Source organism: Apodemus sylvaticus, chromosome 3, assembly GCF_947179515.1.
Source record: "Apodemus sylvaticus chromosome 3, mApoSyl1.1, whole genome shotgun sequence".
In the NCBI taxonomy this organism is placed as follows: domain Eukaryota; kingdom Metazoa; phylum Chordata; class Mammalia; order Rodentia; family Muridae; genus Apodemus; species Apodemus sylvaticus.
In genome coordinates this window covers 54002229-54074317 of record NC_067474.1, presented here as the reverse complement: position 1 = coordinate 54074317, position 72089 = coordinate 54002229, and positions in this window count along the sequence as shown.

Below are 72089 nucleotides of genomic sequence, written 5' to 3'. Positions count from 1 at the left end.
AATGGAGTTCATAGCTGGAATAAAGACATGAAATTATTAGAAGCATGGCCTCCAAAACTAGGGGACAAGGCAAGAAAGAGGAATAGGCGTGACTTACAGAACTGCATTTAACACACAAGCAAGAAGCCAGAGGCGCTCTAGCATTTTCATGAAGCGATGGTAGCATGCCAGCCTTGTATGAGGAACAGAAGGGAACCAATTCATGTGATAAGGCTCTAGCAAAGCTGCAATAAGGCCAGGTTAAGAAAACTAATAGGTTGAGGCTGAGCATTTTATAAAGTAAAAGGGATTATTGAGTCTGTAATTCTAGAGGCTGGGGAACATGGTCCTGTTTACTACTAAGATATGCTAAAGGCTTCAGGCATCACAATAGTGTGAGCCGTGGGTGGAGTGGTCCTATGGTAGGGAGACAGTAGCAGGAGGCAGGGAAATGCAGGCTTGGTCTTTTTTATGACAGTTTGCTCTTGTGGGGAGGAATCTACTCCTTGCTCTAACTCACTCTGCAAGTCTAGCATTTGTTCTTTGATAGGTTCCATCTCTTAAAATTCTACTGCTTGAATTCCACACTCTGGGGTCTAACCTTCCAGCACACGATCTTTTGATAGACAAATCACAGCAAGTTCTCAATGTATGTCAGTCTCCTGATACTAAAAGGGGGCAAAACACCTCACCCACCAAAGAAGCTTTCATCTTAGGAGTTGACACAGCAGTGATTAACTGTCCCACAAGAAGAGGTAGCCACAATTTACTGCAGAGCATTTAGAAATTGTGAGCTGAATAGAAGCATAGAAAAATCTTTATGACGAAACTGTGACTATTTGGGATGCTGAGAAGGAATAGAGTGATAGTTTTCTGGTACAATGTGACAAAGTACCACAAATGCAGTGACATCTAATACCATCCATTTATCATCTGTAGTGATATGTATGGTAAAACCTTTGTGTCTGGCTTTGAGTAAAATGTTTCAGCAAAGTCTTTGCTATGTTTGGGTCAATCAATATAGATTGAGAAATGGTTATGATCCTGTTTGAATTGTGAAGAAATGTTGTCTCTCTAGAATCTGTACATGGTGCTATGTGAGTGCTTTCAGCTCAACCTACTTTGGCCCAAAGACACTGCTGGCAAATCTGGAGTTCGTACTTTTGATTTTGGCTAGCCATGGTGAAATGAGACTGAGATTTGTCTGGGTTTCTTTTCTCGCAGGTAGCAAGGGCAACATAACTTTGGTAGTTGGAACCTTTCCCAGCTCAAATTAACCTTGTATGATGTTTGAATAACGTAGCTGGAGTGAGCTGTCTGGGTGTCAGTCTTTGCCGAGAAGGCTGAACCCCTCTGCTCCTTTGGAAAATGAAGCCTTAACATCTTGGTGCAGACATTATCCCCTGCTTCATGTCCTTGGTATTTCCTCCCTTCTCCTCTCCCACATCCTGCCTACTGCAGCAGTACCAACTCAGACATGTTGGCTGAAGATTTCTGATGAGCCAGTTAGCAGTCTTTCCAAACAGTGAGTTCCTAGAGTAAGATATCATGATGTTCATATAGAGCTGTCGCAGCAATTAATGTGGTCACTGCCGTGGGCACGCTGCTCGCCTTGAATTTTCCGTGGTTCATCTTAGTCTGTGGCCTCGTTTTCATGATTGCATGGAAATATGGGTTTCCCTGGAGAAATTTCTGTCTTTTCCAGGGCATTTCCACTTTTAACTTTTTTCAGGTTTTGCTCTTTACCATAACACATTAGTAAGTCCTGCTTTTCCTGTGGAAATGGTACTGCAGAGCTGGGTTTTTTTTTTTTCTTTTGGACTTAAAGAAAAAGCTATAGCGATGGTGTAAAGACTCCGAAATTTATTTTTAATGAATTTAAGTCTCCTTAAAATCATTTCTGTTTTGTTTGTTGAGTTACTACACTTCAGATTGCCTTTCCATGCTAGCCTTTATTTCAGTGTTTTTCTGTGAGGTCTGTGCATATACTTAACATGTTTAAAACCCAGCAGGTTTCATAGCTTTTACAGTCAAATTGATGTAGCTTTTGACATCAATTTGATGTCAAAAATTTTGGATACTTTAAACACACACATATGCACACACATACACACACACATACAGTATATATGTGTGTGTGTGTATGTGTGTGTTTACCTTTCCTGTTTTTTATCTTAATATATAATACCTATATGTCTATTAATTAATAAGAATGCTGAAAACTAACTATTGCAATTAATTTTTGTGAAGCTAGGAGCAATCACTGGAGGTTACACACATGTGAGGTGGTTTCAGCAGGGAAAGAAATGTGACAGTATGGCAAGGGTGGATTGTTTATACATGGGGCAGTCTTACAGCACTCCAGATGTGGAAATGCCTGAAGCAACGTGAAATGGATACATTTGGGCAGCATTAGGAACATCCACATGGGCCATCATACCCTGCCCTCCAAACTCTCCTTTTGGGTAAAGTTCTAATAAAAAATGTCCACTAGTAGGCGTAAATACCAAGTGTGGGGCTTGGGAAACAGGTTAAGTAGATGCAGTGTCAGAACTATCCAAGAGAAGGCAAACAGAAAGGCAAGGTGTCTGAGCTCCTAGCTAAGAACAAAACCATAAGAAACCATGAAAGCAGAGGCCACTATGACTTGACCAGACTCCACATGTATTTAGTGCTTAATGCTGTCTTTGCTACAAAAGCAGGAAAGAAAGTTCCTAGAAGCTGAAACTGATAGCTCGAGGTTCTCCCCAGAGACCCATGCTATTTATCTTATGTCCACATCACTACATCCTCAGTGAAGACAGACGATGCATGAGGTTCACTTCTAATAACTCGAGTCGGATGAACACCAGGCATCCCATGTCTGAACTGACACCAGACAACAGCAGCCATCCATCAGATGAGGAAACAGGTGCAAAGGCTTTCAAAGGTAGAACTGAGATCTAAGATTGTCACCCTGCCCAAAGCTCTCAGAAGCAACACAAACAGCAGCCCAGGGTAAGGATGCCGGGTGGATTTTGGAATTGTATGCATTGTCCTCTGCTGAGAATGAGGTGATGTGAGAACAATATTTGACCAGAGGTTTAACTACTGAACTGTTACCCTGGGAAACGAGGAAGATAGTAAAGGAATTGATAATACAGATCAGGTACTAACACATGTTTATGCACTCAGTATAAGTTAACTATTTGGTTTTAGTGTTTTGAGAAGATTTAATTTGTTTTGAATTCATTTCAGCTAAGAAAACCTTGACGTTCTGATGACCAAAACGAATGTTTTTATGAATATATTTCACAGTAACTTTGTGACTTGGCCCTTATTAGTATCCCAGGTTTTAAATTGTCTCTCTGTGTGTCTCTTCCTCCCTGTTCATGTATCTGTATATGGATATTCACATATTTGTCTATGTATGCATGTATGTATGTATGCATGCATGCATGTATGTATGTATGTATGTTTGTATTTCTCTGTGTCCATGTGAGGTTGTATTTGTGTATGAGAGAAAGAACATCTCTGTCTGTCTGTCTGTCTGTCTGTCTGTCTGTCTGTCTGCCTGCCTGCCTGTCTGTGAACCTGAAGTGGCTGACAAGTTTTCTAACTTCAGCATCTCTCAGTCACTTGACCTATATATTCAAATAAGTAGTGTGACCTTATGTAGCACTGGGATTTTTATTTTTATCACATTCTGGATTCATTTTTGTGCCTTGAATTTGGAACTCTTTCTTTAGATGATTCAGAAACATACTGAGGATTATTGTGTCCCTATTTTTAGAGTTTAAGGATCTCTATTTACAAACCAAAAGTGGATTTTACTGATAATTAGAAGATATTTAATCAATTATTGGTATGGGTTAGTCAGAAATAAAAATACATATAAACCTTTCCATTTTTAAAATAATTTATATTTGAATATTTGATAAAGGGACACAAAGTCAATTTCCTTTTGTTCTGTGAAAGTTGGAAGTTGTACAATTTTACTTTTGTAGTAACTGGCAAATGTATGTAAAGCTTGAATTTATTTTTGACATCTAATTTAAGCATGTCTTATTTTTGTAATTACATTTCTTAATTGAAATATATTTTCAAAATCGGACATTATATCTGAAAACATTTTCCTTTTCTATTCTGAAATTGAGGACACCTAATCTAGTCTTTCTTCACATTATTTTCCTTTTAGTATGCTGCACATGGGGGAGGCAAAGCACAAGGTTTCACTTCAGCCTCTGTGCTCTGTGTAGTTGATCATAGCCCTTATTTGTATGTCTAAATTGAAATCTCTCGAGTTTATTTCAGTGGTATTTATAATACAGCATCTTTAGATAAACAAATGTCACAATCATCTTCTCAAAGAGGAGGCAAATTAGTTTGCTAAATGGAGACAAACCAGTGTGCCAGGGACTGTAACTTAGTTTTTTGACTCTGCTGCTGAGGCTCTGTATGTCCCCAGAGCATATGATCATATTCGAAGTGATGGAACACATTTTCCCCATTAATTCTCCTTTATGTCACTACCCACATCAGATGTACTCCCTGCTAGTTTGCTGTGAGCTGTATGTGCTGAATTTAAATAGCTAAGGGCCCCTTCTTCTTCCAGAAGACATTAAGAATCTCACTGCTGGTAATTGAAATTGCACAGTGAAGGTCAACTTTTCTTCTCCTTACTCTTTTGTGTTTAAATATCTGGTTATTATTAATTTTGAAGTTTTATTATCTTTAGTGTGTGTGTGTGTGTGTGTGTGTGTGTGTGTATGTGTGTATACATGTGTATTCACATGCTCAGGTATCATACTGAGCAGAGGGATGTTGGAAGGAAACTTGTGGGGGTTGACTCTCTTCGAATATATGAGTCCAAGAGTCTGGACTTGTAAACAAACATCTGTGCCCACTGAGCCATCTTGTCAGGCCTAATATTTTCTAATCATTGATGAACAGGCTGAAGTATTGCATATGCTTCCATACCCTGAGATCACAGAAATCAAGACAAGAGGCAGAATCAGGGGTTCAGTGTTGAGTTGCAAGTGCAGCATCTCCAGGATTTCAACTTTTTAAGCAAAGGAGATGCTTAGGGGAAGCAATGGTTACACTTAAATTTTAATCATTTATTAAACAGATACTTATTGAGCATCTACCTTGAACTAGGCCCTGGAGTGTAGCAATGAAGCAAAGAGAAAGACAATCTTCATCTTCAAGGAGTTAGCAATAAATTAAACATCACATGAAATAGATATTTAGGTGGTTTAAGGGGCAATACAAACATAATAGCAGGCAGAGACAGAATAGGGTCTGAAAGCAGGATGTGATGTAAATGAGGACTGGCAAAGACTAGGCAGATGCTTAACAAATGCCCATTTGAGAGGACGGTTCATGAGTGAAACCTGAAGCATGACATAGACATTCATGGGAGATAAGTACTCAGGGAAGAACAAAAAATTATGGAGATCTTATAGCAATGTTGTGTCTTTAAGAACTTTACAAACAGTGCACCAGAAATTAGAATAATAGGAGACAAAGGCAGCAGAGTAGAGGATGTTGATTCAGGTCTAATGGTGTCTTTTAATGACATTTACAGTGATAGAGATAAAAATCATTGGGAGCTTATGAGAAGAATAGGGTTGGTCATGTGGCATCCCTCTCTCTGCTCTGTGCTTGGGAGGATGAGCTGTATGAATGTGCAAATGACTGACTTAATAATAGATTGGCTTGAAGTTCTTGTTGAGGAAGATGGGAGGTGACTGTAACTTAAATCTTCCTGTCTTTTTCTATTGCTCTTTCAGGTCTCCACCAGAAGCCACCAACTGCCAAAAGCTCCTTTGCTATTGGATGGGGCCTCATTAGCTTCTTACCTTCTTCACTGGGATTTTGAACTTGCTTGATCTTGTGGATCTCTTGTGAGATATTGACTGCGCATTCGTGATGCAATGGCTGTTGTATGTTTCAAAAGACATCATTTCACACACTCCTCCCCATCTAACTCTAACAGTCTTTATATCTCTATTCTATGATGTTTCTGAAGCCTTGGTTGAGGATCTCTCTAAAGGGATGAGCATCAAAGTGACTTATTCTCAGCATTATGGCCAGTTAGGAGACTCTACATTAACTACTGCCTACTCTAAGATAAAGTTTTTCTGACCAAGGTTGAAGGCAGCACAGATATACTGGTATAAACATGAATATTTAGAAGGCAGTTTGACAACATGACCATTTCTCAAAACAACAATAGTGTGTTCCTACCTAGGACCTCAACCTTCCCAAACATGGACTTTTTGACCAGGATTATAGTACCAGACATGGTTTTGTAATCTGATGGAGGTCCTATGGAGCCAGATTCAAATCCAATGAGAAATGTCATCTGAGACACTGCATTAGGCAATCCCAATAGAAAACAAAAGATAGTTAAAAACAATTAAGAAAGACTTAATTAAAAGGCATTCCAGGGTGGTGGTCATCATGATTTTAGGAGGGATAGTAACAGTTGATAAAAATGTATAGATGAGAATATGTCTAGATATTTTTTTTCTGAGAATAAAAGAGTTGCCTTTGCAGTCTTTAAGTTTAGAAACACTAATCTAGACATAAAAAAAATTGGACCTCTTCTGTGTTCAAATGGTACATAAGCTTCTACAGGAGTGCAATCATTAAGTGACTATAGACAGAAAAGACAGTAGATTCAAAGGTTCAGCCTGGGTATACTTGAATATTTAGAGTTAATGAAGGAAAGATTGCTTGCAAAGGAGAGTGGGATGAAATTATCTAGGAGGTGAAAGACCCACAGAAGATTAGAACAGTCTTGAAAATGATTGGAAAAAATTACAGTCTAAATACAGATAGATGACTTGGAAAGATTCTGAGGAGCAGATGCTGACTTTCAGTATAAAGTACTGTGATATATATATATATATATATATATATATATATATATATATATTCAAAAGTATATAAATCTACCATTTTCAAGTAATAATACCATTTTGATTATCTCCACAGCACTAGTCTTCAGTTACTTGAACTCCTGTGGCTTTCTCACAGGAGAGCTATGTTAAGAACCTGGCATCCCTGAGTCTTCAGAGAATCAAATTCCATGTTGTATCAAAATCACTGAATAAAGAATTCAAATGTCAAGGAGGAAGGTTACAATTAGTTGACCTCCAGAAGAATAATTTTTGCACCCGGAACTAATAGAGATGATTGCCTTACTCAGGGATTCTTAAGAAAAATCATATCATGAGTCTAATGACTTAAGGTGAAGGACTTTTATCTAGCCTGTTTCCAATAGCTAAAAAAGTTAGAAGAGAGAGTTGCAGTTTTTGCATCATTAGAAAATACTTACAGGTAAAGAGAGCTACCTGACATTATTTTTGTTGGCCTTAAAACTCTTAACATTCCATTTTGTTAAGGAGTTCTTTCCAGTTTTAATTGACGTATGTCTCACAGCCTCTTGGAAAGCTCACTTTTGTGAAGACATTATTCACCATTCTGTACTGCTAGCTCATGTACTACACTTCTGTACTGAAATTATTTTGCAAATGAGCTATTGCTGCATGAGAGATTGGTTTTAAAATCTAATTCTATGCTATATTAGTGAAGTCCCTTCCTAAGGGACGTGAGTTAAAAAACAAACAGGAATTCAATAATATATGACAGGAAAGTGATATTTCTATATGAGTGAGTTTTAATAAGGCTAAATTGACTAATCAAAAACTAAAGATTCATAGTGATGGGGTGTTTTGATTTTGTTAATATCAACTATTAAGGATAGGGTTTTCTAGAGTAAATATCTGACTCACTCTTCTTTTCTTCTGATAAAAATGTGTATCTCCTTGGTCAGAGTTGATGAGGAGACTTTCACCTATAGGAAGATAAATTAAGCTAGATGATGCTGTCTGATGATTATATATATTCTAGGTATTAGGGAATACCTAGTTATCATGTAGATTTTAATCTAGCAGATAGGCAAAAAGTTCCTAACAATTGGGAAAAAAACCCCTGAAGTTAAGATACCAACTAGTTTGATGTAAAATCTGGAAAATTGACTGTAATACCTTTTATTAAATTGATAATAAATTCCTCATATCTGAAATGTGCTCTACATGATTTTGCTATTTTATTACTCTGCTGGTTAGTTCTTCTGTCAGTGTGACAAAAGACAGCTGTGTCAACTGAGAACCTTAATTGAGAGTGTGTCCCCATCAGAGTGGCCTGGAGGCAAGCCTCTGAAACATTTTCTTGACTGATGATTGATGTGGAAGGGCCCCAGTGTGGGAAGAGAAATCCCTGGGCAGGTGGTCCTGGGGTGTATAAGGAAGTTCTCTGAGAAAGCCAGGAGGAGCAAGCCAGAAGGCAGCTTTCCTTTATGGTTTTTGCTCTAGTTCTTCCCTTGAATTTGCTATGGCTTACCGCAATGGGCTGTGACATAGGAAATGTAAGTTCAATATATCCTTTTTTATCCCAAGATGATTTTGGTCATGGTCTTTATTACAACAACAGAAACCAAAGTAGAGTGCCACTTTTCTCATTCATTAATGAGAAAATTCTATATGTGTACATATTACATTTGTGAGAGAGTCGTGATTTTACACTTCTGAATGTGTTAACTGATCAGCAATAACAAAACCAGTAAATTGAAAAATGGTGAAATTGAAATGTCATGCTATTGTGGACCTCCTAAATGAATTAGTGGGTATTGGTTATCAGCATTGGTGATCAAGTGCTGATAACATTGCACTCAAAAGAGATTATAAGGCAATAGAACACCAAGATGGTGATGGAAGACACTGCATGTGAAGCAGCCTAGCCAAAAATATTCAATCTGCATCTGAAGATTTAGGTGACTGAGTATATCAGGATTTGGAGTGATTTGTAATACTAAAATTAAAATAATAAATCTCTTTCCTTTTTGCCCCTTTCTGTCAATGCTATTAATGTATGTCTGATTTTTTTTCCTTAAATGTCTTATTGGTAAGTCACTGGTGACATTTTGTGCATGTCATACATTGACATCAATATGAAAAGAGTTCCTTTGCTCCGATAGTTGCTAGAAAATTATATCTTTATTACTGATCGATACCGCTACAGATATGTGTATCTATGACATGTTCTCAGTCTCTTCAAACTTCAGTGTGACTGAAGGCTCCGATTTAGTTTTCTCTTAAGAATTAATAGAAGAATTTTAACCACATGATAGCATTACCTGTAAAGCACCTTTTTTTTTTCCTGTTTTTCAGGGGAGTGGGCAGGGCATGGAGCTCTTAACTTTAGCATCTTTTATAATCTGGGTGGATAGAGTCAGAGAATTTCCCAGTGTTAAATTCTAGTTGTTGGTTTTAGCAGTCTTTCTTCCGTTTGTCTCTTTCCTCTCACACTTTCAATGATCAGCAAGAAGAAACCTATTCCCATCTTTAAGAAGGCACTTAGAAATCTCAACTGAATATCCAACTTTATTACTAACAAGTTCAGCTTTTCTCATGTCTGTAGAACACAAACCTACATAGCAGCCTGCAGGCAGCCTCTCTACACCTAGATATTTGAAGAAAGTTGACAAAATATTGAACAAAGAAGATAAATGAACACAGGAGAAAACAGCATGTAAAAGCACAGCTTCCTCTTTCCCCCAACTCCTTCAATTAATGGTCTGAGAAAGTCTAGGGATACATTATTCATAATAGCATATAAAGGAATGCAATGGAAAAGAGTAATAGAAAGGTTGAGAGTGTTCAGAAGTTCTGGCTCCTTTCCGGCCCTTTCCTATCCTTATTTCTAGAACACTTGATTACTGAATTGATTATTTCCTACAGTGATGTGTCTCTTTTCCACTGTGTTCCTTCTTTCCTTGTGAATCACTGATGGAAAGATTAGCCATTAGAAACAATGAATTCATGAAATTCTTAGGCAAATGAATGGAGCTAGAGAATATCATACTAAGTGAGGTAACCCAGACTCAAAAGGTGAATCGTGGTATGCACTCACTAATAAGTGGATATTAACCTAGAAAACTGGAATACCCAAAACATAATCCACACATCAAATGAGGTACAAGAAGAAAGGAGGAGTGGCCCCTGGTTCTGGAAAGACTCAGTGAAACAGTATTCAGCAAAACCAGAACGGGGAAGTGGGAAGGGGTGGGTGGGAGGACAGGGGAAGAGAAGGGGGCTTATGGGACTTTCGGGGAGTGGGGGGGGCTAGAAAAGGGGAAATCATTTGAAATGTAAATAAATTATATCGAATAAAAAAAAGAAAAGAAAAAAAAAAGAGTGTATCGGGGAGATGGGCAGGTTTCTAACCTCTTAGAAATCTTTGTTCTTCTTACAGTGGATCTGGGTCCAGTTCATTGCATCATCATGGGGCAAAAAACTCCAACTAAACAACAAGCAACCAAATCAACAACCCAATACAATACAGCAAAAAAGAACAGACTGACATACACCCAGACGATATAAAGGAAAATGTGAGGATAATGATTAAGAAAAACAAACATCTTTGTAGACCAGGCTGGCCTAGAAGTCACAGAGATAGTGCTGCTTCTGCCTCCCAAGTGCTATGATTAAAGTTGTTCAAGGAGGCATTCTGTAGGTTATGGAAAGAGAAAACTGGATACCAACCCAACCACAAAACCCTACAATCCATCCTTCTAGCAAGATGTGTTCACATAATGGTGACACAGAACTTGTGGGAGTGGGCAATGGATGTTTGAGTTCACTTGAGGCCAACACCACGAGAGGGAACCTGTGCCTTACACTGCCTGAATGGCTAGCCCAGAGACCTAAGGTAGAAACGGAACATGATGCTTTCTACTGATAATATATATGTGCCCAGTCAGCTTCCTCTAGCAACTGAAGGGAGGCAGTTCAGGGACCTGAAGCCAGACATGCAGACACACACACACACACACACACACACACACACACACACACACACACAGACAAAGAGAGAGAGAGAGAGAGAGAGAGAGAGAGAGAGAGAGAGAGAGAGAGAGAGAGAGAGAGTGTTTAAATCAGAGTTCTCTGTTGAGTCTCTCCCCTCAGAGATCACCAAACTCAGAGGAGGGGAGGAATGACTGTAGGAGTCAGAGGAGATAGAGGACACCAGGAGAACACGGCCCACTGAAGGATATAAGCAGTACTCACTTTGGGCTCACAAAGACTCAAGGGGCAAGCACAGGGACTTCATGGCTCTGCACCATAGAAGCAGGTCCTCTGTTTATGTCATGGCAGTTAGCTTGAAGATTTTATATTTTGGGAGCGAGGTAACTCCTAAGAGTGGGGGCAGGTGTCTCTCTGACTCTTGCGTACTCTTGAGACTCTTTTTATCTTATTGAGTTACCTTGTCGAGCCTCAATATGGGGGTTTTCACCCTGTCTTATTGTAGCCTCTTTGAGTCTAATGACCCTATAAAGGAGTCTGAAAACTATTGGAAACATGAATATTCATATTACAATTCATAACAATAACAAAACTACAGTTATAAAGTAGGAATGATAATAATTTTATGGTTGCAGTCACCATAACATGAGGAACTGTATTAAAGGATCACAGCTTTAGGAAGGTTGAAACCCACTGGAATGTTGCATCTGCTTTGTCTTGTTTGTCTGTTGTCTCTTGGAGGCCGTCTCTGTTTTGAATGGGAGAGAGAGAGAGAGAGAGAGAGAGAGACAGAGACAGAGACAGAGACAGAGACAGAGACCCAGAGAGAGAAGAGTAGATCTGGGAGAGGATAGGTGAGGGCAGGAGGGAGGAGCTAAGGGGAGTTGAAGGAAGGGAAATGATTGGGATATATTATGTGAGAGAAGAATCTATTTTCAATTAAAAGAAGGGTGAAGAAGCAAGTGGAACAATTCTTAGAGTTTAAATATATAAGTTAAGATACAATTTTTGAAAAAAAATTCTTTTGTTGTTCAAAAGTAAGGATCTCAGAAAATAACAGACAAAATATCAGTTCAAGTAGTTAAACTTCTAACTGATCATCTTTCCAAGGGGGTATTGACAAAACAGAGTAGAAAACTTATCACTAATTCATGATCACCAATGGACAAAATATTAAGCTGAATTCCTAGAACTGATAGTAGGGAAAAAATTCTCTCCAACCGGATGGGTGTTTTTTGATAGAAGTCCTCCACACAAAAAAACCCCTCAGAAATCCCCTTCAAAATGTAAAGGAATCTAAATTTGTGTAGAGAATACAAGGTTCCCAAATATTTTCTTGTTTTTAGGTGTCCCATCTGCATCAAGAAGGTAATGGGACGATGCTTTGAAATTACTAAGTAAAATGATCTACCATACTTCAGTCAGCCTGGTATCAAGTAGTATGTGATTTCAAAAGTAATTTGTGCATACATTTAAGGACTTAAGAGGCTTGTCCTCAGCAAACCCTTCTTTGGGTATTGCTCTAAAATGAAGATAATCTTCAGTAAATAAAGAGCAGAGTTAATAAACCTGAAGAGGGAGAGCAGCTCCTCTGCCTAGAGGAGCTGCACTGAGACATTCAAAATCGTGATAATGTGGAGACAGGAGTAGTGGTCATAGTGTAATCCCAACATGGGGGCAGCTGATGCAAGGGGATCATTACTTTGAGACTAGACTAGACTAGACTAGACTAGACTAGACTAGACTAGACTAGACTAGATAGACTAGACTAGACTATATGGTGTTGTCCTCTTACAAAAACGTCTTGATATTATGACAAACAAAGAAAATTAAAAAGCAGCATATGACATACCCACACAGAGACTAAAAATATGTTAGCTCCTAACTAAAATGAGCGGGGAAGGTCACAAGTCAGTTCAAGAAGACAGAATAATGAAGAAGCCTGAAGACATCTAGAGTACTGACAATTCTCTCCCCCAAGGAAATAATCACTTCCAAAATAACAACAACACAAGTCATGTGTACTAGGTGGGTGTAGGTTTATGTGTGAAATGTGGTAGAGAGGCAAGTTTCCCAAATTCCTCAAGGCTTAGGGAATGCTAAAGGGAGATTGAAGTGGAAGTTTTTGGATATGTCAGGTGATGTAGACTCATGTATTGTTTTGTTGAGGCAAGACCAGGGCAGTGGAAGGACACATGATGTTTGGAGACAGTATAAATAGGACTCGGCGGACAGTGATGGCACTTTTGCATAGCCGGCTTTGCAATGCTTTCTCACTGATCTTCACCGAGAGAGGTATGGCACAGAACTTCTCCTGGTGTATTGGATGGTCCTGGTCGCTCCACTGATTCATGTTGATAGGGAGGTGGCCTGGCTGTTTCTGCTGGATCAAGTCCCCACTGATGACTTGTGTTTGGTATCCTGACATTAATGAACTAGACTGCTGGTATCCTGACAAACAACGATTGGAATTGCCTCAAAGAACTACTTCTAAATAGGTCCACTTCCCTTTGTCCTATTTACCATCCTTTCTTCCCTATCTTTGGATGGTAGTCTAGAAGGGAGGTCAAAGTATTTTAGACCCATTATTAAAAGTAGATTTTAAAAAAAAATCTAAGCCTACAGGAGATAAAATGTTCACTTTGCAGGAAAGTTTCTTTAATAGTAAGAAAGTTCTAAGGGAAGACTCATCAATACTGCTGAAAGAAAGAACTCAGAAGCCTTAGGAAGTCACTGAAACTGACAAGGTGTACATGACTCTCCTCTTCCCAAGGTTATACTACTGAATCCCATGAGCAATTGGCAAGAGGCTCACATGAGCCGAGCTGCCTGGAAGAGACATCCTCTGACCTTCCAAGGTATCTGTTAGCTGAGCAGAGCTTCAGGGTTCTAGTTTCCTATCAACTTGAGTCAGTGGAGGGACCAGGACCAGCCAATACACGAGGAGAAGTTCAGAGTACGGTAACATATCTGTCTTTGAGTCATCTCTGCTTCCACAAATAGTCCCCACAAAAAGGCATTGGCTTACCAGGTCAGACTTTGGTAGTATTCTTACTTGGGTCCGTCATCAGTTCCCTGACTTGGGTGAGTTTACATTTGTTCACTTCTCTGTAGAAATAATGTTACATGAGAACAAAATATTCCTCAAAATGTGAGGAATTTAAATAAGGAAATGTGCAATGCACACTTGTCTACAGAGTAAGTGATATTTTATAATCTTGACAGTGTGGCTTTTGTCTATTAGACTTGAACTTTAGAATCTATTCAACTTTAAATAGAGTTAGAATATGGAACTCTTTCAACCTGTGTGTGTGTGTTACTTTTTTTTCTTGTTATTAAATTATTGACTGAAGCATTATAACTGGAAGAGAGGTTTATTTTGCCTTCTACATTTTTAGGGGAAACAGTCCATCATGGCCACAAGGATACAGTGGCTGAAGAAGTTCTGTCCATAATGGTGGTATTTTGAACACACTCATTTCTAATCTGCTGCAACGAGAAGCATGTCAGACTAATAATTCTCAAAGTTTTCTCTTGGAAGCCAGCGTCACCCATCTGGACCCTGTGTCCCTAGGTTTCCATAGGCTCTCAAAACAGTGACAGGAGCTGGAGTCAAGTGTTCAGACATGGGAGCCTGAAATATTATAGCCAAAGTGGTAAAGTGACTATTACAAGGTTATATAAAAGTATAAGCATCTGAGTCAGCTGCTGGGCGAAGCATCTCAGATGAAAGCCGTGCTAGTCTCCTATCATGCATACAATCCACAGTCAAACAATGGGTAGAGCTTGGGGACTCTTATGGAACAAAAGGAGGAAGGATTATGGGCTTTCAAGTGGATAGGAAATCCATAGGAAGGCTAACAGAGTCAACTACCCTGGACCCTTGGGGTTTTCAGAGACTGAGCCACCAACCAAAGAACATACATGGACTGGACCTTGAAGTAGAAACTTAAGGTTTCTTTGGAAAGTCAGTTGTGTTGAATGGCGTTTTGCAGGGGCAAGCACTTGAAGGAATGTTTAGCTGAAGTAGGCAAGGCTCAGGCAGACTCATGAAGGAACATTTGGCTGAAGCAGATACAGGAGAAAGGATGTTCTGCTAAAGCAAACATGAAAGGACACGTGATGAAGGATTCTTTGCTAACAACATACAAGTATTGGTCTGCCTTACATTGTGTAGTTGAGCTCCATTTGTCATAACTCCATGGAGAGAAACCCAACAAAGAAATTTCTGTTGGTGTGCTGTAGTTTCTTGCCCCTTCCATGGACCTTGGGTGTTTGGCAGAGTGATGACAGCTGGGATAGGCAAGAAGTGCTGAGGCAAGACCGATGGAGGAGGGGAGGAGAAAAAGAACTGAAAAGACAGTGATGGAGGCTGAGCTAGCCGAGCAACACTTGTGGCTCTCATGTCTTCGCTGATCTTTACTTAGCTGACCGAGGTACAGGCGAGAACTTTTCCTGGCTTTCCTCCTGGTCCCTCTTGCTGATGTGTGCCTAGGCTGAGACCTGGCTGTCTCTACTAGGTCGTGCCACTGCTGTTGCTAACCTGACATGCTGAACTCGTCTGCTGGTGTATCTGTGAAGTGTTTGTGAGCGGAGAGAGCTGCCAATGGTGACCTGTGAACTAAGCTGCGGATTTCCAGACAACATAGATGCTCCAAAGAACCATTTCTAAACAGGTCCACTTCCCCCATATCCTTTCCTTTCCATATCCTTTCCTTTCCATATCCTTTCCTTTCCATTACCTCTGGTGGCTGGTGAGCTAGAAGGGTGTTTAAAGCTTTTAAGAAACATCATTAGAAGTAGGTTTAGAAAAAGATTAAAGTTGCAGGACCTAGGCCTTCCCATACATATGTAGCAGATGTGCGTCTTGGTCTTCATGTGGGTCCTGAATAACTGGAGTCAGGGGGCTATCTCAACAGTTGCTGCCTTTACATGGGATGTGTTCTTCTAGCTAGGCTGCCTCTCAGTGGGAGAGGATGCACCTAGCCTCGAAGAGACTTGATGTGCCAGGTTTGGGACAAGATACCCAGAAGGGCCTCCACCACCAGCTCAGAGGAGAAGGGGGGGCATGGGGGAAACATGAAGGAGGCCATGAGCAAGATGTAAAGTGAATAAGTAAAAAAATAATAAAAAAGGCATAAGCAACTTGCTACTGGAATTATGCACACAGTGACTCAGCTAAAAAGAAAGTCAGATAAACTTTTTCACTTGTATTTTATCATTTTTCTTTTTCTTTTATCCCCAAGTGCAAAGCTCATAAAATAATAGAAATCATAGAAGGCTTCATTATGTAGCTTAGCCATCCTTCTCTGTTCTTAATTCTGCATGCCCAAAGCAGCGACTTTGGTTATTTCAGTTTTTAAATAGCTTTCTTCCTGGGTAACCATATGATAAATGAAGAGTTACATTTATGTGTTTGCTTTCTTTGATAGTTGGTTTTAAACTGAATGTTGTAGAAATGGAGGCTTAAAGTGTATTGCATAAAATTTCAGGATATCTCAGCAAAAGAATACAGAATAATTATTAATTATCCTGGGAAGAAGTAGGTGGGAGAAAGGACATATGTCTTCATGTAAACATAGGCAGCAAAATGGAGAGAAATAATTGTAACTATACCATATTTTGTAGCATGAAAAAAATCATATAAAAATCAAACAAAGCCAATTCAAAAGGTCATTGCCTTTGACATATAGACATGAAGAAGAATGGGCAACAAGAAAATTCTCATTTGAAGCCTCTTTTCCTATGAGACATTTGTAGGTGGAGTTAAGTTGAGGGTCATTGATAAAGCTGAGCGAAAAAGACCAATTTTCTTGTTTTGTAGTCATTTTATATTGTGATGCTTTCTGCTCCAAAGCCTTTGGAATAAGAACAAAGGATATATTTATTTTACTAATGAAGAAAGCTCTTTGAAGGATCTTTTTATATGTAATTTTTTTGTGTGTACCTATATGAACGTATACCACACACACCACACACACACACACACACACACACACACACACACACACACAGAGAGACAGACAGATAGACAGATAGACAGACACACACACACACACACACACACACACACATCATGGTGAAAGGACAATTTGCAGAAGTTGGCTCTCTCCTATCACTATGTCAATTTCAGGAACCAAATTCATGTCATCAGGCTTTGCAGCAGCAACTTTATGCTAAGTAAAGGGTCTAAGTCTTTTGAATTGCTTATAAACTAATTGTCCTAGTGACTAACATGTATCGTTGTAATTAAGACATTTAATGCGAGGGACCTTCAGATACAGGAAAAACAACTGCTTTTGTAGAAATAAATAGCAGGCCGTGGGATTGCAGCAACCTTATTTAAGTAATGCACAATGTCAAGGCCAGATGCAGAATGTTTTTTTTTATTGAATATTCTTCATTTACATTTCAAATGTTATACCCTTTCCTGGTTCCCACCTCCCAGAAAAACCCCAACCCATCCTCCCTCCCCCTGCCAAGAAGATGCCCCTCTGCCCAACCCACTCACCCCCGCCCCCACCCCCACTCCATGCCCTGACCCCACCCCCACCCTACCACATGCCCCCAATTTCCCCACGCTGGGGCAACTATTGAGCCTTTATAGGACCAGGGACCTCTCTTCCCACCGATGTCCGATGTCCAACGACAAGGCATTCCTCTGCCACAATTGTGGCTGGAACCATGTGTACCCCTTGGGGTGATGGCTTAGTCCCTGGAAGCCCTGGAGGAATTGGGTTGACCAACATCATCATGAGCCCTGTTCTAGTGGATAATTTCTGCAAATATTCTCTCTTTTGCTATTGCATGCTTGTCCTTGTAGTCAGAAATGCTAGAGAAATGGGAAAATATTAGAAAGCCCTTATCTGAATTTGTCTTCAGAACTGCAAAGTGTTTTCTAATTATTGAGATCTTATTTACTATGAGTTAATACTATTTAGAACAGAGGAACTAAGGCTGTGAACAACTACTGTTTAAATGTAAGAAGAGAGCTATAGGGTAGGTCTATGTCAACAGTCGCCCCTAGCTCTGTGGTGTACTGGAAAGCAATGGAACACTTAGAAAGTAGGGCCTAAGAAGGAAGTGTAGTCCCTGAGATGTGTTGTTGAGCGGATCTGGAGATCCCAATCTGTCTTTCTCTTCTTTTTGCTTTCTGGCTGCTATGAGATGAACAGTTGCTTCTACTGCAGGGTTCTGATTGATGCCTTACCAGGGGCCCCACAGCAACAGGGAAACCCATTGCAGACTGAAACACCAAAACTGATCCAAAGCAAGCCTTAACACTTTTAATATGGGTGATCTTAGCCACGGTGAAAGAAAAAACGACTAAACAATAGACACCAATAAGGACATCCTAATAGTAAGTCAAGGAAAAGGAACAGATTTAGAAATCGCACTCTAGCAACAGAACATTAAATCGAGTCCTATAATTGCTTATCACAAATTAACATCATGATTATTTGTGGCCTTTGTTTTGGATTTGAGATGCTGACATCTGAGAAAATGTTTTCCCCCTCTTAAAGGCACATTGCATATCATTTTATTCTGTTCTGATCAGCACTATTCTATGGAATTCTATGTGCTATCAAAGCCATAAAACATAGCTTTGATTGTTGGTTACCTCTACCCTGTGGTGTATTATAGCACTGTAACTGAGTTTTATTAATGGACCACAGCCAGTAGAGCTGACAGGAGAATAAGTAGGCGTCATCATGTTGGCATCTTTCCAGATGACCATTTCTACCACCATTTTTTCTTAAAAAGAATGATATTGAGACTTTCTTTGCTACCAATTGTCTGGTTATTTTCAAATGTGAATTATCTATTTGTTGTCTGGTTCATTTTAAAAATGGGAACCTTGGTATTATTTCGAGTGAGTCAAGATTCACATACAAAATATGACTTGCTGTTAAACAATCTTCACAATTATTCATTCTTTTTGATATCCCTATTACCATTAAATTGCTTATAAATTTAAGGCAATTTTTACACATTAAAATGCATAAATGTAACCCATACCTTACCAAGATGTAACATTTGTTAATCAGTCTAGAATCTTTTGTGATATCCACTCTTGTCAACCACTTCTCAACCCTCTATGAACTAACATTGTTAGATTACTTCCTGCTGATTAGAAGAACTGAATTCCTTGGTGCAAGTTTGATCTTTGCCATCAGAACATCCAATTTATTCTTCTCTCGTCTTCTTTGATTATAACTACTTAACAAACTGCGAACAACAACAACAAAGTAACAACCCACAACCCAATTCTATGCTAGGATATGTTCATTTTTGTTTATTCAGAAACCCAACACACAATTGCTAATATCTTGCTGTTCAAAACATGCATTGACATGCCAATGTGGGTCCTGATTATGACTACCCTTTGAGTGGTTTAGAACAGAAAACACTAGTGAGGCCCTGGTTTATCTGTATTCGGCTTGAATTCCTAAGTTTCACCTGTTTGATAAAAATTAGCATCCATTAGGTTGTATATGTAATGGTTGACATTTTAAAAGTAAATATTGTGTTCATACGTGAAATTTTGGAGAAAGATGGAGGAATACACTTTGGCATGTTAGCATGAACAGCCAGTGGCTGTAGAAAATAGAGAGCGTGAGGCATTGCTCGTCCTAAGAAATTCATCTTTCCTAACAGTCTCCATGTTTTCAGGAAAGCAGGGAGGCAGCTGTGCTCTTTCCTTCTCTATCTGACTTGGCTCTGAGAAGTTTTACAGTCACCATCTTCCCACTCTTCTTGGCATATGGACTTTTGGAAAGGTCTGTTGGGAGTAATGAGCTGCTTTGGTGTCAGCAGTGTCTCACAGCCCAAAAGCTTGGGATCTGCCCTTTGCTCCTACTGCCTACATCTCCAAGATACAAGATTTTACCACATTCTTCCTCATTCCCCGTGGCTTGATTTGGTCTCTCAAGTGCTGGACTGTGGACTCAAAATACCTTCCTAGTGGTCATTATTAAGTATTTCTTTGCTCATTAGTTTGGATTTAGGAGGGTTAGAAATATGGATTCAAGCCACAAGTGCAGAGCCAATTATCTATTATAGGACAGACTTTCACATTGAATTAAAGAAATACAGCAATTCCTAAACTATTGTGCACGCTCTTTGTACATTGATGAGTTATTATTGGGCTTTAATTTTTTTCTCATAGTGAGACCTACTCATCTATAAGAATGATTTTAGAAAATAATCATACTATTGAGTGTGTTTTAAACTTAATATCCCAATAAAATTTGCTACTATGTATATATCATTGGCTATCCTATAATGAGCTCCTGAAAGGCAGTAGTAGCTGATTACCAGTTGGTTTTTTTTCAGGCCCTGAGAATTCGTTACAGTGAAGAACTGGAAACCCCTGCCTTAATTTTTATTTTGTTTGAAAACCACATAAAATTTTAGCAACATTACATTTGTTCACAAGCAAAGGAAAATTTTGAGCTAATTATCTGCCTTCAATGAAGTCATCATAACTGTTTTAACTATACATGATGAACTTGCACAAATTTCTTTGTGAAAGTTTGCTTATTTAATTTAAACTCATTTTCTGTTTGTCTAACTTTATAGTGACTATTAGTAATTCTAATAAGTTGACATTCAATTAAAGGTTGATTCATAATTTACTTTAGCTTGAGGGTGATACTGGTATTAAGAGCTACTATCTCCCAACTTACATTAATGGTTGATCCATCTCTTCTGACTTACATATTCCTTTGCATAATGTTGATGTGTAGTGGGTGTCTGCAGCATATTTCTCAAGGTAGCAGACAAGGAAAATGGGGAAATACGATGGATATAGGCAAGAGTATTTACATTCCAATGCACACACAATGGAAGGTAAGCACAGTGTTTAGAGAACATTGTGAGACAATTGTAGGAGAGAGAGAGAGAGAGAGAGAGAGAGAGACAGAGAGAGAGAGAGAGAGAGACAGAGAGACAGAGACAGAATGCATAGGATGACACATAGCTGGTACCCAGAAATGATTGCTTCCACGGGCCCCATGTCCTGCTGTAACCCAGATTCTCATTGCTTCTCTGCTATTTGATTGGTTTGGGTTTTGCTTTTCACATTTTTTGCTTGTTTGTTTTTTTTTCTTTAAGAATTTAAGAGATAGCTTACTCTGTATCCCATTATGAATGACCTTGCCCTTGGAACACAGATTTAGCTTACCCTTTTGTCCATGTTCCTACCTAGTGTTTCTTTCATTTTGTACCTTCACCATCTTCTTCTAACTTCTAAGTTCTTTACCCCATCTAAATTTTCTACTCTGTCTTTAGATACTTGGAAAGCACTGATGGGTTTGACTTCCCAATAGAATATCATCTCTCTCTAAGACAGCCATGACTCTCTGAATTGGTGGTTTTATTCTTATTTCTAAAATCTCTGATACTGTTCTAGCAAAATAATGTGAGATGCTTCCCACATTGGGTTTTTGAGTTTCAGAAAGCTGTTCTTATGCCTCCAAGTTCATTATATACTCATGACCTTAGACAGGACCCTCATGTTATCCTCTATTTGATTTATGCTGCAACCCCAGAGACTTCTATCTGAACACCCAATTTGGGGAGTGAAGAAATGACAGACACACAGAAAATTGGGGCTCAGGTGACTTGTTCTGATGGAGATGCATCTACTCTTCCTCCAACATGAAATCTCAATGCATGTATTTATTATATATAAGACATGGGGGAGGAGTTAGCTAGTCTTCATAGGAGGTCTCTGTAGTCTAGCAGGCTTCTGGTGCAGAGTCTTGGAGAAGGGAGCATCAGTTGCCAGTTTATGTGCACCTTTATTAACTGTAAACACTCATCCTTGGATCAGAAGAAGGCTTTGCTGAGCCTGACCCATGGCGAAGACTTCATCAGTTTCCCATAAGTCTCAGGCCTTGTCGTGGCCAAGCTCATTTCAACAATACGTATTAACTCAGAACTTTGCTCACTTAAAGATAAAATTAATTAATTAACTTGTTTCCTGTAGGTCTCAGAGTCCAACCCAAGGCCTCATGTAGGTCAGATCAGTGACCTACATAACGGCTTATTTTAGTTTGGTTTATTTTTCTCTCTGGTTCTTATTTGGGCACTTTTGATCTATACTGATCACCAAGGAACAAATACACAGTTTGAACTTGAAATATTTTTCTTAAGGCAGTACTAGAGCCAGGCATGGTGGCATGCACCTTTAATCCTAGCAGTGGGGGGGAGGCATAGGCAACTGGATCCAGCTTAGTCTCCAAAGTCCAGCAAAGGATATACAGTGTGATCCTGTCTCTGGCAAAAGAAAAATCCTGTCTAGGAAATCTATGCTATTTGTTTATAAGTCTTAATGTGCTACTGATTGAGCAGTCACACTGGTGGGCATACTGAGCCACCAGCATCCCTAGCCGAGTCAGCATTACCCTATGACATGCACACCCAAGTCCCCTAGGGCAGTGAGAAGTACTGAAAACTTGATAGAAACAGGGGATCAGGGAGGAGAGGGGAATGGCTCCCTTAAACACCGCCTATGGAGCATTTAACACTGAGACTTGGCCACTAAATTGCTAACATTGGCCTAACTAAAGGGTAGTTTTGGGAACTATAGAGATCTTGGGTAGATCAGTTGACTCTTAAAGACAATATGAGAAAAATGCAAGGGGAAGCAGTAAATATGTACTTCTCTCTTTAAATCTGCGGTTTTATTTTAGTTAAAATATAATGATCTCATCTCCTATTCTCTTTCCTCGCCAGTACTTTTATTTTGAGGAGAACTGTGATAAAGAGAGGCAGAGAATGTTCTTTAAAATAGCCTTCTAAACTGGAAATAATGTGACTAAGAGAAAATCTAAATCAATTTTAAATCCTACATCTTGTACAACAACGAGAGAAAAAGTCATAGTGAAAGTCGCAAAAATGAAAGCAATACAGTTCAGTAATAAAACCTCGTAAGCACGGCGAGCGCCTTTGCTATCTCCACATTAATTTATTCTCCAGCTCTAAGTAGAGCAACTTCCACGGAGAGCTTGTGTAATGGAGGACTCCTGAATGAGGTATGTGGCATAGTTAGATCATTCAGAAGAGGAGTAAAACTTTCGATGTGAGACTGAAACATTACACTGTCTGCATTTCTCAGCAAATAAAACATTTCCCTCTATCCTTCTATGTGCTGTGTACCTGCGGCTCTTTGAAAAGTAATGGGAAAAATGTCAGTCATTATTTTTATTTTCGTCATTTTGCAAATGAAATGAAGCTGGTCAGATTGAGCACAGCAGAGTAGGCGTGCTTTGTCTCATTATGGGTTTGATAATACAGTGCACTGTTATAAAGCATGATCCAGTGCTGCATTATGCTAGCCACTCAGTAGTAAATGGAAGAGCAATTCATAATTAAATTAATGAAACCAGGTACCAAGGTGACCTTTCAGTAATTTGTTTTATGGCTCTACTGCAAGACAGATATAAAATACTGCATGCTCTTTGACATGTATTATAGATTTAAATAAATTAAATGGAATTAATGTAATGCACATGCAGTTGAGAGGGTATAGAGCTAAGGAGTATTTTACACGTGACCTTCCTAATTAGGGAGTGAAATAGGCTATTAACAAACCATCACATTGTCCCTATTATTTTGCTTAGGGCAAGGACTAGAACTAGAGAGGCTTCTGTTGCAGGTTCTATTAAAATCGGGTATGCTTTATTCCTGACCTGTGATCAAATCCGAAGTATAAAGCAAGAGAATGTCGAGTCTTCTTTTTTCCCGTTAACTTAGGGCTCCAAAGATGTTTCTAACACTGATTTTTTAAAAAAAAATAGTTTCTTAAGAGTTCATTACCTTTTTTAGCAAATATACCAATTATTATTAGGATTTACTCTTCTTTCTGTCTAGACACTTTCTGTCTAATTATATGTACATGAAAGGTCAGGTTCACCCATTTACACAACTCAAAATATTGCCATTAAATTAAAATGCACTAAATATGTAGAATGTAAGATGTTGGCTATACAATTTTCTAGGGCTGAGTTCATGTTTAAGTTTTGCAACCAGTACCCAGAATGTCTGCAGGACAAGAGCTTTGTCTTCAGAACTGGCTGGAACTTCCTGGAAAGGAATGCAGAGAATTAGAGGCAGTTTTCTTAGGATATTTTCCCAATACAAGCAAAATAAAACTTGATTTCTTCTTCTAAATGAATAATTTCACTACCTTGTGTCATGCTTTTTTAGCCTTTCTACCATATGTCACTGAAGACATTTTCAAAATGGGAAAATGTAAATATTATGTTTTCTCAGTAAAGAGGAAAATCGAAAGATATTTTTTTCTTGAGTAGCATAGCAGTGATAGCTGACAACTACTATAGATATGCTGGAGAGTTGCTGAATATAGTTTAAATGTTCTCACCACAAACAAGTAACTATATGAGGTATGGATTTATTAATCAATGGGATTGTGATAATAATTCTATAATGTGTTCATGTATCAAAGTATTATATATACCATAGGCAATTATACTTTATTGAAACTAGAAAAGGTTATTTTTTCTTGTCTGCTTCTTTTTAAAATAACACTCTTCTTTTTCATTTTGAATGATACATCTTCTATCTCCCACTAATGTGTTAGATTGGGTCTATTTCCAGCTTTCTTACGTTTTTCCATTACCACCTTTGTCTATTCATTTTGGCCTCTGTTCCCTATTAGAAATTGTATTAGTTACTGCTGCCACTGCTATGACAAAATATACATCAAGAGACAAGTTACAGGAGGAATGATTCATATTTTTGTATAACCAAAATTTTCAAACTGGAAATTAAGCTCACTTAGTTCTCTCTGACTCCACAGTATCAACAACTGAGTGATTTACAAAATAACAAAGAAGCTCAACAGAGTTTTTAGTTTCATTCCTAAATGTAAGTTTACTTTTTCCTCACAGTTAAATATGGAAATGAACAATTTGGATAAAAAGTCCTGAAATATTTTTGTATGCTGAATGCCCTCCACAGGCATTCAAGTATATTTGAATACTTGGTCCCCAACTTTAAGGTGCTGCTTTGGAGGTGGTGGAAACTTTGGGATGTGGGTACCAGCTGGAAACTGCATAAGTGAGAAAATCTCGGTAGGTTTTGAAGTATATAGCCAGCCCCATGTCTTGATATGTTCTCCTCTCTGGTCTGTAGAGATGTAAGTAGCTTTGCATTCCTATGACTAGAATCCTGAGTTGTTTCTGTCATGATGCTTACCATGCTATGAAAATAATCTACAATACTTCTTTGCATCTAATTCTACTCCATCATTTCTTTCCACTAGACACCCCTTGATTTACCAGACCATGGAGTCTTTCTCCATTTTCTCTGAAGATTAGACATCTGGTCACTATCCACAAGGTGGAGAATTGGTCCTAGATGTCTAATCTCTATTTGTATGTTTTTTTTTCAAGTAGCTATCCATTGTCCTTCCAAGTCTGTGTTATCACATTATCTTTCAAAACACTTGTCCTTTTAATCTCCTTAGCCTTCCTACATTTCATGTGTGCATACATTGTGTTCTCAATAGCATCTCATTCAGGCTTTAGATACTGGCTCTAGTACTTTGTTCAGTCAATATTTATCTACTAATTTTCTGTCTTTCAAAAGCATGTCATGCTTGCTTTGTCTTAATAGGCCTATGCTTTTGGTTCCTCATAGTATTTAAAGACACATGTTCTAGTGTAGAGCTCTGGTTTGAATATTGGTTGTGCCATCTTTCTAGCTGAGCGAGCATAGGCAATTGTGTAAACTTACTCCTCTATTAATTTTAACTCATTTCTTAAAAATTGAAAATGGTAATGATAAAAGTACCTACTTTATAAGAATTAGCCTACATAAAGTACTGAGAAGAAGAACACACACAATTTGTGTGTTCCATAAATGTCAACTGCCATTATTGTAAAAAAAAAAAAAAAAAAAAAAAAAAAAAAAAAAAAAAAAAAACGGAAAATAGTGAAATTGGCTTTTAGTTTGCCTAACGTTTAGAAAATGTCAGCCAGAGCATTCACAACTTAAAAAAGGACAATGAGATGGACCTGGTTGCAAGATGAGAACTGGGTAATTGTAGGTTTCATAGCTAAGTAAGGCCACTGATCACTTTCCTCCACCACCAGCTTTTATTGTACCTTCTGACACCGTGAAGGCTCTCTGTCAGAGAGGAAGCTTTCAGCTTAATTTATCTACAGCAAGAACCTGTGGTGTGTGGTGTCTTCAGCAAAAGCATCTTATCATCTCTTTCTGGTGAACAACCAAGAGTGTCAAAAGCTTATTTTGCTTTGGGAGTCTTCTGGGGTTTCCATAACCAATAACTCAAGAGGTAGCCAAACCTTAGTAGTGCGAATTTTGTTTATTAATTTGTGAAATAGTGGCATAGCTGCTATGGTTGTAACCAAAGCTCTTGGGACGTGAGTTTTGCTTCTCAGGAGGAAATCTTTATATGCTACTATAAACTTAGAGAAAGAAAACAATTTGAGGAATATGATAGATCCAAGAGGGTAGCTGAATATTGCTGATAAGCTAATTGACACAGCACTAAACAACCTTATCAGTATTGTATTTATAGTCACAGACAAAAGCTACTCTCAGACTTAAGCAGAGAAACCTCTCATTCCAGTGAATAATGGTGAATACAGATTCATGGCTGTACAAGGTACTGAGGAAAAAGTGATAGTTGGTGGCTCAGCCCTAAATAAGAGATTAATATAATTCCCTCTGAGGGTCAGGAAATACTACAAGAAGACAGAGAAAATGTAAAAGTAGAAAGATAGGAAGGACTGAAAAATGCCATATTCTGGGCAGTAAATCAGGAACTCATAGCAGCCATGGATGACTGCCCCGGATCTACACAAGCGTGGGCCCATCACCAGTCAGGTGTAGATGTAAGAGTGGTTCATGGGTCCCCATCCCTCACAGCTAAACTGCTTTTGGTGCTGGCAGAAGCAAGGAGGGGACTGGCTCATTACCTTCAGCTGTATATGAACTAGTGATTCCATCAGACTCCAGTAGGCAATTCCAATTCAACAATCCTATCAATGCCCTTGGTTAAAGTAAATAGGTCAGAACCAAACGCAAAATTCATGAATCTGGAAAAAAGATTTGTAGGAATGGAGTTTGATTGGTATGGAAAGGAAATGAAAAATGTGTTGGTAAAGGGCACTCAAACATTATATAGTACATTATATAGTCAAACATATGTGAATAAATATAACCTTATACAGTCCTGAAATTGCCAAATAACAAATTACTCAAAAGTAAATGTAGCAACAACCTCAGAGGTTTGATTTCCAGTGTCTCCTGCATGGTACACTATGAGTTATCTTCATAGATTAGCATTTCATCTTCTAGTCTATTGTAAGCAATAATATCTCAGTGAGTATATTCATGGGCTGTGTTCCTCATCAGGTGTGTTCTCTCCATCCTTCTGCATTTGGTTAACTGCTTTGCCAGCACATACTGTACTCAATATTTATTAAGCAGATGAATAATGAAGAATATGTGGGCAGTTTCAATGAATATAAGTTTTTAAATGAGGTATGTATTTTCATGTAATGTTCTAGAGTAAGTGCAAGAAATATTTTCTATATTCTTTCAACCATGAACTAGAAAATTAGTTTTCTTAAAATATTGCACATCATTGTCATTTTAATTAACTTTTCATTATTGTAAGTCAAACATACTGCTTAGCCATGTGTATTTCAAACTTTTAGTCTGTTTTTGGTCATCTCTGCTACCTGATTTTTATTGGAGTTTTAGCCTCATTCTTACCACTAAGTATACACATTTCCTACTTTAGAGCAGTAAATTCTTTCTCTCTTTCATCTTTGCTACTTTTTATGGTTTTTATATGTCAAAACAGTATTTATATTAGACATTTTCATACCCCTTTCCACTCATTTAAAATGGAAATTCTAACAAACTTAGAGTTACTTTCCCTAGAAAGCACCAGTTAACATTTCACCTAATTCAGAATTAATCAATGCTAGTATCTAAAATAGTACTGGTATAGGAATACTTAACATTTTCCTTTTCATTTTATATGTGATTTATGGAAATTGATTCTATACAGATAGAACTATGGATGGATACATTCTAGTGAGAGAAATGGCTTTCTTCTCTTCTTCATGGCTGATCTGTGCCATTTTTCTTATTTTCAGGACTATTGTGAATATAACTTTATAGTATATTTATTATATCAAAGAAAAATTCAACTTGTTGATTTAAAATTACATTAACTGGTTCAACATATTTATATTCCCAGAATATTTTAAAATATCTTTTTGTTAGCTCAAAAGAATTTGCTTGGGTTCTTATTTGCTTAAGTAAAAATTTAAATTATTTTGAGCTAGAGTGGAGTCTTTGTGATATTTGATATATTTGTCTATTGATAAGGCCTAATGTTCTTGTCATATGTATGCTTGCATAATTCATGTTTAGAGTGTATTTTTGAGATTTATTAATCTATGTTCTGTAAAATTCATTACAAAGATATAAATGAATTCATTTGCCTTGATATTTAAGGAGAAAGAATATTATGCTAATATTTTTGTATACACTGTATATATTTAATATATATTTAAATATACATATAGAGTTATAGCTGCCTGATATGGGTACTGGGGACTGAACTTAGAACCTCAAAAAGAGCAGCAAGGAGCAAGATCTCTTAGCTGTTTGGCCATTTCTCCAGGCTCCTCCCCACTATGTTTTTAGAAGCCCTCAGGTTTTTACCTTGTTTCAACTAGCAATTTTTCTTCATTTTACCCTTTTCTGATGTAGATATTCAAAATGGTCAAAAGGATGCTATTTTGCCCTAACATTTCTTAGCTTTGTCATGTCACAAGTGACAAATAGGTATCATTTTGCATCATTGAAGGATAATCACGTTTCCTTTACTATGTATGATAGGGAAGTCATGGGAAATGATCTGTCCACCATTATTCAAATATAAAAAGATTTATGCCATAGATTCTAGGAACAATATAAAATCTGATAATAAATCACTTAATATTTTGCTTCGCTTACCAAGCAAATGACTAGCTATTTTACTCAAGTTCACGAAGATATATTGCATTTTTAAAATGTCATTGCTTTTTACTGTAGATACAAAGATGAAAACCTGTAGAAATGCATGTAGTGACAAGATGACTATCATGTCAAATCAGAAAGTGCTTAAACTTCATGATACACAAAATACTATGAAAATAGAAATTGAAATTAGTAATTTTCATAATTGAATACTGTGCTACACATAATCTTTGATGCAAACATTCCTTGTAAGTCAATAACTGGTATAGTTTTGAGTGAGTAAAGTTTTGTCTAACGTTTTTATGGGCCATACACATATAATTTTATGATAGAATCATGAAACGTTTTCTCTTTGACACTGTAATGTCCCTTTTCCATGCTCAGCCCTCTCCATAAATAATATTGCCACTCATTTTTGTAAATATTTTAAAAGTAAATTATAAATAAATGCACTCAGATTTTTGAGGCAATCTATAAAAGGACAGACATAAGAAAAGTAGGCTAGCCTGGCAGTTTTGGCGCATGCCTTTAATCCCAGCACTTGGAAGGCAGAGGCTGACAGATTTCTGTCTTCAAAGCTAGCCTGGTCTGGTCTACAGAGTGAGTTTCAGGATATCTTGGGCAGAGAGACCCTGTCTTGAAAAACCAAAAAGAAAGAAAGAAAGAAAGAAAGAAAGAAAGAAAGAAAGAAAGAAAGAAAACTAGGCTATTATAGAGTCTAATCAAGAAGTGAGTGTGGCTGAGACCAGGGAACAGAGAATTCCTTAGAACAACTCTATCAGAATGTGGAGATTATGGTGTCCAGGAAAGCTCCTCTACTTTTAGAAACCTCAGAAGTGTCAGTTGTTAGCTGGAAGAATGTTTCTTTGCAATTCAATATCTCAGATGTTAGGAGAAATAGTATACACTGAATAAATTATGTTTTCAGTTTTGTATTAATGATCACATTCAAATAGTTCATCAAGTAAATGGAGTTTGTTTAGCACTATGTAGGATTCAGGTGAGTTTCACTGAGGGAATAACCACTCCAGCTCTGGCTTTGGGTCAGGCATAAGCTTACTCCCTGGTAGCAGTAGCATTACTTTAACCTAACATACCATGGTTTGTCATAAGTAGTGATTTAATAGCTACCATACATTTTTGCATCTATTTGCTCTAAAAATTAAATCATATTAACCAAGTTGAATCATTCAGTTTAAGATAAGGAAGTCAGTCAGAGGGAAAACAAACACTAATTAAATATTTATAATTTTTTTCAGAAATAACATCAAGACTTGAACAAACAGAAGCAGGAGGTGGTGTTCACGTAGGATAGTTTCCTTGGTCAAGTTTCACCACCCTTTGTCGCAGTGGTGACATACTGCCAGAATTGGTACTTGGATGCTTTGTTAGAGGAGAAACTTTTTGACCTTCCTAACATGGTCATTTATTCCATCAGCTAGAGGCTGAGACAAGTTGAGGTCTTCAGTTATACTATCTACAGAAGATTTTCCTGTGCTTCAGAAATTCCCTAAACGTATGGGTTAAAAGGGACAGTAGTATATGAAGTATGATTTAGAAATGTGTACCCCACCTGATTCTCTGTGTAAGCTGTGTCTTCAGTGTCTCTGGGTTTCATACAATAAATTCTGTAGTAGAAGATTAGAATGGTAGCACACACTTTTAATAAAAGGCGGAGGCAGGAGGATCATTGTGAATTCAGTTTGGTCTCAATAGAAATTTTAAGGACAACTGTGACAGAGAGATCCTATCTCAAAAAAACAATCAAACAAAAAAAAATCAAGTAAGAGAAAAATAAACATCTCCAATATCACTCATTCTTCCTATTGTTTGGAGTTTCCTCTAGTGGAACACACAAAACCAGTGCTCTCTAAGGTAAGATGAAGTAGGCAGTGTTTTAAATCATTTGGACTTCTCTTGATTTTCCCTGGAGAGGAAAATGTAAGTGTGTACTGCAATTAAATTATGACACTAACATAACTTTGATCTAACTTAAGCTTTCAGGATGAGGGCATCTGGTAGGGGTTGTCCATCTTCAACATCTCTGGTATTGTCATATTGGTTTCAGAGAAGTTAATGGCCATGGCGGGGGTGGTGGTGGTGTTCAGTCTTATGATGTTAACACGCTTGTAGTGAAGCATCTAGCTAGAAAACCAGGTAATATACAAGCACAAAATGCAGGCTTAGATTTTTCAAAACATACTTTATTTCAGGTTCTTAAGCACTTCAACCTCCATTTTAGCCCACCAAACATGGTATTGGAGAAAGATTAATAGGAAAAGGGGATTGTGGACCTGTTTAGAAGTAGTTCCTTGGGACAGTTGCCATTCTTTGTTGTCAGGATACCAAGCAGCCCAGTACAATAGTAAACGCCAAACATGAATCAGCCACAGCAGCCTGATCCAGAAGAAACCACAAGGCTCTACCAAATTGCCATGGACCAGTGGAAGTGGCAAGAATCAGTCAGAATACTACAAGAAGTTCTTTGGCAAGTTTCTCTCTATGAAGTCCAGCAAAGACCAGAAAGCATTACAAGGCATAGAAATGCAAGAACATCCTCTCACTGCCTGTGGGGTTATACTTGTATTCTTTCTAAACATTGTGTGCTCTATCAAGTGTCTGCTTCAGCAAAATGTCATATGCCCTCTTGCATGTCTGCTTGAGCAAAACATCCTCTCCTGTCTGCTTCATCAAAACATCTTCTCTGGAATTCCCCTATACTCTTGCACTGAGTCTTTCCAGAACCAGGGGCCACTCCTCCATTCTTTTTGGACCTCATTTAATATGTGGATTATGTCTTGGGTATTCAAAGTTTCTAGGCTAATATCCACTTATCAGTGAGTGCATACCATGATTGATCTTTTGAGACTGGGTTACCTCACTTAGTATGATGTTCTCCAGCTCTATCCATTTGTCTAAGAATTTCATGAATTCATTGTTTCTAATGGCTGAATAGTACTCCATTGTGTAAATAGACCACATTTTTTGTATCCATTCCTCCATTGAAGGACACCTGGGTTCTTTCCAGCTTCTGGCTACTACAAATAGGGCTGCTATGAACATAGTGGAGCATGTGTCCTTATTGCATGCTGAAGAATCCTCTGAGTATATGCCCAGGAGTGGTATAACAGTGTCCTCAGGAAGTGTCATGCCCAGTTTTCTGAGGAACCACCAGACTGATTTCCAAAGTGGTTGCACCATCTTGCAATCCCACTGGGAAGGGGTAGATGGAGGAACAGGGGGAGGGAAGAGGGCTTATGGGACTTGCGGGGATTGGGGACCCAGAAAAGGGGAAATCATTTGAAATGTAAATAAAAAATATATCAATAAAAAACAAACAAACAAAAAAAACCATCTTCTCACAAGATGGCCTCCAGGAAAACATCATGTGACACAACCGAGTTTCCAAAGAAACCAGAAAGGTTGCAGGGGTGGTTTGGAAAACAAAACAAAAATGAATCAAAATGTGATAAACAATTATAGCAATAGAAATATGAATAAATCAGTATATAAATAAATACATTTTGTGTTGATTTACTCATTCTATCTATCCTGGCATTTGAAACAGTTGGAGCATTGTATTATCTATATACATTGAGAAAGCTAATCACAAGCATACATTTTCAAATATCAAGAGGTTTTTGTATCATGGAGAAAGAGAAATGGGAGTACAGGAGAGGGAAAGAGAAAGACAAAGATAGAGAGAAGGAAGAGGAGGGGAGGAGAGACAGATACAGAAAGAGATATCAAATATCAGTCTGGAATAAATTTTACAACATAGACTAATGGAATAAAATATGTTCAGGCATTAATGTTAAGTTTCAGAAGCCAGAGGAAACAGGAAAATGTATAAAAGAGGTAACCCTTGAAAAGTGATTGATGGAGAAGAGCTTTGGAAGATAAAGAAAGCTGAATAGGACACTTGTGGGCCACTCCACTGAGGTGTAGCATCACAGAGGGTACACAGAACATGATAGGTTGTTTGAACACAAGGAAAGGGATGACACACACAGGAGGTGCTGACAAAAGAGACCCAAGGAGCTTGTATTCTATATGCCTTGATAAGGACTTGGGATGGTTTTTCAGAGCTGTTTGTCATCTTGGTTTGGAGAGAGAATTGGCCAGTTCTAACCTACCAAACAGAAGGATTAATCTCAATGTTAACATAGAGGAGGGTGAGACTTACAAGAAGCTGTCACAGGGTGCCAACAAGAGAGGTCAAGAAAGAAGATGAGAATAAGGAAGCCTGAATCTGCCCCAAGGTTGGAATGTTGAGAAGAGGAGCAGCCTAGACAGGAAGGAAGTAAGGGCAGGGATTAGTAATTAAGTCACCTTTTTTAACCTTTCTGGTGAAGCATCTAGTTAGAAAACCAGGCTATATAAAATGCAAAAGGTTGGAGGAGTGGTTGGAAGCAAAATACAAGTTAATCAAAACGTAATTTGACTTGTCTAAGCAAGCGTGCTCTATCAAGTTAATGACAAGGCTCTCAATTATCCTCTGAAACACAGAACAAGAACAGTGGCTGACAAGAACCACAGTACTGTGTGGGGAGGCTGAGTCAACTAGGGTACCACAAGTAAGTGACTTTAGAGAAACAAGCAACACAACCCCATATTTCAAAAATAAACATTCTTTAACGACAGGATCTCAGTAATCCTAGGCTGTCTTTAAGCGTTTTGTGTTGCAAAGGTCAACACTGAACTTGTGATCTTGCAGTTTCCACCTCTCACGTATTAAGAAGACATATGCTACTATGTTCTCATAACTTTAGTTGTGAACTTGCCACATCTCAAGAGGAAACCTCAGATTGGCCTGTATCTATGTCTGTGAAATATTTTCTTCATTGCTAATTCATTTAGGAGGTCTTAGTTCACTGTGGGTGGTCCCATTCCTAGTTAAGTGGGCACTGTCTGTACAGATCTATGGTTGAGCAAGGTAGGGAAAACAAACCAATTAGCATTTTATGGTCTCTGATTCATTTCCTGCCTTGTTTTCAATTGATGATGAACTGTAACCTATAAATTAAATAAACCTTTCCTTTCCCAAGTTATTTTTGTCAGTATTTCATTACAATAGAAAGCCAGCTAGGACAAATACCCCACTTACATACCACTCAGGACTGAACTCAGGAACTCATGAATATTGGGTAAATACTGTACCAACTTACTCATATTCTAGGCCTAAGAAATGAATGTTTTTAAGAGTAAATTAAATTTTGTCTTAAATGATAACAGCAGAAATTAACTCAGTGTTGAATGATATCAGAAAGATGTGTTTTTTGATATTGGAAAGACAGCAGAAAGAGCTATGGACTCATCTCTGGTATTATATCTTGTCTGGTGCATCCATTTCTGTATTTGTCCTGACTCATTAGTCCCATATCATGAGATAACTCATTTAGAAGTATTCTATTCCTTAGTTTATTTGAACTTTTCTTAATTTTTTTGTTAGTGAGAAAAGATGTAGATAAAATGAACGAGTACCCGGTCATAGAGAATACTCATGTTCCTTTTGACATTGCTGTTCAGTGATGAGAAACCCTAAGTAGTGGGTAGCAGATGTCTGGGGAAAGATGAGAAATATAACTTGAGATATCCTCTCATAATCTGTACTTATTCTTGTACATATGAGAGGAATCTTATATAATTTCTAATACCAGTCAGTGTGTCTATTACTTTATCTACACTATTAATTCTCCAAAGATTTTTAAGGCATATATGAATATTCTGACTTTACAAATAATGAAATTTGAAATGAACAACAACAACAATGAAAAGGTCAGGATGTTTTTCTATCATCATCTAATTACATGAAAAATAATGTTAAAATTTGAATATAGCTTAATTAATTCAAAATATCATGGTTTTCCTTTCCCCACGCTGCCAAGTTACATCCATGAGAAATGTAGGTGTATTTCTACAAATCATATATTCAACCTAATCCTGAATCCTCGAGAGCTTGATAGTGCAGGATCTGTTTGTGTACTTGGACACATGCTATTATTTATTAGGATTTTGGCACTGTAGAATTTAGAAAGTGTTTCCAGGGTGATAGCAAACTCTGATTATTGTTATTGTCAAGCTTTGTGCCATGAGAGATCACTAAGATTCCACGGCATTCCTATCTATTAACCCTGAACATTTTTTTTTAATAGTAAAAATGAGCATACTCAAATTGACCCTGATTGGAGCCCTCAACAAATTACATGTGACCATGAAATTGGCTAACAAAGGAGACCCTTAATCAGTGCAGTGAGTGGGAATATGGATCCATTTTCCTCCCAAGAAGCCAATGTTGTCAACCTCACTTTGAAGAAATAGCAAATGTGAGAAAAGCTTTTGTGCTTCCTATAAAACTTTCTTTGTAGTCTCTGCTACAGCAAATCATGCTTGCAGATGTTATTCAGAGTCAAAATTAGCTGTGGTAGCACAGGGATATTTCTGTATAGGCTCCTGACAACAGGCGTGTGAGAACTGATTAACCATTAGACCTTTGGTTTGGTATTGTCCCCTGATGTCTTCTTTGTCCTTTCACAGATGGGTGGGGAAAGAAGCCATCCTTCAAAACGAAATGTGCAATTTCTTAGTTGAAAACCACTCCTGCCTAGACATGACATTAGATAGGTCGATATGTAAGAAAAGCTGCACCATTCATTGCTGTTTTTCTAAGTGGTCTTGATAGTTTAGAAAGTAACAAGAATGACTGACAGAATAAAGCTGAAGTCACACAGGGGCATCAACAACCACCCTCAATTAGTGAAACAGAAACATTCTGTGACACAAAGATTAACCCCACAGTCTTTTTCTCCTAGTGGATAAAGCTCTTGTGAATAACCTGGGTAAGCTGCTAAGAATATGGTGTACACAGACTCACTCAGAGGAGACTACCCAGGCCTGACTCAAATGCTTTTTCTCTGCTTTCAAGTTTTCCCTTACAACAACCTGGTCTTTTAGCCAAAATGGATGGCATCAGAACACATTGATTCTTGCTGTTCTCAACAATTAATCACATCCTCTCCACTATTATTCATTTGCTCATCATTTAGTGACTGCCTTTAAGGTACTAGGAACTGGGATAGACTCTGCAGAATGAAAATAGCTGGCACTAGACAGAGAGTTAAATTTGAAGAGCTTTAATATATGAGGGGTGACCAAAGGCCTGAGGAAGTGTAGTTAATGAACTTTCCACTGTGTGTACCTGGTATGTTCGTGTCTGGAGAAGATCATTTTATGTGATAAAATAATCAGCATCCTTAGTCATCATGGAAAAGCAAATCCAAATGACTCTGAGATTCCATCTTGTATCACAAACTCAAGTGACAGCAGATGCTGGGGAGGATGTGGATTAAGGGAAACTCTCCTTCATTGCTGGAAGTGCAAACTTATATAACCACTTTGGAAATCAATTTTTGTGGTTTCTGAGAAAATTGCAAATAGATCTATCTAAAGATACAGCTATGGCACTCTTGGGCATATACTCAAAAGATGCTCCACCATGCCACAAGGAAACTTACTCAACTATATTCATAGCAGCTTTATTTGTAATAGGCAGAAATTGGAAACAACCCACATGTCACTCAACAGAAGAATGGATAAAGAAAATGCAGTATATTTTACCCAATGGAATACTACTCAGCCATTAAAATTAAAGACATCATGTAATTTGCAGGCAAATGGATGGAATTAGAAAATATTTTCCTGAGTGAGGTAACCCAGACCCAAAAGGACATGCATGGTATGTAGTCCCTGATAAGAGGATATTAGCCACAAAGTACAGAATAACCATGCTATGTTCCAAAGATAACAAGAAGGGCCCAAAGGAGAATGTTTGAATATCACCCAAAAGGGGAAAAATAGACATAGAAGTTGGATGGAAGGAGGGATCTGGGTGGGAGAGGGAACAGTGAGTAGGGATCAGGTGGCAGAGAGGGGGAGTTGAAAGGGCCAAAAGAAAGAAAGTCCTGAGGGTCATCTCTGGGACCAGCCTGAGAGCTTGGATGGAGGAGACTCCTGGGAGTCCACAGGGGTGACTCTAGCTGAGACTCCTAGCAGTGGGGGATACAGAGGCCGATATGGTCACCTCATGTAGCCAGTTGGGACTTTCTGGGAGGATGGGAGGGACACTAATTCATCCATAAAATCTTTAATACAAAATTTGTCCTGCATACAAGATATGCAGGGATAAAGCTGAAATAGAGTTCGAGAGGATGTTCAACCCAACCTGAGACCCATCCTTTGTAAGAAAGCCAACCCCCGATATCTTTAATGATACCCTGCCATACTTCCATGCAAGAGTTTATCATAACTGTTCTTTGAGAGGCTATATACAGCAGCAGATGAAAACAAACCTGGGGATCCATCTCATATACAGACACCAAACCCAGACACTATTATGGTTGCCAAGAAGTGCTTGCTGACAGGAGCCTGATATAGCTGTTTCCTGAGAGCCTCTGCCAGAGCCTGACAAATACAGAGGCAGATGCTGGCAGCCAACCTTTGGACTGACCCTGAGGTCCTCACTGGAGGAGTTAAAGAAAGGACTGAAGGAGCTGAAGGGGTTTGAACCCCATAGGAAGAACAACAATATCAATCAACCAGACCCTTCAGAGCTCCCAGGGACTAAGCCACCAACCAAGGAGTACACATGGAAGGACTCATGGCTCTAGCCACCTATGTAGCAGAGGATGGCCTTGTCATGCATCAAGAGGAGGAGAGACCCTTGGGATAGGGTATTTCCAGGGATAACTAGGAAAGGGGAAAAATTTGAATTTAATAAAGAAAATATTCAATAATAATAATAATAATAATACAAATAAGACTAACTTTATAATATGTCCTTGAATCATCAAGAAATCTCTCTTTATTTTCAATTAAATTAAACAGCTTGACTCCTGTTAAGCTTCTTCTTTGCGTGATTCAGCCCCTCTTCGCTCTGTGTGAGGCATGTGTTTATGTGAGTGTACATGTACGCTTGCACATGTGTGGGTACCAGAGGCGGATCCTGGGTGTCTTTCTTATATCACTGCCCTCGTTATTATTGTGAGACAGGATGTCTCAGTGAACCTGAAGCTCATTGATTGGTCTACACTGGTTGGCAAGCAGGCTTCATGATTATTCCTGATTTTCCCATCCCCATCTATCGCTGAGCGTCAGGCTGCTTCAGACACCTTCCCCCGTCTTTAAGGACACCATTGAAATAAATTACATTTTACTCAAATTAAGTTAAGGCTGCAATGCAAACAGAGTAAAAATACTCTTTATCATTCAGTATTCATTTCAAGAACATATGAGATCTTTAGTTGCAACTTAATTACTTATGGGGATATTGAGTAAGAATTTTTAAAACAAGTGTCATATTTTATATGTAAGAATATATTTTTAACATTCTGTCTTTCAGTCATATTTATTAGACTGGCCCTGCTTATGTCCAAAGGCCTATACTGATAAATAGCTCCCTGGAATTGCTGGTGTTTCTAGTTCTACAATGCAGAAAGCTGCTTTATAAATGAAATTACCAATGAGCACTTATGTGATGTTGTCTCTAGTACCTGTCACTGAGGTCTGAATTGTTGAATATAGGTTTTCTGTGAAATGAGGTATCACTATCTAAGCTGTGCTGTTCAAACTTTCATTCGTGTTTTTGATATTTTGTTGGTGAGAGGTACATGTGCAGTTCATAACCATGAGGTTCACGTCTGTCCAGAGGTCATAAAGCACAGCCAGTCTCATTTGTAGCATGTGCTTTTGAGGTCAATAGAAGTCCCAATGAGGCTACGGTTCTTACAGCTCTGCTTTCTGTAGTATTGAGCAAAAGAAGTCTAAGGTTGGGAGCAGAGGGAGGCAAATGGTGGTCATTATTATGGTTCAGGAGACTGAAACTGTGACCAGGTGTCTCCCCAGCACTGATGTTCAGTGGGAATGATGCCCACCCAGAGAGCAGGTAGAAGGAGGAGTCTGGCCCTGAATGATGCACCATCACATCTTGTCTTTCAACCTTATCCTAAGGAGTCTCCTCACTTTCTTCCTTCATTGCTCTAAGTGGTTGTTGGAATTTGGTCATTAGCCAGCTAACCTTTCATCAAATTCTTTCACTGGAGCGCTGGAAGGACTCCAAAGACAAGGGTTTGCAGGCATTCTAGAAGGTTCCTCTTTTGGGATATATCCTCATTTTGTCTCACAAATCATTGTCTAGATCCTTGCAATGGCTTTGTATAGTTCACACTTTCTTTTCTTCTATATATCCTTCTGTGTTTTCTTCTTCATGATCGAGTGGTGACCCCTCCTCCCAGTCTCTTTAAAGTTAAGAATCTCATTTTTCTTTGTTGATGGTGTTTCTTGCCACACAGCGTGGTTGCACAATTTTATGTGTCTCACCTTCTGACTGAAAAGCTATCAATTTTTAAAAATAATTTTTTTAATTTTCGAAGTTTCTACGCAAATACTGCTTAGAGCAGTGGTTTTATGACTCCCTGGAGTGTCTTTAAGTTATTTCAAACGAGGGTCATTAAATGTTCCCAATTTTTGAAGGAAAATTAATATTAATTCACTTTAATGTTGAAATAAATGCACCTCAAAAGCACTCACCTGTCAGAGAAGACATCTGACCCCAAGTAGCTGGCCCTTACTTTTATTTGCAAATTAATTTCAGGCAGACTGAAGTTAGAGAGTGTAGCTAAGTTACAGTTTATGAAACAGATGGAAAACCTGATAAAGCTAAGTCCAAAAAAAAAAAAATAAAGAAAAAGAAAAAGAAAAAAGGTCTCAGCAGACAAATTAAACTTTTTATTGAAGAATTAATGGAAGTTGCTGCAGTGTTTAGTTGGGATGCACAGGAACAATTACAAAGAAGTGTGTGTCAATCTAATTGGAAAAAATGTCATTGTTCTTTTGCGATCAAATACTTGAGCAGAAGCAACTTAAGGGTGGGAGCATATGTCATGCTGGTGTGTGTGTAACTGCTCTTTGTGCTGAACCTCGAAGCACAGAAAAGAGAACACTAGGGCTCAGCTGGGTCTTTCTTTTTTCTAATTCAGTCCCAGCCTGTGAAATGTCGCTATTCACATTCAGGGTGCATCTTCCCTCTCAGGTGGACTGCTCAGAAATATTCTCATAGGCATGCTGGAGGGAGTGCCCTATTAATGTAGTAGGCATTCCTTAATCCAATCAGGCTGTCAGTGGAAATTAACCACCACACAGGGTCTATTACTGAGCAAAGAGTGAAAACCTCCAAATTTAATACCACTTCCAACAAAGCAATGAGAGCACCTCTAGTGAGTGAGCCAGAGGTAACAAGCTACATCTCTATACGAAGTGTACAATGATAGCTGCTCATTAGGAATTATGCAGAAATGCAGACAAATAAAATGTAAGGAAGTCATCATAAAGAAAAAGAGCTTCAAACTTAGAATATTAAGTAAAGTTCTTAGAGGGGGCTTATAAAAAGATGATTAAAAGCCTCGATTTAACGAGGATAGATTTTGGAAAATAGAAGCATTTCTAATATTCTAATATTTCAGTGGGAAGAGAATCTATAATGTCTACCTAGAGAAATATGGAATCAGAAGTTGCATTTTGGATGGTGTTTGTGTTGTGATAGCTACTAGATGGTGCTCAGAAACAGCTCCCTAACAAACAGGACAAAAGCACCCGTTCAGTGTGAACTCCCGCTGGATCACAGCGCTGCATGGAGAAATCATTTCTCAGAACAAAACCAAAGCCATGGTGTGGAAGCAAGCTATGCACCTGCTAACGGTGGCTGGATGACAAGAGTGTGCTATGCTTGACCAGTGGAGGCTTCTCAGCCTTAAAGAACAAAAGTGCTTCATTTGCTAGAAATGGATGCAACTGGAGCTAATAGTGAACTAGGCTAGACTCGGGACAAATAACAGATTCTCTCTCTCTCTCTCTCTCTCTCTCTCTCTCTCTCTCTCTCGTGTGTGTGTGTGTGTGTGTGTGTGTGTGTGCACGAGCTCACATATATTACTTTAGAAACATTTTGGGCAACTCTGTCCTGAAAACAACATTCTCTTAGTTTTATCTCTTCAGTGCAAGCGTGCTTATTATTTCATCACAGAAGACATTTGAGCAAAACATTAATCATACCAAGAGCTGACATGTGGAAAGCAATATCATACTTTTATCTTAATGGACTAGAGGTTCTTTAAAATTGAAAAGGTGGCAAAAAAAAACCCAGTCAACTTATGTTTCTTACTGCTCATTTTATTATTTTTTAACTTAATATTTATTTTTTAGGTAAGAATTTTGTACATGAGTACTGTATATACTTTCTTCCCCCACTCCCCTCCAATACTTCCCATGTTCCGTCTTCACCTTTTCTTAAGTTGATGACCTCTCCTATAATCATTATTTATATACACATACCTCTAAAACCCCCTGAGCCTATTTACTGTTGCTCTTGTATAGACTTGATTAGAGTTCAATACTTGGGATTGGATAACCTGTCAAGGACTCTTTGGAGAAGACTGAGTCTCTCTGCAGCCATTGATTGCCTGTAGCATTTCATCTAGGGTTGAAACATTTTAAGATTTCTCCTATCCCTACTGGCATGTAGTCTGTCATTATTATGCAGATCAGCTTTAGTCAACCAGATTTTTATATTTCATGGCTACAGTGTTCCTGTTATGCATACAACAGTTTATCTCAAAGCAGGTGTCTTGCTCCTCTACTTTTTCCAATCTTTCTATCCTCTGTATGGTTGGTTCCCTGATCTTTTGAGTGTAGTATTTGAATTGTAGATGTATTTATTGTGGCCAGCATCATGGGCACTCATACTCCTTAGTTTGGGCAGTTGTGGGTTTCTTTAACAATCTCTGTTTGTTGAAAAAAGAAGCTTCCTTGATTAGAAGTAATAATTATATTTATCTGTAGGTATAAAGATAAATATCTAGAATGAAGTTAGAACTTATATTGGTTTAGGAAAATGGCAGTAGTATATAGAGGAATTTTAACCAAGTGATATGGCCTCTCTGACAAGGGATTATATCCAAAGAGCTAGATTTGTGAGATCCAGCTGGAATGCAGACATGCCACATGGCTTTAATCCCTTTGGCTAGAATATAGACACACACTTAGTACAGATCTTTGGGTAAAATTAGTTTATAGAAGGGAGAAACTATGTTTGACACCTAGTTGAGGGGCAGACAAAGTAACAAAGCAGAGAAAGATTCGACAGAATGAGTAAGAGATAACATGTGACTAACTCTCAAGAGAATGTCACAGGAAATAGAAGCTACTTAAAGACAGCACAGGGAGAGAGGCAGTTGGTAGTCAGTGAAGAGAATCAATACAGTGGAGTTCAGTTCAGTTTAGTTTGGAGCAGTTCAGTTCAGTGCAGTTCAGTCAGGAGTTGGGAATTAGGGCAGTGAGTGCACTGCAGTGAAGCTGAGTTCATGCAGTTGAGCAGAGAATGAGAAGGAACCTTACTAGAGTGAGCTTGAGGCAAAGCAGAACAATTCAGTGAGAGGCTGAGAGAAACCAGATTGAATCAGTCAGCTTGAAGAGGAGTTTCAGCCAGAACATCTCAGTGGAACCAGCTAGTCAGTGTTCAGAAAGAACTAGAAAGAGTGAGTTTACCAGTGCAGTCATTTCTGTAGCTTATAAGCTTTACTCTATAGGATTATTGATTGATTGTTCTCCCTTGGCTGCTTGCATAACAACTTTGGATACCATGAGAGCTAGCCTCCAGTAAGGATGTTTCTAGGTAAGTTCCAGAGAAATAAGCAAGAAAATTAAAGGAATATAATAGGAAAATATGTCAAATTATTCTTATTTGCAAATTATATTATATTGTATATAAGAGATCACATACATTCCAACAGAAGGCTTGTAGAAATCATCCAAACTTTCATCAAAATAGCAGGATTTCAGAATGAATGGTTTAATCAAAGAAGGACTGAAGTATTTGTAGGTCCAAACAATATTACACAGGACAATTCCCCTTTATGTTCTTATATTTTTTTGTTTCATATTTCTTATGGATTAGACATAAAGTTTCCTCCTAAAAGGTTCTCATGGGAGGCTTGATCTCCAACTAGTGATATATTTGAATTGATTATATGATGAAGATTATGAGTAATTAGTTGATTAATCTATTTAGTAATTAGTAACTTGATGGCAATGTTGGTGGATGATGGAAACCAGGAAGAGGGTCCTAGTTGTAAGAAGTGGACTCCTAGAGGCATGTTCTTGAAGGATGTTCCTTGTCCTGATTCTTCTCTCTTCTTCTGTTCTTCCTGGATTCAGTGCACTGGGCAGGTTTTCTTCTCTATGGCTTTCTGATTTGATATTTATTTTGTCATAGGCTTGAAGGCAGTGGATGCATCAAAGCATGAGATAAATTCTCTAAAACTGCAAGGCAAATGAAAAGTTTGTTTTGCTAAAATATTTTTCATTCAGCAACAAAATGACTAATGAAATAGTTCAGTACCTTCAGCTTAAATATACTGCATATATCTGAATCCAAAATAGTTCAAGATGCTTATACCATCCTTAACTACTAACCTTAATTAGTAAAGCCCTCTTGGATCTAGCATTGGAGGGGAATATAAGGACAGAGAAAAAAGGAGGGAGGTGATTGGAGAATGGATGGAGAGAAGAAGTTTTATGGGACATATGGGGAGGGGGGATCCGGGAAAGGGGAAATCATTTGGAATGTAAACAAAGAATATAGAAAATAAAAATATTTTTTTAAAAAAAAAAACACTTTTTTGGTTCATTGGTGTGGTGGGTTGAATAGGGATGGCCCTCAGAGACTCATATGTTTGAATGCTTGGCCCACAGGAAGTGACACTATTAGAAGGTCTGGCCTTTTTGGAACAGGTGTGGCCTTGTTGGAGCAAGTACATCACTGTAGGGGTTGGCTTTTAGGTTCTAGGCTCGAATTCCACTCAGTGTGGAAGAGCTCCTCTGTTGATTGCCTGCAGAAGGCAATCTCCTTCTGCCTGCCTTGGGATCAACATGTAGGATTCTGTTCCTTTTCCAGTACCATGTCTGCCTGGTAGCTGCCATGCTTCTGGCCTTGATCAAAATAGACTGAACCTCTGAGCCTGTAAGCCATCCCCAATTAGATGTTTTCCTTTATTAGAGTTGCCTTGGTCATGGTGTCTCTTCACAGCAATAAAGACCTAACTAAAACAATTTAGTATATTTTTTTCTGGAATTTTATTTAAAATTAATTTTCTTCACTATGTTTCTATTTTATTGGGGAGATTTTGCTCATTAATTTCCATTTGTTGATTGTTTTAGATATATAAAGAAAAGGTACATGATTGTAATCTTAATTAATAACTTAGATTACATTATTTTTTAAATTAGAAAGCTATATCTTTCTAATTTTATTACTTCTTTGGGAGGTTTGTATACTGTATTTGATTGTATTCGCCTCTTCCCCAAGTTTTAAAAGAAAAGACTTGAACAAATTTCTTTTCCTTTTAAAAAAAACTGTATTGTTTTTATTTATCTTAATAGCTGTCCTTCAAAATTATAATATTATGACTCCTTTGTTCATAGATTTTCATGTGTGAAGGTGTATATTCATGCTCAGATTAAATAATTTTTACTTTTTAAAATGTTACTTTGCTGTGGCAGTACCTGCCAGATTAGAACCAAGGTGTGGCATTTGAGGCAAAGGCAGGTGAATTTTATAAATGCTAATATTATTTGATAATTTTTATGATGAAAATAGTAAGTCATCTTTAACAATTTCATAGAAAACATATTTCTAATCTCACTCAATTTTCAAATTTAGAACTCTTTTATAACCACATACTGCCTCTTCTGTCATTTACTCAAAGTTTTTGTCATGATGAATTATTACTAGATATGAATATTTATTTTATAGCACTGTACTACTCAATATTACCTATAAAATTACAGGGTTGTAATGAGATATTCCATCTATGTAAATATGCTGGGCTAAACTCATTACAATTACCATGCAATATTATGTATGTAAGTACCCATAAAATCATCTTCCATGCCACTGATTTAACATTTATTTCTCTAATTATTGAAGAATACATGTAAGAGGCTATGTTAGAGAAAGAAGAGGAACTCAGAGAAGTAAGAATAAATGGGCAGAAAAAGTAGAAAGGGAATGATTGCAAACCAGGGCACAGTAAATGATGTATGTGGCATGGCACATTAATATATAGATTTATGAAAGTAGTTTTTCTCTCTCTGGTGAATTTGTATTTTGGGGATTTTACATTTATTTCAATAGTTCAGCAAATAGAAACACATATGTATGTATGCATACATGTTATATATACAAATGTGGAGATTAAGGCACAAAGAAAATGTAGCAAAACACTAAAATTGGAAATCTAGCTAAAGAGTGTGAAAAAGTTCATTGTAGCACCTGGCTACTTTTCTGTAGCTTTGGGATTTTAAACATAAGAACACCGATTTCAATAATCACATAAAGCTAACTTACACTCTTTGCCTGGATGCCCAAATTTCTATTTAGCCTTTTTCTGGTGATACTATCTGGATAGTATTGCTGTTCACTGGCTGTTGGTTCTATGTAAGAATTCCTGAACATTTTTGTTATTGATGTGTAATTTAAAACCTAGGGAGGGACACTATAGTTGTACACAAACTTTAAATTTTTACTTACTTATGTGTGGATAGGTACTGCTATGCCATGTCTGTAAAGGTCAGAGAACAACCTCGGGAGTGGGGTCTCATCTTCCATGTTTGTTTTGAGGGAGGGCCTCTCTTGTTTTGCTGCTATACTTCTCAATCTGGTGGACCCCAACCTTCTCCCACCCTATTCCTGTGTCTTTACATGTCACAGGAATGCCAGGGTTACAGATACATGTAATCCCAAGTATCACAGACTCCATCTTTTAGGGGCATTCTGGAGATAAAACCTAAGTGATCAGGCTTACAGGGCAAGTAATTTTTACCAGGGGGCCATCTCTCTGATTCTAAGTATTCTGCAACTTTGATTCAGTAACTACTCTTTTAAATGATACTGATTGAATTTACACAAAATGTACTTTTTTTTAATAGGTGTGGATTTTGGAGTTATGGCTTGCCGGAAGCTACAAATTAGCCCTGTAGAATTTTGCTACCAATATCTTATTAAAGGGAACAACTACATATCTTCCAAACTAAAATTGTTTCTACTGAATCAAGGTTCAGGAAATCATGCCAATTTCCTTTGAATACATATGCCCTCAATACTGCTTGTCTTTATACTGGGGCTTCAGCCAAAATCTAGACAATAGGAAGAGTATTTTTAACAACTTGCCTGTGATACATTTTTAAAAGATAAGAGCCCTGTGTATATGAGTGGGGTTAACAACAAGAAGAGATGAAATGATAGTGATCTTGTGTTATTTTAGGTCCTGGTGTTTATGATAATATGCCACAGAATCAACCAGAATCTAACACACTTCACTTTTATCTAAGTTACCTTCTGAACACTCTAATGCTTGATGCTCCAATAAGTGATGAACCATCACTTATTTTTGCTAGGAAGCCAACTAATCCTTTTTTCTTTAAAGATATTTTGAACATGTGAAAATTCAATTATCCATTTGAATATGTAACTCTTATCATTGGCATATTTTCTTCTATATGCTGAGAAGCCATTTAGCAATGCAAATTTTGTTGAGGATGATTTTCTTTTACATTATGATTATGTCCAATCAATTGGGCTATCTTGTTTGAATGATTATTTGAGTGAGAACTTATTGTTTATTATGGCTTATCCTAGTAAAGACATAATGTTAGTTCGCATTTTATTGAACATACATATATTTGTAGTTAAAGGGAATTAGGCTGACAAATACATAAACATTTTCAATATCATTTTTATTTCTTAGTTGAAAGTATTCAATTTTCATGTTGAATCAAATAATTTTATCTGTAGGCAAGAGTTAGTATTTTTACTCTGACTTGATTATATTAAAGAGTTTATAGGATCCTGTGAGATGTCTCAGATGATAAAAGTGGGAGCTGTCAGGCCTGATGACTAAGATTTGATACCAAGAATCCTCACGGTGGGAAGAGAGAACCAACTCCCACAAGTTATACTCAGACCTTTCTGTGTGTATTGTTGCCCTTCCTTACGAAATAAATAAATGAATGGGATAAGGAGGATATGTAAAAATGTTATATTTTATAGGTAATATTGAAACATCATAGGCATATTATGCATGTGCATTAATGTATTGTGTAACATGAGCATATTAGAAATATATATTGAGGAATCTGACTGGGCCCAGGATCTGGGCAGAACAGTGGTTCATCTGTGTGCCAGCCAATCATGGGTCCTGTGCCCTATGAGGTGATCAGCATTTGGAATGACTCCCCACCGCCATCTTCTCTCCCTGACAGAGCAGAGGGGCAGTACCAGGTACTGAGATATCCCGGGTTTAAGATCTCGGGAGTGCAAACCTCCAAGGGTCTGTGTGCACCCAGGACCTGGGCAGATCAATAGTTTGCCTGTGTGCCATCTGGTCATGGGTCCTGTGCCCTACGTGGTGATCAGCACTTGGAGTGACTCCCTGCTGCCATCTTCGCTCCATGAAAGAGCAGACAGGGTTCTGAGACATCCCAAGTATAACATTGCTTGGGGCAAGACACATCAGGGCTCCAACAGCACAAGAGGAGGGCAGCACATCAGCAACCTGTGCCAGGGGAAACCCAATCATCCAGTGTTGTGGAAATAGCCTTACAGGCTCACAGGAGGTTAAAGCACCAGCCAGTGAGAACAAGACCAACTAACACCAGTGAGAACTAGATGGCAAAAGGGAAACATAGGAATGTTACTAACAGAAATCAAGGCAATAGCGCAGCATCTGAAACCAATTCTCCACCAACAGCAAGTCCTGGATATCCCAACACACCAGAAAAACAAGATTTAGATTTAAAATCACTGCTCATGGTGCTGTTAGAGGAACACATGAAGGATATAAATAAATTTCTTAAAGAAATTCAGGAGAAAACAGATCAAAAGTTAGAAGGACTTACAAGGGAAACACAAAAATCATTTAAAGAAATTCAGGAGAATATGGGTCAAAAGAGAGAAGCCAATAAGGAAGTAATGCATAAAATCACTTAAAGAAATGCAGGAGAACTTTGGTCAACAGGCAGAAGTCATGAAAGAGGAAAAAGAAAAATCTCTTAAGGAATTACAGGAAAACACAAACAAGCAAGTGAAGGAACTGAGCAAAACCATCCAGGATCTAGAAACAGAAGTAGAAACAACTAAGAAATCGCAAAGGGAGACAACATTGGAGATAGAAAACATTGGGAAGAAATCAGGGGCCATAGATGAAAATATAAACAACAGAATACAAGAGATGGAAGAAAGAATCTCAGATGCCAAAGATACTATAGAAACCATGGACAGTCAAAGAAAATGCAAAATGCAAAAAGCTTGTAGCCCAAAACATCCAGGAAATCCAGGACACAATGAGAAGACCAAACCTAAGGATTATAGGCATAGATGAGAGTGAAGATTTACAACAGAAAGGGCCAGCAAATATCTTATCTAATTTTGTTAATTTGGATACTGTCTCTTTGCCCTTTGCTTAGTCTGACTAAGGGCTTATCTATCTTGTTGATTTTTTCAAAGAACCAGCTCGTGGTTTTTTTTTATTCTTTGTATGGTTCTCTTTGTTTCCACTTGATTGATTTCAGCCCTGAGTTTGATGATTTCCTGTCTTCTTCTCCTCCTGGGTGAATTAGCTTCTTTTTGTTCCAGGGCTTTCAGTTGTGCTGTTAAGCTTCTAGTGTATGATCTCTCCATTTTCTTTTTGGAGGCGCTCAGGGCTATGAGTTTTCCTCTTAGCACTGTTTTCATTGTGTCCCATAAATTCTGGTATGATGTGCCTTCATTTTTGTTAAATTCTAAAAAATCTTTTATTTCTTTCGTTATTTCTTCCTTGACCAAGGTATCATTGCGTAGAGTATGGTTCAGTTTCCATGTGTATGTGGGCTTTTGGTTGTTTTTGTTGATACTGAAGACCACTTTTACTCCATAGTGGTCTGATAGGAGGCATGGGATTATTTCAATCTTCTTATATTTGTTGAGGTCTGTCTTGTGACCAATTATATGATCGATTTTGGAGAAGGTACCATGAGGTCCTGAGAAATGAAAATTCTTTTGCTTTAGAATGAAATTGGGAAGGGCTGGGTGGGAGAACAGGGGGAGGCAAGGGGGCTTATGTGACTTTCTGGGAGTGGGGGACCAGAAAAGGGGAAATCATTTGAAATGTAAATAAAAAATATATCAAATTAAAAAAATGCCATAATGAATTTTGCAGGCAATCGTCTCCTGCAGTGACTTGATGTGCAAAGTGGGGTTGGGGGGTGATACACAGAAGGTCTTTCCCTTGTTAAAGCAGAAGGGGAGAGAAGAACAAGGGGAGGATCTATGTAAAAAATTAAAAAAAAAACCAAATAAGTAAATAAATAAATAAATAAATAAATAAATAAATAAATAAATAAATAAATAAATTTGCAGACAAATGAATGGACCTAGAAAAAAATCATCATATTAGATAACCTGGACTCAGAAAGACAAATATTGTATGAATTTTCTTATATGTGGATCTTAGTCATTAAGTAGATGATAACCATTCAACCCTCCATAGAACCACAGAGGGTAAGTATGTAGTAAAGGACTAGAGGATATAAATATATGTTGTTATGAAAAGGAAATTGAATGGATGGGTGGGGAAAACTCATGGATGGATGGGGAATGGAATGGGAGGACAAATGGGGTGAGAGATGGTATAAGGGGATAGGGTAGGGAATATGGGAGAGACAGGTAAAATTAAGGGCCATTTGAAAGGTAATGTCAAAACCCAATGCAGCAGATTCTTCCTAAAATATATACACATATAAAAGTGATTTAAATGAAGTCACCAAATAATGGGGTAGACAGAGTTCACAAATGATCATTTGTTGTCATTACATGAAGCTTTCAGTGTTGGGATTAGGTTACATATAATTGAGTTGTTGGCCAAAGGGAGCCCATGGGATTCCACAAACAACTCAGGTTTCCAAGACAACAGATTTCTGTCTATAAACTGACACATGGCTGAAAACAACACTTTACAACTCAGTGAACATGAAGAACTCAAGCTGGTACCTACATGAAGCCATCACATCTATAGTCTAACGTCTTACAGGGATGTACTCTGCATGCAACCAAAAGAGAAACCAAACCAGCCACAAACCCTTTGATCTACAATGGTGTAGTGCCTGCAAGATATGCTAGGGCAATGGAGCACCATGCCTGCAGAGCAACCAACCAGTAGCTGATTGTACTTAAAGCATGGGATGGAACCCTTATCTGACATTGCATGGGTGACCAAGAACTAGAAACTAGATAGCACAGGACCTAGAATAAAATCAAATACTACTGGTAAAAAAATTATTGAAGAAATGACTCCTAATGATATTCTGCTATACTTATGGACCAGTGCCTTGCCCAGCTATCATCAAAGAGGCTTCCTCCTGTGGCTGATGGGAACAAATACAGATACTCACAGTCAAACATTGTGCAGAGTGAGAAACCTTAGAACATTCAGTTCTAAGTGGGATGCTTCCATCAAACCTCTGTCCTCGGGGCTCAATGAGTCTTGCAAAATAGGAGGAAGAAAAAGTGTAAGAGTCAGAATGGAGAACATCTTTAATGAACATGGGCAAAGTTCATAAGAACTCGCAGATACTGAGGCATCAAGCACAGGGCTCCCATAGGGATGAACAAGGTCCTTTGCGTCTGTTATAGCTTCCAGTTTAGTGTTTTAGTGGGATTCATGAGGTTGAGAATGAGTGGGTCTCTGATTCTTATGCCTTTGGGGGCCTTGTTTTTCTCTTTGTCTTATTCAATTCAAATGTGAGAATTTTCATTTTATCTCATTATTTTGCTATATTTTTATACTATCGTTCTTTTAAAAATTTATTGATATATTTATTTACATTTCAAATGATTTCCCCTTTTCTGGACCCCGACTCCCCGAAAGTCCCATCAGTCCCCTTCCCTCCCCCTGTTTTCCCACCCAACCCTTCCCACTTCCCTGTTCTGATTTTGTTCTACACTGCTTCACTGAGTCTTTCCAGAACAAGGGGCCACTCCTCCGTTCTTCTTGTACCTCATTTGATGTGTGGATTATGTTTTGGGTATTCCAGTTTTCTAGGTTAATATCCACTTATTAGTGAGTGCATAACATGATTCATCTTTTGAGTCTGGGTTACCTCACTTAGTATGATGTTCTCCAGCTCCATCCATTTGCCTAAGAATTTCATGAATTCATTGTTTCTAATGGCTGAATAGTACTCCATTGTGTATATATACCACATGTTTTGCATCCACTCTTCTGTTGAGGGATACCAGGGCTCTTTCCAACTTCTGGCAATTATAAATAGGGCTGCTATGAACATAGTAGAACATGCATCCTTATTACATGCTGGGGAATCTTTTGGGTATATGCCCAGGAGTGGTATAGCAGGATCTTCTGGAAGTGAGGTGCCCAGTTTTCTGAGGAACCGCCAGACTGATTTCCAGAGTGGTTGTACCAATTTGCAACCCCACCAGCAGTGGAGGAGTGTTCCTCTTTCTCCACATCCTCCCCAACACCTGCTGTCTCCTGAATTTTTAATCTTAGCCATTCTGACTGGTATAAGGTGAAATCTCAGGGTTGTTTTGATTTGCATTTCCCTAATGACTAATGAAGTTGAGCATTTTTTAAGATGCTTCTCCACCATCCGAAGTTCTTCAGATGAGAATTCTTTGTTTAACTCTGTACCCCATTTTTTTAATAGGGTTGTTTGGTTTTCTGGAGTCTAACTTCTTGAGTTCTTTATATATATTGGATATTAGCCCTCTATCTGATGTAGGATTGGTGAAGATCTTTTCCCAATTTGTTGGTTGCTGATTTGTCCTTTTGATGGTGTCCTTTGTGTTACAGAAACTTTGTAATTTTATGAGGTCCCATTTGTCAATGCTTGATCTTAGAGCATATGCTATTGGTGTTCTGTTCAGAAACTTTCTCCCTGTACCGATGTCCTCAAGGGTCTTCCCCAGTTTCTTTTCTATTAGCTTCAGAGTGTCTGGCTTTATGTGGAGGTCCTTGATCCTTTTGGAGTTGAGCTTAGTACAAGGAGACAAGGATGGATCAATTCACATTCTTCTGCATGCTGACCTCCATTTAAACAGCACCATTTGTTGAAAAGGCTATCTTTTTTCCATTGGATGTTTTCAGCCCCTTTGTCGAGGATCAAGTGGCCATAGGTGTGTGGGTTCATTTCAGGATCTTCAATCCTGTTCCATTGATCTGCCTGCCTTTCACTGTACCAATACCATGCAGTTTTTAACACTATTGCTCTGTAGTATTGCTTGAGGTCAGGGATACTGATTTCCCCCAGAATTTCTTTTGTTGCTGAGAATAGTTTTAGCTATCCTGGGTTTTTTGTTATTCCAGATGAATTTGAAAATTGCTCTTTCTAACTCTGTGAAGAATTGAGTTGGGATTTTGATGGGTATTGCATTGAATCTGTATATTGCTTTTGGCAAAATGGACATTTTAACTATATTGATCCTGCCAATCAAGGAGCATGGGAGGTTTTCCCATTTTTTGAGGTCTTCTTCCATTTCCTTCTTCAGGGTCTTGAAGTTCTTGTCATACAGATATTTCACATGTTTGGTAAGAGTCACCCCAAGATACTTTATACTGTTTGAGGCTATTGTGAAGGGGGTCATTTCCCTAATTTCTTTCTCAGCCTGCTTATCCTTTGAGTATAGGAAGGCCACTGATTTGCTGGGGTTGATTTTATAACCTGCCACTTTGCTGAAGTTGTTTATCAGCTGTAGGAGTTCTCTAGTGGAGTTTTTTGGGTCACTTAGGTAGACTATCATGTCATCTGCAAATAATGATAGTTTGACTTCTTCCTTTCTAATTTGTATCCCTTTGACCTCCTTATGTTGTCGAATTGCCCGAGCTAGTACCTCAAGTACAATATTGAAAAGATAAGGAGAAAGGGGGCAGCCCTGTCTAGTTTCTGATTTTAGTGGGAATGCTTCAGGTTTCTCTCCATTTAGTTTGATGCTGGCTACCGGTTTGCTGTGTATTGCTTTAACGATGTTTAGGTATGGGCCTTGAATTCCTGTTCTTTCCAAGACTTTAAGCATGAAAGGATGCTGAATTTTGTCAAATTCTTTTTCAGCATCCAATGAAATGACCATGTGGTTTTTTCTTTGAGTTTGTTTATATAGTGGATTGCATTGATGGATTTCCATTTATTGAACCAACCCTGCATCCCTGGGATAAAGCCTACTTGATCATGGTGGATGATCGTTTTGATGTGTTCTTGGATTCGGTTGTCAAGAATTTTATTGAGTATTTTTGCATCCATGTTCATAAGGGAGATTGGTCTGAAGTTTTCTTTCTTTGTTGGATCTTTGTGTGGTTTTGGTATCAGTGTAATTGTGGCTTCATAGAAGGAATTGGGTAGGGTTCCTTCTGTTTCTATTTTGTGGAATAGTTTGAAGAGTATTGGTGTTAGTTCTTCTTTGAAGGTCTGATAGAATTCTGCACTGAAACCATCTGGTCCTGTGCTTTTTTTGGTTGGAAGACTTTCTATGATCCCTTCTATTTCTTTAGGGGTTATGGGACTGTTTAGATGATCTATTTGGTCCTGATTTAATTTTGGTATTTGGTATCTGTCTAGGAAATTGTCCATTTCTTCCAGATTCTCCAGTTGTGTTGAGTATAGGCTTTTGTAGTAGGATCTGATGATTTTTTGGATTTCCTCAGTTTCTGTTGTAATATCTCCCTTTTCATTTCTAATTTTGTTAATTTGGATACTTTCTCTGTGCCCTTTCATCAGTCTGGCTTAAGGGTTTATCTATCTTGTTGATTTTCTCAAAGAACCAGCTCCTGGACTCGTTGATTCTTTGTATGGTTCTCTTTGTTTCCACTTGATTGATTTCAGCCCTGAGTTTGATGATTTCCTGTCTTCTGCTTCTCCTGGGTGAAATAGCTTCTTTGTGTTCCAGGTCTTTCAGGTGTGTCATTAAGCTGCTAGTATATGCTCTCTCCATTTTCTTTTTGGAGGCACTCAGGGCTATGAGTTTTCCTCTTATCACTGCTTTCATTGTGTCCCAAAGATTTGGGTATGTTGTGCCTTCATTTTCATTAAATTCTAAAAAGTCTCTGATTTCTTTCTTTATTTCTTTTTTGGCCAAGGTGTCATTGAGTAGAGTATTGTTCAGCCTCCATGTGTATGTGGGCTTTCTGTTGTTTTTGTTGCTATTGAAAACCACTCTTACACCATAGTGATCTGATAGGAGGCATGGGATTAGTTTGATCTTCTTGTATTTGTTGAGGTCTTTCTTGTGACCAATTATATGGTCGATTTTGGAGAAGGTAACATGAGGTGCTGAGAAAAAGGTATATTCTTTTGCTTTAGGGTGAAATGTTCTATAAATATCAGTCAAATCCAATTGGTTGAAAGCGTCAATTAGTTTTACTGTGTCCCTGTTTAGTTTTTGTTTTCCTGATCGGTCCATTGAGGAGAGTGGAGTGTTGAAGTCCCCCACAATTATTGTGTTAGGTGCAATGTGTGCTTTGAGCTTTAGTAAAGTTTCTTTTACGAATGAGGGTGCCCTTGTATTTGGAGCATAGATTTTCAGAGTTGAAAGTTCTTCTTGGTGGATTTTTCCTTTGACCAGCAAGAAGTGTCCCTCAGTGTCTCTTTTGATGACTTTAGGTTGAAAATCAATTTTATCTGATATTAGAATGGCTACTCCGGCTCGTTTCCCTATTATCTGATATTAGAATGGCTACTCCGGCTCATTTCCTGAAACCATTGGCTTGTAAAATTGTCTTCCAGCCTTTTACTCTAATTAGTTTTTGTCTTTGACATTTATGTGTGTTTCCTGTATGCAGCAAAATGTAGGGTTCTGTTTCCTTATCCAGTCTGTTAGTCTATGTCTTTTTATTGGGGAATTGAGTCCATTGATGTTAAGAGATATTAAGGAATAGAGATTATTACTTCCTGTCATTTTTGATGTTATTTTTATATTTGAGTGATTATCTTCTTTTGGGTTTGATGAAGGAAGGTTACTATCTTACTTTTTCCAGGGTGTAGTTTCCCTCCTTGTATTGGAGTTTTCCTCCTATTATTCTTTGTAGAGCTGGGTTTGTGGAAAGATATTGTATAATTTGGTTTTGTCTTGGAATGTCTTGGTTTCTCCATCTATTGTGATTGAGAGTTTTGCTGGGTATAGTAGTCTTGGCTGACATTTGTGTTCTCTTAGAGTCTGCATGAGATCTGCCCAGGATCTTCTAGCTTTCATGGTCTCTGGTGAGAAGTCTGGTGTGATTCTGATAGGTCTTCCTTTATATGTTACTTGGCCTTTTTCTCTTACTGCCTTTAATATTCTTTCTTTGTTTAGTGCATTTGGGGTTTTAATTATTATGTGGCGAGAGGTATTTCTGCTCAGATCCAGTCTGTTTGGAGTTCCTTAGGCTTCTTGTATATTCATAGGTATCTCTCTCTCTTTAAGTTGGGAAAGTTTTCTTCCATAATTTTGTTGAAGATATTTGCTGGCCCTTTCTGTTGTAAATCTTCACTCTCATCTATACCTATAATCCTTAGGTTTGGTCTTTCATTGTATCCTGGATTTCCTGGATGTTCTGGGATACAAGCTTTTTGCATTTTGCATTTTCTTTGACTGTTGAGTCAATGGTTTCTATGGTATCTTCGGCATCTGAAATTCTTTCTTCCATCTATTGTATTCTGTTGTTTATATTTGCATCTATGGCCCCTGATTTCTACTCAAGGTTTTCTATCTCCAAAGTTGTCTTCCTTTGTGATTTCTTAGTTGTTTCTACTTCTGTTTTTAGATCCAGGATGGTTGTGCTCAGTTCCATAATTTGTTTGTTTGTGTTTTCCTGTAATTCTTTAAGAGATTTTTGTGTTTCCTCTTTCATGACTTCTGCCTGTTGATCAAAGTTCTCCTGTATTTCTTTATGGTTTTTTTTTTTGCATTTCTTCTTTATTGGCTTCTATCTCTTGAGCCTTATTCTCCTGCATTTCTTTAAGTGATTTTTGTGTTTCCATTATATGCGTTTCTAGCTTATTCATGTTCCCCTGTATTTCTTTAAGAGATTCATTTATGTCCTTTTTGTGTTCTTCTAGCAGCATCATGATCAGTGATTTTAAATCCAAATCTTGTTTGTCTGGTGTGTTGGCATAACCAGGACTTGCTGATGTTGGAGAGTTTGGTTCAGATGCTGCCATATTGCCTAAATTTCTGTTAGTAGCGTTCCTGCGTTTGCCCTTTGCCATCTTGTTCTCTGGAGTTAGTTGGTCTAACTGGCTGGTGTTTGGGCCTCCTGAGGGGCTCTGGGGCTATTACTGCAACACTATACTATATGGCTGCGTTACCCCTGTACCTGATTGCTGATGTGCTGTCTTCCTCTTGCGTGCCCTTGCATCTCTAGTGTGCTTTGCCCCAGATTGTGTCTGTGAACCAGGTGGAGCCCGTTTGCACCTTCAGGGAGTGCTGATGGTGTATTCTGCCAGGACCTTTTCCACCTACTGATCACTCTGCTGGGCAGCCGATCTCCCAACCGGGTTGGTGCACACAAGGCTAGCCTGGCTGCTCAGGCCCTGGGTCCAGGTAAAAGCCTGGGAGGCCAAGGTCCCCTCGGGCTATGACTGTTAATTGGGTCTGTCAGGTGGCCAGGATGGGGGGCATGTGCGCTCGTGCTCCCTGAAAGTGCTGGGAGAGTCTGCTGGGCTAACAACCTCCTGGGCGGTTGACACACAGATGGCCCACCAAGCCACCTAGTTCTTGGGGTCAGTCCAGGGCCTGTTGGGGCCTAGACCCCCGCTTTGTTAGCCTCAGGCTATGCCTGTTATGGATTTGCCTGCTAGAGCTCTCTGGCGTCCTGTAGGCAAAATGGCGGCGCGTGTGCCGGAGCGGGCAATAAAACCTCCTGGATGGTTTGGCACCCCGATGGCCCCCCGAACAGCCCAGGGCCTGGGTGCAGGCCAATGCCCATTGGGCTTAGACCCCCGCGATGTTGGCCTCAGGTTATGTTTGTGTAGCTCAGTCTGTCCAATCTCTCTGGAGTCCGAAACCAAGATGGAGGCAAGTCTCTAGTGACTAGAGGGAGGCAGAGTTCTGATGTGGCTTCTGTGCGGTGAAAGGCACCGTAAATCCAAAGGTGCTTGTAGCCTGGCTGGCCAGCGAAGGTCAGTGGTCATGGGCACAGGTCCTAACTGGACCCTGTGTCGCCTTGGTTCCACTGCTGATGGCCCTTCGGCTGGACCAGCCACTGCTGCACTGCTGCCACAGCCACCGCCGCTGCCTCATACCATCCTTTAGAAGCCTATTCTCTTCAAATGAGAGATAGAAAGGGAGTGGATTTGAATGGAAGGGAACGTGGAGGAGGAACTGGTAGACTAGAAGGAGGGGAAGCTTTAAACAGGATAGATGAGAAAGGATTCTGTTTTAAATAAAAGGAGAATATGTTATATCTTATACATATAATACTAAAACATGTTATGTATGTGTTATATAGTATTAATGTACTTACAGACAAACACACTCACTTATAAGTAGATATTGGTTGTTAAGTAAAGGATTATCATGCTACAACCTACAGATCCAGAGAGGCTAAATTACTAAGAAAGCTCAAGAAGAGAGCTTGGATCTCCCTGGGTAAAGAAAATAGAATAGATATTGCAGATAAATGGGGGTGTGTGTGAGTGAGGATGGGAAGAGAAGAAATTAGGCTGGGGGTGGTGAAGAGGGAGAGGGTAGTGGGAGAGATGAACAGAATCGGGAGTATTTCAAGAGTGATGTGAAAACCTAATGCAAAGTAAACTCCTTATAATCTATGAGGGGGACAGTGGCAAAGACTGCTATTAATGAAGAATATGGAGTCTGAACTGTACATCTGTAACCTGGCAAGACTTCCAGTAGTGGGACTGGGATGTCAACCTAGCCACAAAACCTTAAATGTACAATTTATCTTGCCTGCAAAATGAGCTGAGATAATAGTGTTGCAGAAGTTGTGAGGGTGATGAACCAATGATTGGTCCAATTTCAGTTTAATGTCATGAGAGGGAGCCCACTGTTGACACTGCGTCTATGACTGGGAACCAGAGACTGGATAACCCAGAGACCTAGGATAGAACCAAACACAACTGGCAAAAAATAAAAAGTCAGTGCAGTGACTCTGTTTTACTCAATGACTGGAGCCTAGCTCAGTCTTCACCAGAGATGGTTCATCCTGAAGCTGATGGGAACAGATGCAGTGACCCACAGACAAACATCAGGCAGAGCTTGGGTGACCTCTATGGAAGAGAGAGAAGAAGGACTGTGGGAGTCATAGGACTCAAGAACACCATAAGAACACAGCCCACATAATCAACTAAGTAAGTTTCAAAGGGGATCACAGAGATTGAAATGACCATCAGAGAGCCTGTATGGGCCTGTGCTGGGTCCTCTGCATATATGCTTTGGTTGTGTGGTTTGGTGTTCTTGTGGGACTCCTAACAGTGGGAATGAGGGTATCTTTGCCTCTCTTGCCTGCTCTTGTGATCCTTTTTTTCTCTTATTGGCTTATCTCATCCAGCCTTGATATGAAAGTATGTGTCAACTTTTATTGTAACTTGTCATGCAGTATTTGATTGATATCATGGGAAGCCTGATATTTTCTGAAGGGAAAGGAGAAGGAATGGATCTGGCATAAAGGGGATGGAAGTGGAGGGGGAAGCTGGGAGGAGTGGAGGGAAGGGAACTTGTAGTCAGGATGTACTATATGAGAGAAAGGATAAACAAATAAACTTTAAAAATAGTATATTACATGCTATAATGTATAAATAAATGGAATGAAGTACATTTTTAGACTGTACATTAATAAGGGATGACAGAAATTTGAGCAATCTAACATAATGTTATTTGTTCATCCATTCATAATTCTTAACGCTGAGAGTTTAATTTATTCATTTATATTTATTCTTTAAAATTAATTAATAAATTTTGGAACTGCAGGAGCTTAGTAGTTTAAAGGAAGTTTTATGTAATCTTGTACCACATCTAAGATGAAGGGATAGTGATTTTCCTAGCTTCTAACATCTATAAATTACTATCATTACTGAAATTATTCAACAGCAATAAGAAACAGTTTCAATAATGTTAATATGATCATATAAATGACTCATACAGGGAGATGATTATAATCCTCATTAAACACTTATTTATACTTTCATTAATGGTTTCATTTTAGTTGGTATGGAGTCAGTCTTTTGTTAATTTGACATAAGCTAGAGTCATCTTTGAAGAGGAAACCTCAACTGAATAAATGTTCCTACCAGAGTGACCTGTGGGGGAGTCAGTGACACATTTACTGCGTGGATGATTGGTATGGAAGGGTCCAGATGCCTGTGTACAGTGACATCTCCAGGACTAGTGGTCCTGAGTTCTATAAGAAAGCAGGCTGAGCAAGCTGTTATGAGCAAGTCAGTAAACAATATCCCTCCAGACTTCTATATCAGATCCTGCACCCAGGTTCCCACCCTGCTTGGGTTCCAGACCTGACTTTTTTCAGTGATGAATTGTGATGTTTAACTGTAAGCTAAAATGAATTCTTGCCATCTCATTTTGCTTTTGGTCATGGCATTTTATCATACAAATAGAAACCCTAAATTAGGCAACAAAATTTTATATATATAACATGTAGCATTTGTAATACATTAACTTCAAGTATTATAAATAAGAAGTATCATTCTTATAGGTTCTTACTCTTTTGCAGGAAATTAAAGGTAGATATAATTTTTCATTTTAAAATTAAAAAGTATTTTATTGTAAACTTCCTATATACAAATGACAAATGTACTGATATAGAAATCAGAGAAATAACACCTTTCACCATGGCCTCAAATAATAAAAAATATTTGGGTGTAATTCTAACCAAGCAAGTGAAAGACTTGTACAATAAAAGCTTTAAGACATTGAAGAAAGGAATTTAAGAAGATAGCAGATGATGCAAAGATCTCCCATGCTCTTAGATCAGTAGAATTAATATATAAAAATGCCCATCCTACCAAAACAATCTACAGATCCAAGACAATTCTTATGGAAATTCCAATACAATTCACATGTCTTAAAAGCAAAAATTTTAGCTTCACACACACACACACACACACACACACACACACACACACACGAGAATAGCAAAAACACAATTCCGCATAATCAAAGAACTTTAGAAAGTATCACCATCTCCAATCTCAAAATACATAAAGAACTCAAAAAACTGGATATCAAGAAAACAAATAACCCAATTTTAAGTTTAATTACAGGTCTAAACATAAGAATTCTCAAAAGAAAAAAAAAACACAAATGGCTGAGAAGCACTTTCCTCTAAGAACCTTAGTCATCAGGAAAATGCTAATCAAATTACTCTGAGATTTCATCTTATGCCAGTCAGAAGGACCAAGATCAAATAAAACAAAAGAAACCTCAATTGATCTAGGATCTGACATAAGCAAAACAACTCATCTATTTCTGGTAGACGTGCAAACTTGTATGGCCATTATTGAAATCAGTGTGGTAGTTCCTCAGGAAGCTGGAAATGGATCTACCTCAAGAACCAGTAGCTATACCACTCCCGACCATATAACCAAAAGACTTTATACCCTACCACAGAGATACTTGTTTAACCATGTTCATGTCTGCTTTATTCATAATAGACAAAGCCTGGAACTTATATGGATTTCCTTCAACAGAAGAATGGAGAGAGAAAATGTGGTTCATTTACACAATGGAATATTACTCAGTGGTTAAAAAGTGAGATGCACAGTCAATTGTATGGAACAAACAAAAAACCCCGCCACTACCACCACCAAAATCCTATCCTGAGTGAGATCTCCCAGACCCAGAAAGACCAATATGGATAAATTTGCTTATATGTTAGCTGTTAAGTCATTAATAAGGAAGTGCTAATCTGTATTACCACAGAAGTTCAGTATAGAGTAAGGGACTAGGAGGGAGGATGGATCTCCCTAGAAAGGGGAAATAGAATGAGAGTTATGGATAGGACAGAGTGACTGGGACGGGAGGATCAAGGGGGAAAGGAGGGAAGAGGGAGTGAGTGAGGGAAGATGGGGAAGGCCGCCTTTAACTAAGGGCCATTTGAGAAGTCATATGGAAATTTTTACAGTAGAAGCTTCCTAAAGTATATAGATATAGTAAGGCATTCTGAATGAAATTGCCAAATAAGCAGAGTATGAGTCTGCAACTGGCCATTTCTTTCTATGAAATGAAGCTACCAGAACCAGGGATAGGTCACATCTAATTAGTTTTTTGCCAAAGTGGCCTCTGGAAACCCCCAAACAACCAAAGCTACTTCCAAGGCATTTGATTGCTCTCTATACACTGATAGCAAGACATTATTGCTGAGGACACATTTACAGAACATTGGATGTGGAGAAGTTTGCTTGATGTCTATCTAGAGCCTTTACCTCTACCAACTAGTGTTCATTGTATTGGACGATACTCCGCGAGCTACCAAAGGAGAAAGGTAAACCCTAACCCAGCTATAAAATCCTGTGATATACAATGGTGATCTGCCTATAAGATCTGCAATAGTGGCACGTATCCAACTGGATTTATGACTCTCTCCATATTATGGAACCCATACCCAGCACTGGTTGGGTGGCAAAGAGCCCGACACTAGATAGGTCAGCAACCAAGGGGAAGAAACGAATACTAGTGTTTTGATAAAGAAATATATCAATCAATCAATGAATAATCCATACCTTGTTCAGCCATCATCAGAGAAGCTTTTTCCTAAAGTAGATGGGAACAAATACTGAGACCCACATACCAGACCATACACAGAACCTGAGAGACCTTGGGATTCTCAGTTGTAAATGAGATACCTCCATCAAATCCCTTCCTCTCAGGGCTCAGGAAATTCTGCAGAAAAGAGAAAGGAAGATTATAAGAGACAGAGGGATGGAGAACACAAGGAAACACAGCCTTCTAAACACAGCATAACCAACACACATGTGAACTTACTGAGACTGTGGCAGCATGTCCAGGGCCTGCACAGGTCTGCACCCGATATGTTTCTAGAGCTGAGAGATATGGACAAACTCCCACATACCTAACCCAAATGGTATTTCCAATTGTTAACCACTTGTAAATGAAAAATTAGTTCTCTCCAAGAGCGTCTTACTGGGGAAACAAACCACTCTAAAGGTAGGCCCTAAGCCCGTGAGTAGAGGCAAACAAAAGAATTCAATGTAAACTTCAGAGGTTCTTTGTCTCATTAAGTTGTAACAAGGTTTTGTATTTTTGCCTTACAAGTCCTTCGGTATATACTATGGCTTCTGTGTTTTTTTTTAAAGAATTATATATATATAATTCTTATATAATTATGTACACACACACACACACACACACACTGTTGATGTCTTGATGTCTTCAGACATACCAGAAGAGGGACTCCATTATAGATGGTTGTGAGCCACCATGTGGTTGCTGGGATTTGAACTCAGGACCACTAGAAAAGCAGTGAGTGATCTTAATTGCTGAGCCATCTCTTCAGCCCCTGGCTTTGTGTTTTTATAGGATCCCATTGAGTGTGAATGCCTGTGTCTGTGTCTGTATGTGCTTCTTTTTCTTTTTCTTTTTTTTGGGGGGGGGCTTTTTTCTTTTGTTTGTTTTTTTCTATAGCACTTTGTTCATAGTTGTTTCATATTATTTTGCTTTATTATTATTCCCTATATGCTTGTTTGTTTTCTAAGAAGAGACAGAAAGGGTATGGATCGTGATATAAGGGGCAAGATGGATTAACTGGGAGGAGCTCAGAAAGGAGAAACTGTAATCAAATGTATTATATGTAAAAAAAAAAAAACCCTATTATTAATAAAAGAAAAAAGTCAGTGTTTTATAGAGCAATGTATTATCCAGGAAAATAGTCTGATTCAATGACTGGGGGAATGTGAGAAGTACATTCTTCTCAAAGTCAGTCCTCATGTTGATTAAGAAAACCTTAAATGCCCTCAGAATGTATGTAAGAATTTTGGTGATGATAGTAAACATATAAATGCAAAAAGAAACCACACAAGAAAAAGTAACATGGAGAATTTTGGGCATCAACCCTCCTTCTTCCACTCTGGCTCTGGACAAAGGAGAAATGCATTCTCCTGGATCTTTCTAATCAAACTGGCCCTCACACAGATAGGAACAAAATTTATATCTTATCACGGTGCAAAGAAGCACTGAAGGAAAGAGCTTGACAATTTAATCTTAGTTGTCTAGAGGAGAAGATATCAGGTAAGAATAGGTAAAATGTATCATTTTGTATAATTAATTTCCACTATAAATCCAAGTCTAACTGAATACCACCACCAACACAAGAAGCCAGTTGCATCTCTTGGCTGTAGGGAAGTCCTTGATTCAGGCCTTAGGGAATTTGTAGAGATATAAGTCTTCCAGAAGAAAACAAATTCATATGTCAGGATGAAAAAGAGAGCAACCCATCCAGAGGGAGATACAAGAAACATCAAAAGTTCACTCCAGAGTTTGATGGGAGAGAAGTTACACACAGCCTGTGAAATAAATGTCTTTGTGTCAAAAGAAAGAAAGAAAGAAAGAAAGAAAGAAAGAAAGAAAGAAAGAAAGAAAGAAAGAAAGAAAGAAAGAAAGAAAGGGAGGGATGGAGGGAGGGAGGGAAGAGAGAGAGAGAGAGAGAGAGAGAGAGAGAGAGAGAGAGAGAGAGAGAGAGAGAGAGAGAGAGAGAGAGAAACCATACATGAAGATACATGAGAAACAAGTCCTCAGAGGTTACTGTGGGTTTTAGTGAACAAAGTCAATGTTAGAAAAAGAAGGTGTTCAGCATTTCTGGACCACTATCTCTCTTCACAGGGGGATGCATTGTACACACCTTGTCTGGGCTCTCTGTCTCTCTGTCTCTGTCTTTCTGTCTCTGTATCTCTGTCTCTCTGTCTCTCTGTGTCTCTGTCTCTCTTTGTCTCTGTGTTTCTCTCTCTCTCTTTCTCACTTTCTCCTCTGAATTTGTCCTTTTTCACCTTAAGATAAGCATGTGCTTCCTTTAAGCATGATCTAAACCTGAGTTTGCTCAGAAAGTACACTTTACTGACTATGCTCAGAATAACTTCACTGTTAATATTCTTTCTTAAATGACTTAGACATGTACCCCAGATAAATTTCCCATACTTCCTTTTTTCTGGGAGACTGCTGCTTTTGGGATGACTCTAGAGCTCCCCTCACCTATGAGATCAATGTCTTTATGTACCTCTAGATGGTTCAATTTTGCATTGATCTCACCACGTGGTGAGATCATCACATTTGGTGATACCATGTTTCTACTATTGTTTATGCTGCTCTCCAATGCAGTAAATCTTCATGATAATTCCATAAATTACAGAATGTCTCTTTTAAAAGATTGATAGTCCCTGAGAATTTGTTAGTTTATGCTTTTGTTCTTTTCTGTGGGATGGCACTGTGTTTTCTTTATCGTACCTCCCTACTTCTGTCAAGAGAATGCTTGCTTACTCTTGGGATTTCCATCCTCTTTCTTTTCTTGCATTCATCTTTCTTCTTTCTTCTCTATATAAATTGAGGACATGGCTGCTACAATGTATGATTGAGGGGAAGGTTTTTATTGCAGATAGGGGGAGTACAGCCAGAGTCATTCAGAAGAGTCAAGAGCAGGGAGAGAGTAGTATACTCAACATGGCCATCACACTGGGCTTGACTGTGAAGGGGAGGGCAGCAGCAGCGAGAGAAAAGGCAAAGAGAGTGCAGTGTGGGTGATGGTGATCAAGAAAAGGATGGGGAGAGAGAGGAGGGGGGAGATACAGAGACAAAGAGACACAGAGAGACAGAGAGGGAAAGACAGACACAGAGACAGAGACAGACAGAGACAGAGAGACAGACAGATATGGAAAGACACACACAGAGAGACACAGAGAGAGACAGAGACAAGACAGAGAGAAATACACATACACATAGAGAGACACACACAGAGACAGACAGAGAGACACAGATACAGAGACAGAGGGACAGAGAAAGAAAAGGAGAGACAGAAATACAGTCAGATAATGACAAAAGAGAAACAGAAAGACAGAAACAGACAGACAGACTCTCTCTCTCTCTCTCTCTCACACACACACACACACACAGAGAGAGAGAGAGAGAGAGAGAGAGAGAGAGAGAGAGAGAGAGGCAGAGAGACAGAGAGTGCACAGGACTGAGATGGCAGTGTTATATGGTAATGAAAAGCTCAAGGAAGGAAGCCTATGAGCTGGAAAAGTTTAGGGTAGGAGATGGTGTAAGAAATACTGAGAAGAGGCAGGATGCCAGCATAGACTCTGTAACTGGTATTTTCTTTGGGGATGGAAAGATGCTGAAATTGGAGGCCAGCATGCACTGTGGTATGCTAATAGGCACCACAGATAGCCATTGATATGGAGTTTCTTTTGAACTTGACATTCTCTTCCTATGATAAATACCCCATAGTTGAGTACTAAGGACAGCTCAGATATTTAAAATGTCCAGGATGGATGCCTTCAGAGCTGTGCACATGTGATGAACTCTGGAGTAAAAACACCCAAACACACCAACAGCAGAGCTGAATCATTTCATTGGTGCATTGTGTCACACCCCTTCCTCTTCCAACCAGCCCTCGATACATTCCTTTCTGCCAGTTCACCTTTATACATTCTGGGACAAAACCTCCTAAAAGATTTTAAAGTCTATTTAAAAGACATCCTATCTACCAATTGTTCTGGTTTCTTTTTTTTTCTGTGATTAAATACTCTTATCAAAAGCAACATATGGAGGAAAGAGTCACTTGCCTCACAATTCCAGGCAGTAGTCCATTGCTTAGAAGAAGTTTAGGCAGGAGTGAAGCCATTCGATTTATTCTCAAAATCACAAAGAATGGACTTGGTGATCCTGTGTATTCAGTTGCTTGTGCTCAGCCAGTTTCCCCCATTCCTACACAATTCAGGGCCTCTGCCCAAGAAGCATGCAGAGCACAGTCGGTTTGCCCTTCCTGCTTCAATTAGCAATCGTGACCAATCTCCTGTCCACAGGCCAATCTAATCTGAATAAGTCTTCAAGGAAGTTCTCTGTCCAGTTGATGTTAGGCTGTGGCAAGTTGACATTTAAAATTAACCATCACAGCAATCATTGTCTCCTGTGGTTGGAAAATGCTAGGCCTAAAGTAAGAACAATCTTGGTGTTTTATTTTTATTTTGTTTAGCAGTGCTGAGGACCAACTCATACCTCTTAGGCAAGCACTCAGCAATTGAGTTACATGTCCACCACGAAGAACATTTTTCTTTTGTCTTTTTTATTAGGTATATTTTTTATTTACATTTCAAATGTTGTCTCCTTTCCTGGTTCCCCACTCCCCTGAAAATCCCATAAGTTATCTCCCCTTCCCCAAACAACCCTCCCCTGCTTCCTTGTCCTGGTATTCCTCTACACTATGGCATCAAGTCTTTCCAAGACCAAGGGCCTCTCCTCCCTTTGGTGTCTAACAATAACATCCTCTGCTACCGATGTGTCTGGAGCCATGGGTAACTCCATATGTACTCTTTGGTTGATGGCTTTTTCCCTGGGAGCTCTGGGAGTACTGGGTGGCTCATACTGTTGTGCCTCCTGTGGCACTGCAAACCCCTTCAGCTCCTTGGGTCCTTCCTCTAGCTCCCCCACTGGGAACCTTGTGCTCACTTCAATGGTTGGCTGAGAGTGTCCCCCTCTGTATTTGTCATGCACTAGGAGAGACTCCCATGTGATAGCTGTATCCTGCTCCAGTCAGACAGTACTTGTGGGCACCCACAATGGTGTCTGGGTTTTGTAACTGCATATAGGATGCATCCCTGGGTGGAGTAGTCTCTGGATGGTCTTTCCCTCAGACTCTGCTCAACCCTTTGTCTTTGTATCTCCTTCTGTGGGTAATTTTTTCCCCTTTCTACAAAGGACCCAAGGATCCATACTTTGTTCTTCCTACTTCTTGGGCATCATTTAATATGTGAATTGTGTCTTCGGTATTCCAAGCTTCTGGTCTAATATTCACTTATTAGTGAGTGCATACCATGAGTGTTCTTTTGTGATTGGGTTACCTCATCACTGGATGATATTCTCCAGTTCCATCCATTTGTCTGAGAATTTCATGAATTAATTGTTTTTAATGGCTGAATAGTACTTCATTGTGTATATATAACACATTTTCTGTATCCATTCCTCTGTAGAGGGACATAAGTGTTCTTTCCAACTTCTGTCTATTATAAATAGGGCTGCTATGAACATAGTGGAGCATGCGTCCTTATTACTGGACGAATCCTTTGGGTATATTCCTAAGAGTGGTATAGCAGCGTCCTCCATAGTATTATGCCCAGTTTTCTGAGGACGCATCAAACTGATTTCCAGAGTGGTTGTACTAACTTGCAATCCCACCAGCAGTGGAGGACTGTTCCTTTTTCTCCACAACCTCTCCAGTGCTTACTATCTCCTGAGTTTTTTATCTTAGCCATTCTGACTGGTGTGAGGTGAAATCTCAAGGTTGTTTTGATTTGCATTTCCCTGATGACTAATTTTTATAATAAGGAATCAGGAAAAGAAAACAAACTGTTTCTACTGAACCTATATTGGCCAGAGAAAACATACGGAAGTGATTCAAACATGGGACATTGGATCTGATGACTGTTCATAAGAAGTAATTGCTGCTTCTGATTGGTTGGACTTAATAGTCTGACAATCCATGGTGGGGTTTAAGTCAAAGTTTTAATACATAGTGATTGTCTTTTATTGTTGTCCCCAATAGTTGTGACTTCCTTATGTGTTCCCTGTTCTTTCTTAGCCCTTGAATCAAAATTCAGAATGGTTCTGAAATTTTGCTTCATTGCTCTCGGGTTAACAAGTGGAAGGAACACTGTGAGGAGAAGTGGTGAAGTTAAAAGGTTTATTACCAAGTGGAGAATATGAGAAGTAGAGAAGAGACTAAAGACAGGAAAGACCAACAAGCAGTGCTGGCTTTGCCGCCCATGCAAACCTGTGCAACTGCTTCGGGTTCGCTGGGGGAAAGTCCCTGTGATTTATTTCTGGTATCTGTCATGTCTAGGCAGCAACTTGTCCAGTTGGAAGGACTTATCTAGCCAAAACCTTAATTGCTTCCTTTTTCTTTGACAACTTAATCAGTTTAGAGATTCTGACAACAGATATGCTGGGCACATTGTTGAGAGCATTCGTGCCTCAAGGCAGAATAATAATGTGCCTTTGTCGCCCATAAGCCTGTGCACTGTTATCTTTTACCATTGATGGGTGGAAAACATTTCTGAGTTTTGAGTATCATTTCTGCTAGCAAAGTAAATGCAAAAACAATACACTCACCTCGAAGGGGATAACCCATTGTTTACTCTGCAACGAAATACGAGTGACTATGATCTGGGTGAAAGACCCTCAATGTGAGGACCCCCCTCATGCCTCAACTCAGGAAAGGCGACCCCCAAATCACTCAGGAGAAATGGTCTTGATGCAAACAGCAAGAGGACTTTTATGTCCAAGCGCGCTGGGGCCCACTGTCATACACCACGCAGGGATGGAGGACTGTAGACCCCGAGTGAAGAATTGGGACAGCTTTTATAGGGTTACAGCAAAGTCCACGCATCGCAAATCAATCATTTCTTAGCATCGAGAGCCTGTGCAGTGAGGGCCTATTGATTTGTACCACTCCATAGTTTCTAGGCCAATCATTTCAAATTATCTAAGCCTGCGCTCCGTGGACCAATCAGTTGGTCCCCTAGGAGGGGGTGATGGGGTGATGGCGCAAGCAGTTTACAGAAGCAAGATAAGCACTTAGGCAGCTCATTTCCTATTACCTTACAGGGGCTATCTTTTTTTTTTATTTGATATATTTTTTATTTACATTTCAAATGATTTCCCCCTTTTCTGGTCCCCCACTCCCCGAAAGTCACATAAGCCCCCTACCCTCCCCCTGTTCTCCCACCCACCCCTTCCCACTTCCCTGTTCTGGTTTTGCCCTATACTGCTACACTGAGTCTTTCCAGAACCAGGGGCTACTCCTCCATTCTTCTTGTACCTCATTTGATGTGTGGATTATGTTTTGGGTATTCCAGTTTTCCAGGCTAATATCCACTTATTAGTGAGTGCATACCATGATTGATCTTTTGACTGGGTTACCTCACTTAGTATGATGTTCTCCAGCTCCATCCATTTGCCTAAGAATTCATTGTTTCTAATGGCTGAATAGTACTCCATTGTGTATATATACCACATTTTTTGCATCCATTCTTCTGTTGATGGATACCTGGGTTCTTTGCAGCTTCTGGCTATTATAAATAGGGCTGCTATGAACATAGTGGAGCATATATCCTTATTACATGCTGGGGAATCCTCTGGGTATATGCCCAAGAGTGGTATAGCAGGATTTTTCGGAAGTGACATGCCCAATTTTCTGAGGAACCGCCAGACTGATTTCCAGAATGGTTGTACCAATTTGCAACCCCACCAGCAGTGGAGGAGTGTTCTTCTTTCTCCACATCCTTGCCAACACCTGCTGTGTCCTGAGTTTTTAATCTTAGTCATTCTGACTGGTGTAAGGTGAAATCTCAGGGTTGTTTTGATTTGCATTTCCCTGATGCCTAATGAAGTTGAGCATTTTTTAAGATGTTTCTCTGCCATCTGATGTTCTTCAGGTGAGAATTCTTTGTTTAACTCTGTACCCCATTTTTAATAGGGTTATTTGTTTTTCTAGGGTCCAACTTCTTGAGTTCTTTGTATATATATTTGATATTAGCCCTCTATCTGATGTAGGGTTGGTGAAGATCTTTTCCCAATTTGTTGGTTGCCGATTTGTCCTTTTGATGGTGTCCTTTGCTTTACAGAAACTTTGTAATTTTATGAGGTCCCATTTGTCAATTCTTGATCTTAGAGCATACTCTATTATTGGTGTTCTGTTCAGGAACTTTCCCCATGTACTGATGTGCTCAACAGTCTTCCCCAGTTTCTTTTCTATTAGCTTCAGAGTGTCTGGCTTTATGTGGAGGTCCTTGATCCATCTGGAGTTGAGCTTAGTACAAGGAGACAAGGATGGATCAATTCACATTCTTCTGCATGCTGACCTCCAGTTGAACCAGCACCATTTGTTGAAAAGGCTATCTTTTTTTCATTGGATGTTTTCAGCCCTTTTGTCAAGGATCAAGTGGCCATAGGTGTGTGGGTTCTTTTCTGGATCTTCAATCCTCTTCCATTGATCTGCCTGCCTGTCACTGTACAAATACCATGCAGTTTTTAACACTATTGCTCTGTAGTATTGCTTGAGGTCAGGGATACTGATTCCCCCAGAATTTCTTTTGTTGCTGAGAATAATTTTAGTTATCCTGGGTTTTTTGTTATTCCAGATGAATTTGATAATTGCTCTTTCTAACTCTGTGAAGAATTGAGTTGGGATTTTGATGGGTATTGCATTGAATCTGTATATTGCTTTTGGCAAAATGGCCATTTTAACTATATTAATCCTGCTGATCCATGAGCATGGGAGGTTTTTCCATTTTTTGAGGTCTTCTTCCATTTCCTTCTTCAGAGTCTTGAAGTTCTTGTCATATAGATCTTTGACCTTGGGGTGACTCTTACAGGGGCTATCTTATGCCCCTTCACCTAGTTCCTTTAAGAGAGAGGGCTCAAGGAATGTGACCTTTCACCTATTTTCTAACAAAGGGCAGAGTCTGGAATTTGAGGTATTTGAGGCTCCTTAGGAGTGTGATAGCATCCCTAAACTTAGGCACTGGGGAATTAAACTGTATTTCTCATTCTTTCATGGGCATGAAGATTCAGGTTTCTCAGAATTCCATGTTTCAAGGAGGTATCAATTTTAGGAAGAACAAAGAATATAGAACAAAGGGAATCATAAATCAATAGGCTGTTCAAGTACAGTGATTGAAACACCAGGGAAAAAGATTACAGAAGAGCAGGACATTCCAGCTGGAGGCTTCAGGCATTCTTAGCCATGTGGTTCCTGGGAGCTAGTGGTTTGTTTCTACATTAAAAGATTTACCTAATAGTTGCAAAGATGTTAGCTCACATACAGAAGTGAAGGTAAAAGACCCCAAATAGCCCAAGATAATCTGTAATTGGGACCTGGACCTATAATAGTCCAACTCTCTGTAATCTTATAGCCGGTGGTGAGGCAAGTATGTCTTCTCTCCGGGAAATTTCTTCTCTCTAAATGAGACATAGTTTTTCCTCATACTCTTTCTCTTTTAACTTCTTTGTAAAAGGCAGCCAATTTCACCCATGTATAACACTGTCACTCTCTTCCCCCGTGTTTTCTATGGCTCTACAAATACATTAGCTGTGTTATGTTCTTCCTGAGTAGTGACTTTTATCATCCACAGATTTTGCTCTGAAAGTTTTGGAGCATAACCTGAGACCAATAATAGAAAACAAGCAAGCAAGCAAACAAAAGAGGACGCTTTAAACAATCCATGATTCAAATAAATTCTTAAAATATTTTAATATACATTTTTTATAAATAGAAATCCAGCAAATAAAAGTTTGTGACAGGTAGTAACAGCTGTCCTGAAGGTGGTACATACTATTAAAGGGTCACATTGGAAGAGGGAAGTCTTTAAATTAATAATCCAAAGTTTTACTTTAAGAAACTTCTGGGGGCAGGGTGACACTTATCTTTAATCCTACCACTCAGGAGGCAGAGGCAGGTGGATCTTTTTTGAGTTCAAGGCCAGCATGGTGTACCTTGTGGTTTCCAGGATACCAGAATGACATAGAGAGACCCTGTCTAAAAAAAAGCAAGCAAGCAAACAAACAAACAAGAAACCTTAAAACAGTAAAATAAGCCCCAAAACAGTCTAATAAAAGAGAAAGATAATCAGAGTAGAAAGAAGGAAAACAAGATGAATAGTACAGAAACTGAAATCAAACTGTTTTTTCCCTCTAAAAATCCAAGACAATCCCAATGATCTGTAATTTGAATACTCCTCTAATAAGAGTTAGAAATTACAAAAGTACAAAGCACCATGCAAGGAATGAACCAGAGGACTCCAGGACCATCAAGATAGTGAGGGGACCGTGAATGCAGAGCTTTATGTTCTTAAATTTATTAACTTGAAATGAACAGACCAGTTCCTTGAAGT